We start from the raw sequence: 72,089 nt of genomic DNA, 5'->3' as shown, positions 1-72,089 counted from the left end.
GCGCGGCTGGCATCCGTCTGCGCAGCCCGACGGCAATGGGCGCAAAATGTGACATGCTCTTTTTCACGCCGATGCGTTGCCCAGACAACATTGCGTCTCCCTCTTTTCATGACGGAGGGACGCCAGACGCGATGAAACGCGCATGCAGCAACGCAGCGCGGCGCGCGCCTGCGAGCATATGGCAGGGGCGCCTGGCGTTGCAACACCGACGGGACGCGACGAAATGAACGCCGGCGAGCACGTGCACCACGTCACGTCAAAATGTATTGGCGCCTTGACTGGGGCATGTAGTCATGTGCTCACAAGACACGCATTTCATGATTATCATCTTTGCACCAGTCACATACCTTCGTCATCCATTGACGTCACGTATATAAAATTTGGTATACGTGAAGCTAGCGAAACGGCCACTGGCGGATCATGAGCGTGGCACGTAGTCATGTTATTACATGACACGCATCTCACGATTATCATGTTTGCACCAGTCACATACCTTTGTCATCCATTCAGTACCGTAATACCCAATATGTGACGCTAGCGAAACGGCCGCGAGCGCTTCAGAAGCGTGGCAAGTAATCATGTTACATGACATGCATGTCATGAATCTAATGTTATGGTCTGTCGCTTGTGTTCGCCATGCAATCTTGTCATGCCATACCAGTTTTCCAGCATGCCATGTGAACAAAACCACCACGAAAGCTGCAGGACCATGAAATGAAAATCATGACATTCATGTCATTTATGTCATGATTTTCATGTTATGACTAAACAAATATGTTCTTCATACAGTCTTGTTATGCCACGACAAGTTTGGCAACGATATCATTATCGAAACACCCTGGAGAGCAAAAAGTCATAGGCAGCTAGATAGATAGATAGATAGATAGATAGATAGATAGATAGATAGATAGATAGATAGATAGATAGATAGATAGATAGATAGATAGATAGATAGATAGATAGATATATAAATAGATAGATAGATAGATAGATAGATAGATAGATAGATAGATAGATAGATAGATAGATACGCTCTAAGTCGCTGAAGTTCGCTAAGAAATGCTTCGCATTTATTAGTGATTGTGGTTTCAGTGGAAACTAGGTCGCGTTTTTCACTGGAGAAAAGCAGGCGTGCCATTGTTTCTTAGGAGGAGCTTCCATTTGCTACTTTGCCAGGCTTCTCGTTGCAACAGTGGAGACAGTCGCACGTTTACGGAGAGGTACAAAGATGATTCCACGTGAAGCAGTTCTGAGGAAGGCCCGAACAATGTGGACTCCCCAGATACCAAAAATATGCCGATTGCTATACATCGAAATAAGAAAAAAAAGGCATAGTCAGTGAAATATCCGCAGGCTCACGCCAACACAATTTCAAATTTATTAATTGTCCTTCAATAATGTTTCTTCTCTTGCGTAGTAAGGTGTGCTGGCGCGCCTTGGAAAGCCCAGATTATGCTTCAACGTTTGTTCTAGATTGATTGCTTGAACAATGTGATTTGATGCTAATGGAGAAAGAAGCACGTCCCTACCACAACGTTGTATGAGTGAAGGATGAACTTCAAAGTTCAGACATTTTAACCTAATGCATTATTTTTGGCTAGAACGTTCGCACATATTATTGTAGGATTAAACTGGTGATTGAAGAGCCTTCTTCTGTGAATTCAGTATATAGGCATTGCCACCGCACGCATTGCTGTTTTCCCACAGTTGCAAAAAAACGGAGTACATTATCCCATTGACATGAACAAGGTCTACATTTATTCTGAGCGTGATCTTCAGCTTTTGAGCATTAAAGGTATACAATAAGAAAAAATTTAAAATTCATACGGTGCCTAGACCCGAGTTAAGTAACGCAGGATTGCAGACTGCAAAGTAGAGTCGGTGTAAAGCCGCCAATTTCTGCATTAGTATTGGTTTCATGGGTAGTCAGTGAAGCTTCACTAGTGGTCAAATCATGCTTTACTCCAGCGTAATCGTCACACTAGCAAGCGGATATTCAAATAACCAATCTTTTCATACTGTAGTGAGAAGTGGCATACTGTGGCGTATGCCAGCCGCACATTAACGAAGACAGAAAGAAACTTCTCTTTCAGATAAAAGGAATGTTTAGCCGTCATTTGAACTCTCGTCAAATTTTGTACATATGTATACCTATATGGTCGTCTTTTTGACGACCACTACGCCTTTTTCTGGCTGTCCTCGTTAAAAAAACCATCAGGCTGCCTCAAAAAAAGGGCGCTTCGCTTACAGGAGCATGACAACTCCGTTGTCTACAGATCAGACAAGAAGCACGCTGACGTTGATGCACTTTCCCGATTGCCGATACCTTTCGATGTGGTTTCCACATCAAAGTCCTTAGCATCTCTGTTGCCCACCGACGCAGCCAAAATGGCTGTCGAGCAGCGCAAGGCTCCCACCTTTTCAGCTCTACTCAACTCACTCGAGGATCCAACCCTTTCACTTTCTCGTACGCTTTGTCGCCAAGCCGCTACCATTTTCGTGCCCAACAGTGTCCTTTATTGACGAAACTATTCACCGTTGGTCTCCAGTTGCTACTCGTAATTCCCGGACACATGCGTTTAAAATGTGTGAACAATTTCCTGCTGCTCCTCATAACGTTCATGCCAGTGTTCTCAAAACGAATACTTGACTACGGCAAGGTTTCTACTGGCCTAGAATGTATTCCTCCACCGTCAGTGCATTCGTGCCTGCATGTAACGCCAGTGACGAAAAGTTCGCCAGCGGCCTTCTGCCAAATCGCAAAGTTTGCCCCGTCCAGCTGGTTCTTTGGATCGCGTTGGCATAGACGTATATGGCCCGCTTGCCTGCAGCTCTTCCGGTGACCAACCCATATGCCGTTGTAGGAGTCGGTCATCCGACGCGTTGCGCCGACACTGCTGCACTTCTGGCCGCTACAGCACACAAAGTCCATGCATTCTTCATTTTGCGGACCTTCGTTCTTCGGCGCTGAGCAGCACGGGAGCTGCTTAGCGACTGAAGACGCGTGTTCCTTTCCTAAGTAATACAATACCTCGTCTCTGCATGCAGAATCGTCTATCGCAAGTCAACAGCCCACCATCTGCAAACTAACGGCTTGTCGGAGAGGTTCAACCACACTCTCGGCGACATGTTGCCTATGTATTATGTCCGAACATAACAACTGGGACACTGTTTTGCCATCCGTAACATACGCTTACAACGCAGCCATACAAGCTACCACTGGCTTTTCACCGTTATTTTCGCAGTACGGGAGAGAACTGTCTTGCATTATGGATACATTGCTTCTGAACCGACGCGACACTTTCGAGTGCACGATGGTGTCTGAAGCGGCCGAATACGGGGAGGAGTGCAGGCAGCTTGCACGTACACTCATGAGCAACGCCCATGGTCGTGAAAAGCTCCGAGATGACAGTGACGTTGCTGCAAACATTTCGTGACAGGTTCACTCGCCTGGTTGTCCGTCCACCACAGTTCTGGACTTTCAACAAAGCTTGTTCCCCCTTATGACGGCCCCTACCAAATTAATGACCGCACGTCCTCTCTCAACTACTTCTTTGGACGCTATCCCGCAACCCGAGCCATTGCAGTCGTAAAACGGTGCATTTTTTTTCTTTATTGCCTTCTTGACTACAGGTCAAGCTAATATGATAATCAGTATCACACGTGTTTCATGCGTGATAACGCGTCAAACAAAGATATTACATCTTCAACACAGTTGGTAGTCTTATACACATCTCGCACTTTTATAACAGCTTACACGAAACACTCATTAACGGATAGAACTCTCACATCACAGTGTCTGTACGATAGCATACTACGCCAAACCGAATGAAGACCAAGTAAAAATATAACATCCAAATTTTGCACGGAACTATCGCAAGGCAAAACGAATTCCATATGAAGTAAGAGGTAAATCTTTCTTTAAAGTCCTCTGTAAAATGTCCCAAAAGAAACTAGCGTTCTTACAATCAATAAACACATGTTCAATGGTCTCAGGTTTGTTACACAGGAGACAGCTGCTTCCCCATGGTACATACATCCCTCTCTCTTCAAGTCACGTTTTTTCTGGCAAGGTTCCCGAATGAAGTTTAAAAAAGAAGGTTTTCACATTTGGTGGTATACACATGTTTTTCACTCGCTTTAGTACGTCATGAACATATGATTTTTCATACCTTGAATGGTACAGGGGCACAGAAAAAACATTCTGTATTAGGCCTTTCTTAAGGTCTTTCTTTTCACATTAGCTAGGTAATCTATCGAAAACCTCGCCCTTAAGAAACGATATGAGAACACAACTTCGCGCAAGAACGGTGACAAGGTGTGTCGTTCTCGCCTGTCTGAAGATACAAACAAGTCAGGCATGTGGTGTAACAGCGTTGTTTGAAATAAAGAACGTAAAAACGAGTCTCTCTGGTCCCTAATGAGCAGGAAACGTGATAACACTTGGTTAAGAAACAGATGACACAGAGACAGCCCTCCTTGCTTAACTCGCCGAAACAAGTTCGTTCTAGATGTTCTCTCCCACGTAGAGCTCCAGATGAACGTGGCGAATATCCTGTGAACTTTGTGAATGATTTTACGCTTACTACTAAGTACTTGCAAAAGGTACATAATTTTAGCAGCCAGAAACACATTGCATACAGCTGACCGAGAAAAAATTGATAAGCCACGACCGCCCCATCCTTCGGCGGTCGCACGCAGTTCTTCAGCCTTTCCAAGCCAAAATGCTTCACTGTCTTGATACCTGTCCAATGGTACCCCTAGGTAACGACTAGGCGTCGTGAGCCACTGAATATTTCCAAAGGAACTGGGCGCAAGGTCCCAGTTACCATGCCATAAACCAATGCTTTTCTCTTTCTTCATTAAACTTGCACTCGTGTCACAAAACCTTTGAGTGATTTTTAATAACGAAGTGACACTCTCTCTATCAACTGCAAAAAAGCGATATCGTCGGCGTATGCCAACACACGCACTTCACATGGCTGCAACATGAAACCATTAATCCCTGCATGGTGAATCACTTTCTGACACAATGGTTCCAAAAATATAGGGAAGAGCAAAGGACTTAGAGGACACCCCTGGCGCAGGAAGGAAAGTACTTGTATGCGCTGTGAGAGTTCTCTATTTACAATTAAATTGGTGGTTGAACTTTTGTATGCCAATCTAATACCTTTACATATGATCGCACCAAGACCAACGTACTCAGCTAGCATGAAGAGTATATTGTGTGAAACCATGTCGAAAGCCTTGGCTAGATCAATTTGCAACATAGCTACTTTTAGAAGCGCCGCGTCACAATACTCCGAAATGCTCCTGGCAACATGAATATTCGTGAATATGCTCCTACGCTTGATGCCGCAAGTCTGATGTGACCCGACCAACTTGTATATAACTCCTTGCAACCTCCTAGCCAGAACTTTCATAAACACCTTATAATCTACGTTTGTTAGCGTGATTGGCCTGTATCCTGTCACTTTGCGTAAAACATGTTGCACTTTCCCTTTAGGAATCAGCACGGAGTGTGCTCGATTAAACGATGGAGGCAGAGTTTCGCGATCTAAAGACTCTGAAAAAACCTCATGCAATGCGGCGGCCATATCCTCCTTGAACGCCTTGTAAAAGGCGGCATTAATGCCATCTGGACCAGGTGATTTGCCCATGCCAAGATCATCGATAGCCTTCTCAATTTCCCCTATACTAATAGGCATTTCTAAATAATTTGTGTCCTCAGCATTGAGTGTCGGCATTTCTATCAAGAACTCATCTACAAAACCCGGCTCCTTTGGTTCGCGATAAGCAAACAAATCCTGATAATAATTTTCAAAAGCTTTCATAATATCTTTATGTTCTTTCAATATTTTACCATTCCATTCTATCTCTAGTAGGTCGTGAGCTCGCGCATATGCCTTTTCATCTGACAAGGCTCGCTTTGTCGGGGCTTCACCCACGAGGAATCTCTCAGCTCTTGCTCGTATAAATGCGCCTTTATATTTATCTTATTCAAGATATTCAGTTTTGTTTTTGACAACCTGCAGTTGATGTGTGAATGAGCCCGGGTTTTCTGCTTCAATATTCACCAAATCATTTAGCTCTGCCCGTAGATCACGTTCCTGTTTCCGAGATTGATACTGCATGTAGCAACCACACTCTATTGCGTTCATTTTCATCCTTTGCTTAAATAATTCCCATCTTTCCGCGGCACTCTTTTCTGCGTTTTTGAAAAAATTCTCGATTTCCTCCTTTGTCTTATCTACAAACCTTTCGTGCGTAATTATCTTAGTATTCAGTTTCCATGTTTCCCATACAACCTTCTTTTTTCACTTTCTACCTATCTCAAACAAAACTAAGCAATAATCACTAAAGGAAACAGCATAAACGTCATAGTTCTGACATAAAGGTACTATCTCAGAACAAACATATGCTCGATCTAGTCGTTCGTGACTTGAACCTTGAAAATGTGTGAAGTGTTGGCGACTACCACCCATCGCAAACAGAGCTACGTCATGTAAAAAGTACTTATTAAGGCTGTCTCTAAGCAAACCAACGCTTTCATCACCTAATTTAGCAGTATACGTGCAATCTTCTTGGGTCAAAACACAATTGAAGTCACCCAACAGAATCATGCATTTCTGACATTCTAAGTACGCTTGCATTTCCCGAAAAAACAAACATCTGTCTCTCGAATTTGTAGGTGCGTATACACAGATAACTCTGAATTTAGTGTTCCCGTAACAAAAGTCACACAAAACAAAACGCCCATATAGGCAACTTTTGACCTCTTCCACTACAATACCAAGAGAGTTCTTGACAAAAATAATACATCCGGCTGATGGTCCCGCTGCATAGCTCACACACGCATTGTACCGCAATAAAAATCCTGCTACCAAGCTATCGGTCGCGTCCTCAGTACTAACTTTAGTCTCCTGGACCGCGAGCAAGTCAAGGTCTTTTTCTTGCATCAAGCGTTTCAACTCGTACTGTTTGCGACGCGTTCCTAGACCACGTACATACAGCGTACCAATGCGTAAAGGCGCAGTTACGCTAGCCATGTTGATGACAAAGATGAAAACTACAATGATGCGCTTACCGTGTCTCGTATACCGTGCAGTGGGAAAACCGGGGTCTTACGCGTCTCGATCCTGTCCCTGAACCAAGTCGTGAAACGGTGCATGTTAGCCGGCTCAAGGTTCATTATCAGCCTTTATTTCTACCCTGGCCTTAGTCGCCTCGATGGCTGCTGTTCCCTCCCGGGGGCTTTTTAGGGAAGAACAGGAAGGCCAGTAACGTATGCTGTTGGACTAGTTAGTGTATAGCTCTGTAAAACATCGTAGGCGTAAACTTAAAAGAAAACAAAAAAATACATGGAAAAGCGCACACTCACAACTTACTTTTATTAAACCGTAGCTCTGAAACCATCAGGCATGCATGCAAGCACACAAAAAGCTCCAACAACTATCATCGCAACCTATCATATAAAAAAACTAATTATCAAATTCATACAAAGGAGGGACACTGACAATGTTCACCAAGATACTTACTGTACATAGCCTTTGCCGATTCCCGTGTCACTTTGTCTTTGCTTCTTCGTAAAATTCTCGTGCTGTTAGCGACGTTTCACGCGAGCACTTGTTGCAATGACAGAGGACGAGAAAGTGGACGAATTCTTTGTGGTTGCGGCTATGCACGAAATCTGCGTTTCTGTCAGATTGGCGATACTGCAACTGGAAATTATTACTACGTTTCCAATGAAATGTCTCACAACAATACCTTTAGCGCTGAAACAAAGAGCACCGGGCACAGGGCAGAGAAAGAACAGAGGAGAGCACAAAACTAACAACCGAATGTATACGTCGGTCGTTCTTTCTCCATCCTCTCTTCCGCGATAATTACTTCCGCCTTAATCATGTACCGCTTGCGCTCTCTCCTGTTCTTCATAACATCAAAGAAGCTGGGTAATATAAAAATAGTGAGAGCTTATTTATTGAATGAAATTCGATATCAGAAACAAAATTAACATATCTAAGCGTGAGAGTAACTGAAACAATATCAGTAATATGAAACTCAGTAATCTTAAAGTACTGGTTTCACTTGTTTCTATAGGCATAGGCGAACCAATTTTACAAAATAACTGTCACGTGGTTGTGTTGGTTTATACTTTATTGATGACCAACACTAAGGAGAACTCATACTTAATATGAAAAATGGACCAGGTGCTACTGGTACCTCTTATACACAAAACAAGTATAATTCATCCTTAAAGGGACACTAAAGTCTAATAACAATTAGGTTCAGAGGGAAAGCTCACTGTATGACAACATCTAAATCGACAATATACGCCGGATGCCTTCACCTGCAGTATCACAGAAAGTAAGATTGCTTGTGTTAGTCAAATGTCCATTTGTTATCTGATTCTGAGGTTGCTTCTTCAAGAAAACGTGAAAATGGTGTTTCTTTCATGTTTGTTCTTCTCTCATTTTGAGAGTATGTACAGTTTAGATCTCTTCTTAGTTTGTTTTGCGATCATGTGGGTGATCTTGGAATTATAGGAGAGCATTGTTTTCCAAGTCAAACTTTGCGTGTCGACATACCACGTTCTTCTCAAGTGTTCTTTCCCTGTAGCACATTGCCATAATACGTATTGCAGGCTGGAGAATCCCGTGTTACTGAGAAGACTCAGCAGTTTTGACGAAATTATTCTGCTAGAAAGCGAAATTACGTGACCTCATTGATTGTAGGGCCAAACACAAGAGTAGGCTTCACAAGTGCCGGTGGGAATAGCGACAGGATTGTTCGGGCAAAGTTCATGGCGCTGATACGACACGCTTTGGGTCCTTCAGCTTTATTTTCGTGTATTTTTTACAATGTTACAATCAAAATTCTGGTCAGAGTCTTGCATTTTATTTATGGATGCCAGTGCACATACTATCAACCAGAGACTTCTCTACTGGAAAAGTGCAATGCTTATCCAAATAGAAACGGTGAACATTATAAGACTTCTGTTTTTCTTGAATGTTTGCACTGGATAAGTATAGCACTGAAGTGTATTGAAATACTTCGTAAGAAATCAGGATTAGCATGAATGTAGCTGTGTTGACTCACCAGGCATCATGGTATCTGATTCCTATGTCCTGAGAAAAGGTTCTGGCAGTAGCATTCAACTCTGTTCTCATTGCTGCTTTGCACAATATTCCAGATGTGTTCATCGTAGTCAAGTTTAGGTAAATGACACCAGTATTCATGAACTGAAGAAAACGACAAGACAACAAGAAATGTATTTCTTAGCGATATCATCAATGCATGGCGAAAAGGCGTCTACGCATACAATATCGACTAAATGGTTGGTTTTATCTTTAGGCAAGTTGTCACCTCAAAATTCGACAGCTTTGATGACCGTTAGAGCCTGCTAAAATGCACTCACTCAAATAAAATCCGACAAATCAACAATTTCTAAGAGATATACTCAATCCTAAAAACTCTGCATTCTCTTTTGGTGACGTGACTTTTCTTAATCCGTAATTAACTTTACACCCTTAAAAGGGGTTCGTCATGTCTAAAACAAACACCCTTATGCCATTTTGAACTGGCGTTTTCACGTATGAAAACTTACGCAACAGGGTATTTCCAGTGGCCAAAACGCTCTTGTAAATAAAAAAATGTGAGTGAATATATCTACTAGTTAGGAATGGTAAAGTAATCGTTTTCATTTCAATTATAACCTTGCCATGAAATGCTATATTTGTGCGCGAAGTAGTTTATAGGAAAGTGGTGCAAGCAGGAAAAAGAAGCGGTGCGCTAAGCAATACATCCTACTGTTGCAGAATGAAACGCAAAGAAAGCAATTGTTCATAAAAGCGTAGAAGCACTCTAGGCGTTTTGCTGTTGTCTTCTTTATTCTTGCTAGATTGTCTTTGACACACAGACTTCCATTTGAGCAGATTGGTTGAAACGAAGCCTATAACCTGGGCGCATCCTAAACATGGCACCTGCCAGCCTGGGTGGGCTCGAAAAGCCAGGTGGCTCGAGTGCGCAAGCGCACCTCATCATTTTAGTGGATCCTGTGTACTCGCAAAGCATGCCGTCTGGCTTTATTACCATACACAAGTTGACAAATATGGCCGCAATTCTCTATTTCGTGTAGTTATCCTCTAAATTTACAGACAACTCTCATATATTTTCACTGTTATGCTATGAATGGTAGCAGTTTTATAAGCAAAATATATGAACATTAAAGTGAGAGTGCTTGACTGCAACGCATGCAACACGGAGTTTACGCTTACACGAAGCAGTTCGGTGCTGATAATAATTTATGCAGATGGGAAAAGATCATGCCAAGCTTTTAAGTATAGCTTCATATGTCTTCTCACTGGTAATTCATGGGAAACCACCGCTTACTACTGGTTACTCACTTCTTCGCAAAGAAGGCTTAGTTGAACCAAATGTGTGCAGTAACAGCGTGGACACTTTCGCATTGCTTTTTGATTTTTCGAAGTTATGGTTTTTGCCACAACACGGCACTGCATATTTAATGACCTACACATTATCTAAGACGTATTCAGCCTTTAGAACACAAACATAGTGCCATTAGGGTTCATAGGATAAATAGTAGAAGGAGCACATAAACCCAAAAATGTAGGTCATACTTGTTTCACCTCGAAGCAGCTATATGCAATGAAATTTGACAACTTTGGATGTAGAATTCGATGTGCGCTTGTGGTGAATACGCCCACAGCTTTTGCATCTGTATTTCTTGACTTTCATAGAGAAATCGCATTGCACCTAACACCTTCCTGCCAAACTTGGTGTATTTCAGATACAGTTGAATGCTCAGGTGTCACTACAAATAGGTGCCTTAAAACACGCTCCAATTGGAAGCCTACCGTTGTGGCATTCAGTACGAACTTGGTGACCTGTTCCTCGGCAGTGTCCACCACTTTAGTAACATTGGCACAATTTTTTCACGTTATTAGGCATAATTGGGCCAGTTCGTTTTCATGTCTTACCTTCCATGGGCCTGTCCTCTTCTTTGGAGCACTTGTTTTCTGCAAAACAAAGAAATAATTCAGCTCTACGGCGACCCGCTAAACTTCTAAAAGTGATTTATCCGAAAAACAATTCACTGGTCAACCTAGGTCGTTTCGCTAGCTTCACATATGCCAAAGTTGGTATCACGTGATGCCATGAAGGACGAAGATATGGACTTGAGCGAACATGATCATGAGATGTGTGTCATGTGGGAACATGACTACATGCCACAGTGAAGGCGCCAATACATTTAGACTCGACGCGGTGCGCGCACTCGCCGGCGTACATTTCGTCCTTTCACGCCAGCGTTGCCACGCCAGGCGCCGGTCCTGCCTTATAATCAGATGTACCCGCCGCGCTGCGTTGCTTTGACGCATGCGTGTTTTGAGCGCGTCCGGCGTCCCTCCGTCACGAAAAGAGGGAGACGTAGTGTTGTCTGGATAACGCCTAAGCTCAAAATGCAGCATGTCGCATTTCGCGCCGGTTACCGTCGAGCTGCGCCGACGGACGCTGGTCGCGACTGGCGTCACCCTATACAGTGCATGCTCACGTTTTGCTAACATAGCGTCACTGTGCCCAACGTGCGCGCGTGTCAACGATACATTGCAGTGTATGGGCCCTTCATTATGTGCTCGCGGCCGTCTTGCTAGCTCCACATATACGAAATTTTGTGTTACGTGACATCAATAAATGACGAGATATATGACTGGTAAAAACATGATAATCCTGACGCGCGTGTGACGTAAGAACATGACAACATACCCCGCTCATAGCGTGCTCACGGCCATTTCACCAGCTTCACATATACTAAATTTGGTATCACGTGACATGAATAGATGACCAAGGTAAACGACATATCCAAACACAATAATCATGACACAGAAGTCATGTACGGCCTCATTTACTTCCAACTCGTAACATTGTGCTAATTCACCTCGTAACGCTGTGCTGACATTTGTCATTCGTGCTTCGCATATGATCAATTCCCACGGTACGTGAGACCTGGCAATTTTTTTTAGCGGAACATGACTGAATGGCGTTACGTTATTTTACTTCGAGCGCCAAGAGCATCCAAAGGCTAAACTGCGTGCTCAGGGGCATATGAGTTATCGGTAGTATTTGACGGGTTTAAACGAGCTCCTAGGCCGCGTCTGAGGCTGAGTGACAACGATCGAGCAGCAATTCTATGAAGCCTGGCTGGCTTGCAATGGCTTCACTTGCTTTTCTTAGCTTACATCGTGCAACGCCTTCGTGTGAATTCTTCTTCTTCCGTGTTGTGCCTCGTCGGGGGATTTGTCAGGAAGTTGTGAGGGCGAATCTGATTATTTTAACCTACGATCATCGCCAATAAGTAACACGCACGCAGTGTTCATATGCCTTACTAGCCTGCGTGGCCCAAGCGTTCGTCTGCAGCTGCCTTGCTGTTGTTCGATCCGGCATCGATTTTAGAATCACTGCTCACTAGAGGATCACACCGAAATTGATTCGTCGTGCCGCGAACCACCGCGATTGTGTATTCCTCAGTGTCTACATCGTTTTTTGTGGATGCTGACGACGGCGGCGGTAATGACGGGGATGGCGAAGCCTATCTCACCAAATATCAACAAAAATTCACGTCCCCAATTTGTGTGAGTACGTGAAGAAATGCGGCGTGACCGCGGGACGTTGCCACTCGGCAGCGCTAGAAATTTGCGGGCTTTGGATGCCTCTTGAATTGGGTTTGATGCTGGTAGTACAAATTTGTATTACAATTATCATCTCGTCTCTCTGTTGCATTGACACTACCGAATCTTTACTAGGTGATTAATAACTACACGTTGATGCAAAAAACGCGACACGCATAAAGTTTGTGTGACTGCTCCTTCAAATGCGCACGTTTGTTAGCTATCCCATTAAGCATACTCAATATAAATAACATCTCCAACATATATCAGGTTCATTAAGCTTACCGGTTGTTCAGCTGAGACGCGAAGAGGCACGACTGCGGCAATTGAAATGATTAACCATGGGTGAACAATGTAGGGAGCCATTATAGCCGCGGCACAATAATCGTTCCGGAAAATTTGTATCTTACAAAGTTCTAAACCCTGTTATCGAAACTCTTTATATCCGCTGCAATACAGTGTTGACGTCAGAAAGCTGAAGTTCACTTGGAAGTTAACGGAACAACTCACAAAGCACTCGTTAAAGATTTATCGAAGAGAAAGCTTTGTCAATATTAGAGCACGTGCTCAGGACGAGTTCATTGCTACTTTGCCCTTTGTCTACTACAATGCCGTAGCCATCCTGGTTGAGTTTTTTCAGCTGTGTCATTTACATTTTTAACTTTTTTTTCTTCGGCTCTCACCACCTTCACATTAGATGACAATGCCCCCGCTCACTGCCCAACCTTCAAATGTACGAATCAACCTTGAATATTTTACTTGACTCGTTGTTAATAATTTTTAAACACCATAATATTACGTACAGCGCGCAATACGATGGGGAGAGCAAGCACCCGTGGCTTTGCAATGAGAAGACTGGAACGGCTTCACTTCAATTTTTTTCACTACTATGTGTTTAAAGTTACTGCTTGAAATAATTTGAAGCCTATGAATATCAGTATAACTATGTTTTCTTTTCTACTCTGAGAACTGACGCCGTCGTTTGATGCAAGATGAAGAATATCTAATTGTATAAATGGAATTATAACAAAAAGTTCGCAGCTTTGCCCGAAAGGCAAAGGAACGAACGTGATAGAAACAACTTGGATGGTACCGCGCAGAAAGGCAAGCAGATCGAAGCGTGTTCCACGTTTCGCACGCAGAAATGACGCACGAAACGTACTAACAGGTACAGATGAACGTGAATAAGCGCCTCAGTTGTTACTTTGCTGTGTCTGAAAAGCGCGCGTTTTTCACAAATGGAGGCTGTGCAACGATTGCAGTGACCTTTGCGTACCTCGTAACTACAACATCAATCATTCCAGTGCAAGCCCAACGCCAGCCAATATCCTCCCAACCGGGAGATAACGGTTCGTGAGAGATCGTCCAATCCCCTCTTCTCCGCGGGCCAAAGTACGCGTGAGAGATTAGAGCCGCCACATGCCCATTGCGACTTATTGCTGATAATGCTGAAAACACAATTAGTACACCCCCACCCCCGAGATGCCCACCAACAGTGGTAGATATGATTAGGTTGCCATTTCAACGGTGACGGAGGTACCCTTCAGTGGCTCAAGGGTTAACACCTCGCAATCCCGACGCCGAGGTCCCAAGTTCGAGTGCACACGCCAGACTCTTTCTTCTGGATTTTTTCTTTGTTGCGTTTTAATATAAATAGGCACGTATACATATACTGTGCATGACATCGATGCCGACAGACACATCAACACCAACATGGGTGGCGAAATCCAGTCGAGAATGTCCATATAATTGCTATCACAATAAAACATCACCGAAAGCTAAGAGCACACCGGAATGCCACGAGCGACGCGAAAGTACATAGAAATCGGTCGATCTTGTGTTCCCATGCTTCATAACATCCAACTAATTTCTGAATAATGTCCTGTATTTGCTTTGCGAAGATTTTCATGTAAATTTGAATTGGTCAGCAAACCCTGCAAAAAGGCTTGGAACGCCGCGAAGATTCAATTCTTTAATTTCACTCATGGAACACTCATTTGAGCATTCGTGACATGCGCGTTAGATGATAGTATGCGTTCGAGTGTTAGAGATGCCACGTAGTTTATTTGCGTATAGACCTACTGGAAGGCCATAGAACGCCAGAAGGGCGAGGAACGTCAACAGGCCGAAAATACGAAACAAGCGCTAGCTCGGGTCGCGCGTGTGCACCAACGCTGTGGCTTGCCGTTTCTTGCTGCTTCGTCGTCGTTCGCATAGTTCCCTACATCGGCCCCCGGTGAATAGCGCAGCCAACCTGGCGACTTAAGGCGTAGTCACTATAGCGGGGTCGTAATACGGCTTCACGCGACTCACATGCACAATTTCTCGGCCACAACGGCGTAAGTCATGAGACTGGTCAAAGGCTCAATCTCATAATTGACTGGTGGCGTACGGGTGAGAATGTGGTAGGGCCCGTGGTTTCGTGCCAGCAAATTCGAGGAAAGGTCAGGAGTGCTCGGTGGAATCCAGAGCCAAACGGGAGCACCAGTCGCGAAAGTAGAGAGATGTCGGTCGGTGTCATACCATAGCTTCTGGTGTCCTTGGTCCTCGGTTGTCAGTGAATGGGCCAATCGTCTGCAATCTTCTGCGTAACTGGCAACACCAGAAATGGCAGAAATTGCGGGCGTGTATAGCAGGATAGTGTCCAGCGTGCACGATGGTTCGCGTCCCAACAACAGAAAGGGGAAAACCCTGTTGTCGCGTGCGTAGCGGTGGTATACGCATACGTGACGAGTGGAAGGACAGCGTCCCTATTGGTCTGGTCTGAAGCTTTGTGCATCGTCAACATATCACCGAGAGTGCGATTAAATTGTTCTGTGAGGCCATTCGTCTGCGGGTGATATGCTGTCGTCATACGATGAACCATGTTGCACTGAGCGAGCAAGGCTTGAATGGCGTCAGACAAGAAAACATGCCCCCAGTCGCTCAAAAGTTCGCGGGCAGCACCATGGCGAAGCAGGAATTTGCGCAAGATGAAAAACGCAACTTCCCTCGCGGTTGCTGCGGGTAGTGCTGCCGTGTCCGCGAAACGCGTGAGGTGGTCCACGCCGACAATTATCCACCTATTTCCAGAAGACGACGTCGGAAGTGGTCCGTATAAGTCGATACCGACGCGGTCAAATGGACGCGCTGGACAAGGCAGAGGCTGGAGTGTACTGGCAGGGCATTGAGGTGGTGCTTTACGTCGCTGGAATGCAGTACAAGCACGTACGTACTTGCGAACAAATCTATACATGCCGTGCCAGTGGTACCGCAGACGTAGACGGCTGTACGTTTTGAGAGCACCGGCCTAAGCGCTTTGCGGGTCGTTGTTGAAAACTGTACAGATCTCCGAGCGCATGTGGTTGGGTATCACTAACACCCACCTCCGACCTTCAGACGTGTAATTCCACCAATAGAGGAGGTCGTCTCGAAAAGTGCTTGTGGCCGGATTGGTATACAACACGAATGTCGTATTTCTGTAGGCGAAGCGCCCAACGACCAAGGCGGCCCGATGGGTCTTCGAGCGATGATAGCCAGCATAGAGCGTGGTGGTCCGTAACGACTTCGAAAGGGCGGCCATGAAGGTACGGGGGAACTTCGTCAAAGCCCAGACAATTGCGAGGCACTCTTTCTCCGTGATGAAATAATTACACTCGGCTTTCTTGAGGGTTCGACTCGCGTAGGCGACCACGTATTCTTGGTTTCCTGGTTTTCGTTGAGCCAATACAGCACCAAGACAGACACCACTGGCTTTGGTGTGGACCTCCGTAGGCGCATCGGGGTCCATATGACGTAGTATTGGAGGTGATAATAATAACCGCTGAAGCACAGTGAAGGATTCGTCGCACTCTTTTGTCCAAGCAGAAATGCCTTTGGAAGTTGTCAGCAGGTTGGTAAAAGGCGCAATGATGGAAGAGAAGTTCCGCACGAATCGACGAAAGTATGAGCGCAGGCCGATAAAACGACCAAGGGCTCTCCGATGGCTGGATGACACCACGCTTGAGCATATCGTCGACTTGTTCGTTGATAATACGGCGCCTTTGCGTTGAAAAAGGGAGCACGAGTACCGGTGTCAATGTGGTGCGTGATGTTTGCTGTGCGACCCAAAGATGGTTGAGCGCAATCGAACGCAGAACGGAACTCTCTACGAAGGGACAAGAGTTCACCTCTTTGTGTCGGCGATAGCTCAGAGGCAACAGAGGGCTGGAATGAGTCTGGCGCGGGCAGTGTGGCCACAGGTGGCGTCATAGCATTGAGCTGGAGGTGAGGTGGGTGTTCGGAAACTCCAGAGGACGCAAGAGGTCAACGTCTTGTATGTTACCCAAAGATTCTCCGCGAAGTAAGGTAGCGCGCCAGCTGTCACTGCTGCCACTGACACGAGCCCGCGCAAGCTTTCGCACCGGACCTCCAACACGCCATTCGAACCCAAGTCGCTGAGGCCCTGCCACCGATGCATAAGCAACCACCTGTCACTACGCCTCTCACGTACGCCGCCGTGCGTACGAAAAAGACAATGCTGTTCTCGCACACCCAAAAAATGGCTTTTTAAGGACTCCATCCTTATATTAAATACAGTGACTACGCAAGATTGTGAGGAATGAGGTAAAGGTGGGTTTCATAAATTTCGACCGCGTGGTGTTCTTTACAATTAGCTTTTTTGTATTCAAAACTGAACGTGTTTTTACGACTTGGTCCACCAACATTTCACTGACGTTAATTCTGTTGTTTAATTATCCCCACAGAGAACACTCCTAATAACCTATTTACTGAGGAAACGAGCGAGCCACTAGGTGGGCGTGCACAGTGCCTCGCAAGTGTTCGCACATCTCGTGGTACTGTGACGCATGAATCTCATGCACTTGCACGGACTAGGAGACTGGCCTCCGAGTTGTTTATAAACAAGACACGTGTGTGAAACACTTAGCCTAATCGTGCGTTGTTTCATACCTACGAATCATTGCTTGCGTGTTCCCTCTTGCAAAAATTGCAACAATCTGTCTGCTAGCATGCACGGACACATGAAAAATAAAAAGAAAAAGTGTCAGGTAGCTTTCGGTGTAGTCCTAAAGTCTTCACAATAACCACTTACGTTACTGTGACGAGTTTAAACTTTTCTCTTAGCCAAGGCATCAATGGCAGCAGTGTCCGAGTAAGCACGTTAAGTTTCCTGCATTGAATAGTTTTAGGGTGGCTTGCAAGAGAAGTGTGCGACATGCGTGCCAAATTTTGCAGTTTTTTAGTTCTCATTTGTTATGGCAGGTGTCACTGTTTGTTGTGTGCAGGCGCGTAGCCAGAAATGTTTTTCGAGCGGTGTGAGAGTGGGGGGGGGGGGGGGAGCACCACTTTGATTTTGGGAAGAGCGCCACCTTTTAATGGCCATTTTTCTCTTTCCATGCTTTGGCGAAAATATTTGGGGGGTGCGGTGGCACGTGCCCTGTGTGCCACCAACTGGCTGCTCCCCTGGTCGTGTGCCACGAGTGCTCCCTGGTTGTTTCCCTCTTCAGTAGAGGCAAGGAAGGCGTCGGCAGGTGGATCAATGAAAAATTTGGTAACCTGGTGGCACTCAAGCAGGTTTGAAAACGCTGGAGTGATATTAGGCTCATTATTTCTGCAGTGTTATTTTATTATTGTAACTCTGTTGAATAAGTTCAATCCGTGTTTGAGCATCGCTTGCCTTGAAATAGGCCTCCATTGTCCGCTTGGTTGTGGGGGCGATTGCGGCAAATGACGTCAACGAAGGAACGAGAAACTGTGAGTGCAGTGGTCGGTTACGCAGTTACTGGGGAACGCACACCAACTCACGTTTCTGCTCCTTGTATGTTAACCTTATGTAATGCTGCCTGGGCGTTTAGGTTATCCCAGTAAAAAAAAGACGCCTGCGTGAGTTGACATTGTTACGCGGTCGTGATATAGACAAAGCGAGCAGACCGGAGGTCTAAGATGCAACTGTTTACACTGCTGAACTTGTGGATGGTGAACGGCAAGGGAAATCACAGCAACACAGACTGGCACTGATAGCGCGCGGCTGACTGATCGTCGGCCTTCAATCAACTGACAAGCGGCGAAGCGCCACGGCATTTATGCAGGTACCGTCGAATATTCCAACCTCATCACAGGTTTTCGTGCAAGCTCCGAAATGGTCTAGAGAGTTTTATGTTATACCGAGTCACCGTGTTGTTATAGACAGTGTTTGTCTTATGAAAGCTTTCCTATTTCTGTCGAAGAAAAAAAAAGAAACTGGATTGATGGAAGCACTGTGGCGATGAGGGGGTTCTAAAATGAGCTTCGCAAAACGCACAGGACAATATTAAGGTTGAAGAGTTTCACAGTCGGTTTGAACTGAGGGAAAAAATGATGAGGAACGCGTCGCATGCTACCGACGGTCTAAAAGTCACAGAAACTATTCTGCAAAATATTTCAAGGCTAATTTTCTTTCATGCCAAACCATTTTAGGTAGGGGGGGGGCGAGGAGGAACAGCACCTGACGTCATCGGTATAGCTAGCATTGCATTGTCTGCGTTCAGTCGTTGATCACGTGTACGGCTTCACCGTCATTGTCTTTGTGGATTCATTGACGCTTTCACTTCAAGTATCTAAACGCCGAATCAAGCGCTAGGTCATCAACATTTCGGTATTATAAAAGCACAATGTTGCTAATTTGTTCCTCGATCACTAGCTGAGTTTGAGCAAGGTAAATGAGCTGATAAGCTCATTAGCTTTGGTTTTAAGGTTTGACAGAAGAGGTATATGGTTTCGTGTTGGCGCATCAATTGATAGTTCTGCGTTCCATCTGCAACATAACCTCATAACAGTACCTGCTATAACCGATGTACCGACCCTGACTGTTTTATCGAGTGGTGTCTCAATTTACCAAATCACTGAGAGTGATAATTGCATGGGTGTTGACCACGCAGGCAATACTTTTCTGAATCAGATATATTAATAATCACGTGTTGTACAGTGGTGAACTCTCATGTCTAGAACGACAGAGAATCGTCCGCAGAACAGCATGAGCGACATCTTCAGCCACAAATACCCCACATATATGCATGCCGTGGTGACAGTGATGTGCCTGCCTGGCAGTTTCGATCCTTCTGGACTGCTTTTGCCGTCGAAGGACTGTGAACTATATAGCACCGTAAAAAATGAAAAAAAAACAGCAATTGCCTGGATAGGCGCGTTTTATACTCTCAAGTTCTTTCCACTTCGTAATGCCACATTACAGCGAGAACGCTTTGCTTAGCTTTTTTTGCTCTCTTTTTTGCGCTAGATTGTTTAGAGCCCTTTCGACAGATAAAACAGTCAACAATGCCGCGGATATAACTGCAAGTCAGGTACATCACTTGCACCGTACAACCTCAGATGTGGTGCATTTGCGACAGCATATGTCACTCGTGCTGTTCTGCGTGCGACGCTCCGTCGTCCTAACTCGGCGACAACTTTTCTTGGCCCTAAAGGGAAAGCTACGGAGGCAACGCTCTTGTACATGTGGCACTACGCGACGTATTTTGTTTTGACGCGCGTCTCGTAGCGCTGTGGAAAGTGACGGGAGCGCACCATCAGCGTTTCGTGTAGACGCAGACGCCGCTTAGCGTTCGACGTGCACGTAAAACGACGAGACTTTCTGGCACGTTCAGAGAGGCGAATTCCCAACGAATGAGTGAATACCACTATCTTGATCATGAGAGCTGCGTCCAGTCTTAAACAGCTGCACTTATAAAATAAACGGGGACCTTCTATATTTCACGGTGAAAACACCGGCGCTACTTTGGAACTAGCTTCACGGGCGGCAGAAAACACGCAATTCAGCTCTGTAACCTTTGATCCAATGCCAAGAAAAGTTGTCGCCGAGGATAGACTTGAGAGTTGACAACTGTCTATCAGGAAGCAGCATACATGCAGCAGCCACAAACACTATTCGGTCATTCCAGTGACCTAGACGGCGCCATGTAGCCATGCTCCGAAGCTGTCACATGGTGATAAAATTGCGACGCAGTTCGGTCTCTCAGTGGTCATAAACCAATGAACGCGTCTTCACGCTCTGCGAAGCTGACGTAAACGCTCGCGACATCACCATCTCGTCTGCATGCCATTTAGACCTTTCGCTTAGCCACCTATAGCTGCTGCGATGATCGAATTTTGTACGTATATTCAAACGATAATATTTTATGTAATTGTTGTTTCTTCAATTTATGAGCTTCTCAGTGGTGTAGCTCCGTGTTAAGTGTGTGCCATAAGTGAGTGAAAAAATTTGCAGATTCCACAGACAGTGGAAATTCATGATATCGGAAGCACGAGTGAGAAAGGTTGATAAGTCATTTTAAAATCAGGACAACCTTACGAGATGGAGCTAAGTGATGCCGCACATGACCTGCTTGTCCTGATTATCATGTTTAGATGTGTCGTTTACCGTCGTCACTTATTCACATCTCGTGATACCAAATATAGTATATGTGCAGCTCATAACGTTATGCTGATTTTAAAGAGACATATTAACATTCCCCATTCGGGCTTTGCATATCATCAATTCTCACTGTACGTAGGATCTGCCAATTCTTTAATGTTACGACTAGTCAAATATGTTCTTCATACAGTCATGCTATTCCATACCAAGTTTAGTATCGATACCGTTATCATAACGGCCAGGAGAGCTGAAAGTCGTAGGCGGCTAGATAGATAGATAGATAGATAGATAGATAGATAGATAGATAGATAGATAGATAGATAGATAGATAGATAGATAGATAGATAGATAGATAGATAGATAGATAGATAGATAGATAGATAGATAGATAGATAGATAGATAGATAGATAAGCTCAAAGTCGCCGAAGTTGGCTAAGAAATGCTTCGCATTTAAACTGGCAACCCTGCGCGAGACGTGCCATAGAGTTCCGGCGGGAAGAATAACTCCACAGAGTTTCATTCAAGGATACGTAGAGGGAAATCTGGTGGTAGTGTCTACGGGGGCACTTTCAGTGCTGATTGTACCACCATGGAAATATATGGCATGTACAGGCTTTGGATCTGCTTTGAATAAATCATGCTCTTGAGATTCGCGACGCATGTTTGCTGACTGTAAAACAAAGTATATGGCATGTACAGGCTTTGGATCTGCTTTGAATAAATCATGCTCTTGAGATTCGCGACGCATGTTTGCTGAGTGTAAAACAAAGTGACATAACGGTATGTTTAAACCAAACCTGCTTCAACTTTTTCTATGTAAACCCTAATGCAAAGGGATTTCATGGCCATGGGGTAGAAGTGAAACGTAAACAAATTAAACCAGCAGTGTAATTGCTCTGCCATTGCGTTCCAAATTTGGCATGACAAGATAATCAATTACTTTTGGCAACATTTGAAAATAAACATACTTGTTTTTTCTCGAAAATGTGGTGTATCACTTTATGGACAGAACAGTACAGTACTAAATAAGAAACATTTAACGTTTCGTCTGCTGTTATGTCAGGTGAATCGGTCCAAGTTGTGTGCGCCCAACGCTCCTCTCATTTTGTTGTGAAGTCGAGTCAAGGGAGCGTGATGAGGCGTCTGCCCTTGCCACACCGGCAGAAAAAATGACATTTACCTCCTAATGCCTTCAGATTGAATGTCCTTCGCGCGGTCCCACACGAATCAACGAAATGGCATTCGCTCAAATGCCATTCGTCACCTAGTGTTATCGCCAGAGCTCATTCGACAGAGAAATGCGTACTCTCGATGGCACAGCTGATGAAGTAATTGTTTAAAACGACATTTGATTCGACTGGCAGAAAGTTTTTGTGTATTTTATTTTCACTAATTACCTAAACAAGTGGTTTAAAACCTATCTTCAGCTGGTAGACGCTGTTAAAACATGCGACAGGTGCCATTTTATGTTTAAGCTGTGGATCTGACTAGCTTCGGCTTCAGTTGCTACATGGTCGGTTGACACGTCATGAAACAAAGTAATGAATAAAATGTAACGGCAGCGTATTATGCCTATTTATACATTTATTTATTATTTGATGTGTATGAATTTTGTTAACGCTCAGTAATATTTTTATTGTTACTCATTCAATGCTTACGTAGAACGTGCTGCAATCGACATCATCAAGTTGAATGTCTTTCGCTTTGGACGTGTAGCAGCGCCGCTGAAGAAGTGTAATGATTCGGGAACCGAATGTCTTCGCTACCGACTGTCATTTTCTATACCCATGTAACACGGGTATACCAGTCGTTCTAAATAGGTTTTGGCAGGAAGTGATCATGAAAAAAAACGTGATTTCGATGCGATATCCTACACTAGCATGGGACGCTACATCTGTGCGTAGCAGTGAGTGGACGACGCTTCGCTTGAACTGTAAACTGCACCCTGTAGAGCTCCAGCATCGCAGCACATCAATCAGCCTCTTTGAACAACAAAGGCACTGCTTTAGCGCTTTTCACCACACCCCACTACCAGTCTACGCGAAGAATGAAACTGAAACTGCAGAAAAAGTTTGTAGACAGTCTGATAGATAACGCAATCCAATTCAAAGCTTGTACTTCCGATAATTCCTATGGGGTACACAATTGCAGCGCGAGACTCCTCTCTAGATAATAATGTATAAAACTCTATGACCACCCTGAGAGCCCGCTATTAGACAGTCTACTTGGAACAATGTTGCAAAGTTGCCGTACTAGAGAACTCATCACTATTTAAAAATCTGCCGTTGTACCCACTATGAGGCTTCATATCAATGTGCTCGAGTACATTGCTCGGCACTTTTCAATGCGAAAGCTATTATGAGATCGCAACAAGGGTCCCATGCGGCGCTGTAGTTGTCCACCACTGCCGCCGGTGTCCATATTCACTATCGCACGACATAGGAAAATTAAAACTTTACTTAATAAAAGCACGAAAGGTACAGTTGGTTCCTAACCCGGGTCCCCTGCGCGCCAGCCGCGTACTTCCAGAGCCATGCCTGTGCTTGAAAGGCAGTTGCACACTTGTCTTAAGCAGGCATAATGTCGGGAAAGGAATTGTGCTAGTAATAAAGCGCTTTATAACAGCAAAAAACAGTCAGGCATCACGAAATGCGAACGAGTGAGTCGCTCAATGCCCAACCTATTACAGAAGCCTGTTTTTGATCATCAATTAACCGTGGCGCATACCCACTTCAGGCATATTTTTTGTTGTCGTCAGCTAGTGCATAAAACATTTGCACAAAATTTCTTTCAAGTGTGTAGCTTCTCGGAAGAATGACTAAAGATAGCACGGAAAATTCTGGTGTACTACACAAAAAACATGATGATTTATGACGTATGGGGTACTCACCTGGTGTGCGTGTAGCAGTGACCCAAAAAGTGTTCAAAAAAGACTCTACAAAGCCACTTTTGCAGCTTTCGCTGTGACTGTGCTGGGCATTTTTTAGGGGCGAAGCTCCTTAGGGCGTGGGCTGTGCGTCCCCTGTAGCCTGTATGTAGCCACCTCTAGTTTAGTTCTTGCAGTGTTCACTAGATGGCGGTACCGTCCCTTGTATGTAGCGACCTCTAGTTTAGTTCTTGCAGTGTTCACTAGATGGCGGTACCGTCTCCTGTATGTAGCCGCCTCTCGTTTAGTTCTTGTAGTGTTTACTAGATGGTGGTACTTGTAGCTGATGATGAAAAGATGCAAGATGTTATAAACTAGAAAGCGGTACTTGTAGTTGATGAAAGACGCGAGATCTTATAAAATAGGAATGATGTCACATATGGCGCGTGTCATTGGTTGAAGGCAATCGTTCAATTTAGTGCGGCGACGTACGCTGGGGGGAGCGTTGTAATAAAATCCGTTCGCTGTTGGCGCGCGCTCGGAGTCGCCGGATGGATAAGGCTGCACAGCGGAGAGAGCGCAAGGCGGCAGCAGCGCGCGCTCGCAGACAGAATCCCGATGTGCGAGCGCGCGAGGCAAGGGACATTGCAAGCCATCCATCGTCTAAGAACAAATAAAAGTTGATTTGTGTATATACACACACAGCGTTTCTCACGTCTTTACATGATGATCGACTGGGCTAATTACACGGAAGATTCACAGTTTACCTATGAATCCCTCCGGAGCTTCGCCCATTCATCATCATTCACCCCGTGAATATGCCGTAATTTTTTTTAATGTTGCGGCTCATCACAACGCTGTATAGGGGATATATGACTGAGGCAATGCATTGAAAGGCGCTATATCACCACTCGTTCGGAAGTACACATTATATGATGCCTGGAAAATCGTCTGCTTATGTTTCGCCTCATTATTGTAATCAGCAAAACAATGCCTAGGATTCAAGGTGACATACCTAATGAAATATGAACCTGCGCCTGTTTTTTTTTACATTAATTCTGCGACAAACACCGGTGATGGTCACAGAGCACAGCATCACCACCCAAATCGACAATTGTTTTGAGTTGACACCAGCTTTCTCTGTATTATTGTGATCGGCAGCTACCAACACACAATTGGAGTAGTATGTGGCCATCCTACACAGAAGAACAAGTTGCGCAGTGTTTGCGTTTGTCGCGTACTTTTCTTTATTTCGCTATATCTATGTTGTTTGATATGCAGGTTAGGCAATGTCTATCCAAAATGCAAGTTGAAATGAGGCTCTTTGTAAGAAACAATATGTGTACATTTCAATAACACGAAGTCACGCACTCTTGACTATTGACTGACTAGTTCTCGTCTCGCGGAATAAAATATTCGTGACAGTCTTGAGTACCACCGTTCATAGTCAGTCATCGGCCGTGATCTGGCGCTGAACTCACACACGTGTGGTGCTACGGCAGGTGGGAGGGTCGCTGCCCATTGCGATAGCTTGCATGTGCGTATCAAGTCATCTTCCATTAATAGCATTCATGGAGACGGTGCATGAGACGTTATTCCTTTGACTAAATGAATTATTATAAGACACCGACAGCGAATGCAGATATAGTAAACCTACATTGAGTCTAACACAAAATTTGAAGCATAACGAACATGTCAGATAGTGCTGGTTTTTTTTCTGATAATCAGGGTGCTTGAAAATTTCACCGGTTGAGGTTGTCCCTCGAACTTGAGTGTTGCGAGTACATGAGAGTCCTTGATTCATGAAAGGGAAAGGGATAGATGTAGTGACCGCCATTCTGAGAACAGTACCGTCAGTAAGTTACCCAAACAAAGACAATACATTCTGTGGACATTATACTAAAAAACAGGTCCGAGAAAAAATACTCAGACATTTATTGAGACGCAGACAAAAAATAGACGCTAGAAGCCTAAAATACAAACATCCAGATACATTTATCTTTACGCAACGAGATATTTGCAAAAGACTTTCGCACACGGAATAAAAGTATTCTGGAATACGGATATACGAATACAGATAAGACAATGCAATTAGTACAATACATGTTCAATTTAGGGAGTATTGATTCACTGCAAAGACAATTACGAGACGCAGGGCAGTGTTGTGAACAATTTTTAAGCGCAACGACACTTCTTAGTCGAGCAGATCAAACAAACCACTGACGAACACCAATGAATCGGGGAAAAACAATAATTTATTACAAACAAAACATGTGCATTGATGATATGGTTCTTGCGGTAACTGCATTTGAGCAACAACAGGTTCTAATATAGGTTGTAATTTAACGCAAGTTCGGCCTCAACAAAAGTATTGTGAAATGACTTAATGCCCGAAAAGGATCATCGACTTTCATCGATAGGATTCAACTGCCTCCGCCTTTCTGCCATCACAGTGTCGGACGCTTTTGGGCCCAAGGTTTACGAGCACATCAACCTTGAAGTCAGTTGTTTCGCACTAAGGTGGCGCCAGAGCTGGATTGAGTTTGGTAGCGTGTTTGAGTCTCCCGATTGAGTTGAAGAGAAAAAAACGAAATCAAACAGGTTTCGTGCCCTCCTTTGTACACCAATTAAGTGTTTAAAAGCTCAGAGATCCAAGTAGAGTGGATTTAGTCAACCATCAACCCAGAGCCATGAGCCACGAGCATCCGGGATGAGTTATTATTCTAAAGTCCGGAGCCGCAAGCGAACTGCATGAGCCATTATTCTAACATTCAGAGCCTTTTATTCCAGTTAGTACAGTAGCTTTAACACCTCAGGCTGGCTGCTCCCTCGCGATTCAAAACAATCACACACACGACACCACTCACCACATCACCCCCCAATAACACACTGTCGTCGAGGAGTCGTTGCACTCGGCGATACAAAGTCCCTGCTGCCAATGACATTCACGTAACGTACATCGAGAAGACAAGTTATCCGGCGAATGGCTCTGCCTTTCTCCAGGAGGGTAGGGAATGGTTTTCGATGACCTAATTGCTTTTTTGAGATATACAAGACAGGCGGGCACCAAACAAGGCAAAAATTTTCTCTAGGTAGGCGGCGCCAGCTCCGACATCGCTCCACCGTCTCCACGAGCTTGCAAAATTTTCCTGCCTTTGTGGGGCGCATCCCGCCTTGGGGAGCATTTTTAGAAAAGTCGAGATGGCTTGAGTCATGCCCAATTCTCTCAAAGACAACGCCTCGCCAGCGACAGTCAGTCACTCAAGCACTTGACTTACTATGACGGCGACCAGTGGCATGTGCTTCGCGTAGCACAAAAGCCTCCCATTCCCCCTTACAAAGTAGGCAGCTGTCTTTCTACCAAAATTTAAGGATTATCTGTGTGCCGCACAGTATCACAATGTACTCCGTCGAGCTTAAAAGTAATTTAATACTAAGATACAAGTGCATTTTACAAATTTATATCAAAACAAAGAAATTTACAAGAAATATTTTCTTATATTTTATTTTAGCACATACTGCAGACCACATTCTCACTCTTGCAAGACGAGCATACATAATTGTACACACTGCTAAGTATATATAGATACAAAAATTGTATTCACCTACATTCATATATATACATATTCAAAGTATGCAACAAAAGTATAACAGAATGTTCATAAAGTATGCAGAAAGGTACATGTCAACCATATCGTCGGAGGTTCTTAGACACCGGCAGTGAATTTCATTCTGGAATAATCCATGGTAAAAAGGAAAACTTGAACGTGCCTGTTCTGGCATACATTGGTGTTAGTGCATTAAAGAGATGGTGCCATGTTTCCCTTGTGGAAAGGGGGCTTACATAAAGGGGAAGGGCTGAGGTTGAATTTGTGGGTAATTAGTTTAATAAAAAATTGCAGGTGGCACTTATGTTCTCTTAGTTGAAAAGAAGAATTATCATTAACCAACATAAGTTGGGGCGGTGAGTCTGAACTCTTTTATTTATCATAAATAAAACAAACTGCTTTTGTTGTACTTTCTCAGGCTTGTTTATATCGAGTTTAGTATACGGATCCCACACGACGCAGGCATATTCTAGCTTTACCGAATATAGGTTAGATAAGCGAGTAACTGAATGTTTAAAGAGGAATTTTTAAGATTGTATCGCAGATACGTTAGTTTGGGAATGCAGCGGAGCATGAGTTTTCGATGTAAAGGTTCCAAGAAAATTGTCGGGGAAGGTTACGCCACGGTATTCATAACTCCTAGCTTGTTTTAATGGAACAGACACCAATTTGTTCGCGTAATCCAGGGGATCATTTTTAGAAGTTTTGCAAAGGGAGACTGTTTTGTCGGTGTTCGCTATGGTGCCCCATTTTTTGCACCACAAGGATGTGTTCGTATCTGAGCATCTAAGCAAGCATCCATAAGATATGTTTCAGCATTTTTTGATAATCTCATATCGCATACTGCTCAACCTTACTCAAGAAAGAGCGTACTTGAGGCGCATGTTTTTCCTCTCAGCGATGATCATTCATCGCACCGACCATTCTTAGAGTTCATGTCACATGCGGCATTTCCGCTGTCGTCATAAAGTATGGTATGACCGGGCTTCTGGATCGTGTTTTGTCGCACACAATAGCAGAAAGCGCCGCAATCACCGCGTCTTTGCAAACGTTGCGATCATATTATGTTCAAATTGTAGTAGGGCTGATCGACTAACAGTCGGCATTATAGCGACTGTATCGAGACCTACCTGAAGAAATTTCACATGGCAGTGTGGTTCTCAATGAACACCTGATCTGCAAGAACGTCTTGTTGCAGTGCATCCCATCCCACGTTGGCATTGGAGGCGATTAAATAGGTAATGCTCTTGTACATGAAGCACGAGGTTATGATAAAAAAATAAGAGCTCCTAAAATTTACCATAGCATGGATGTAATAGGCAGTTACGTCAGAGGATTCACAAGTTTCCGCATCAGTCATTTGTGATCCGTGGACTTTTTAGAGAACAAGCGGCGCTTTCTTTTTTTGGCGGATGAAGACTCACTACGTTTACACGCCAGCGCGACTATTCAAGACTGAACGTGAAGCTTCCCCGTTTTGTTTCTTTTGTGGTAACATCGACGACATGGAGCCTTTGATCTGGCTGTGCCGGTGACTCATTTCAAGCTGTAATTTTTGTGAATCTTCCAGGGCAATGAGTAGGAACATGCAGTAAATTTTCCTGGCTTCCTGAAAACACTGGGTTGTGTGACATATCACGACGAGTACGTACTCTTCAGCAGGGGCTCACGCACAATCGTTAGCGGAAATTTAGGCCAGGCTCAACCCGCTCTTTGCTACACAACCATCATCATTCGAGAGCCGATAGGCGTGCGAAAAATGCGTATTGCCCTTCACATGACTCTGTGCTTCAAAGCTTTTCACACAAGCAAAACTAACTGTAACAGTTCATGCAGTGAAGCATTGATAACAGAATACAACAAGTTTGGTAAAAACCCATGGCGTTTTTCCAGGATTTAGTGCGATAGCTAGGAGCTAAGATTGTGTCATAAACAAACCCTCAATACTTCGTTCTTTCATTTTACCTAAATTAATGCCACCAGTCAAGTACAAGCTGACACCAAACAAAACGACAGGAACGTCTAAAGTGTGTGAAGATGCAGATGGCGAAACGGGGAACAGCGTCTCGTCCAGCTCAACTACAGTCCCGGACGGGCGCGAATAAAATGTCAGGCGCAAGGTTCTCTCTCACATGTAGCAGTTCGAGTGCTGAGGTTTAATGTTCCAATACCACGATATGTCTATTCGAAATGAAACATTAGAGTGTTTCCAAAATTTCGACCTAATGGTGTTTTTTAATAGGCACCTACATGTAAGCACCTCAACCACTAGCACTGCGCCGCTATCTGAATGCCGCTGCGGCGGCCAGTAGTAAAAGCCGCGAACATCAGGTCACCATAGAAGGACCATGACCGTTCCTCTAACGTTACCTTATTCACCGTTACCGTTCACCTATGCTCTCCATGTTAGAGTTAGTGCCAGATAATTTTTTTTTTCACTTCCACTGGTGGGATTACCGGGCGTTGGCTTCTGTAGTGAGAGTCCGAATGAAAGTATGGATGGACCGACGGAAAAAACTTTATTTAGAACAGCTGCTTGGTGTCAGACCAGGCTCAAGCCACCAGTACATTATGTGCAGTAAGACGTAGTCTTTCCACCGCTGCCCGGGCGTGTTGGATTCCCTACAGTTGCTCGTGCACATCTGTGCAAGTCCGAAAACTTAGCCATTGCTCCTCAAGGAGTTGCAGACCTATATTGTGCTCTCGGTATAGGACCATTAGCTGTGCGCGTTGCCTTAGATATGCGTCCTATCTGTGTGTTCGTATATGCACAGGTTATCGCGTTATTACGATAAATAAAGCGTTTGATAACGGCGAATTAACAACCAGTCATGGTAAAATGCAAATAGCGCATCGAGTGGGCCGTCCAATGCTCCAACCCATTACAAAAGCTTGTTTTTGCTGCCCTAATTACTCTGTCGCACACCCACTCCAGCCATAGCGCATTATCGTCAGCAACTGCATGAACAATTGGCACAAAGTTTCTTGCAAGTGTTTAGCGGATACCAGGCTTCACAGAAGAATGACATAAAACAGCATCGAATGCCGGTCTAGTACCCAAAAATTATTATAATGCCCTCGTGGGTATCAAGCAAGTGTGCTTGCAGTGGTTACCCAATAAGTGTTTTGAAAAGGCTCTGAAAGGCCGCTTTTTTATCTTTCGCTTTGACTGTGCTGTGCCTTATGCGCAGTCCTGCCGTTTTTTCACCGCATGGTTACCATTGTGCCTAGTGTGCTGCGCCTGAATAACGGAAAGGATACCGTATACAAGCTGCCTACCTGGTTGTCAATCCAGTTACATAATAAATGATGAAAAACTCTCCAAGTCCATGCTGCCTACAGAGAGTGATCAGCGGGAAGAGTGGAAGTGTGTCGCAATACCACGCTCGCGGTTTCACATTTGATCCCCGAATGTGTGCGTGTCAGAAAAAAGTTTTTATGCGAGTGACATCTTTTGCTGAACTAGTGGCTAATGAAACGTGGTGTTGTAAAGTCACCGCGCGACATTACAAAAATCAAGCCGACGCTGTCGCGAGGATTTCGCACAGTGTCACGGCGTATTTGTACTGTGAAAAAAGATGTAGAGCTTATGCACCTGCCAAGTGTCGACGGCAGCCGTCAGCGAGCTGTGCACTGTTCAGGCTGCATTGACCCAATGCACGAGCATTTTTGACGTAACTGCAATGGATAAAGGCGCATTTATTGAACTTGAGCATATGCCTACGTCTTCCTCGTTTTATGCCAGTGGGTAATACAGAATGCCGATGAATGAAATGCTCGCCGTTTTTGTTGATACAGGCACTAAACTTATCAAGAGATTAGAGCTGATAACCCGAACAGGCGGAGCAACATGCAGCCCCTCACAGCTTGAAAAAATGAAAGTACACATCTGTTGCATGCAACAGAGACTTCAGCGCTACCACTAGACGTTTGCTAGGGGGATTTTCCAAGAGTGGTTGTACCACAATGCTGTACAAAACTTGCTCAAGCTGTAAAAGCGTGCAAAGAAAAATTTCGATTTCAGTGCGTGATGAGCACGACAAGATAACTTTTTCTGTCACATTGTTGACCCCTCCAGAGTGGATCGTAGTTGGTCAATTTTCATGTTTGAGGAGGCATTTGAGGCTTCAGCCTTTACAGTAAAAATAATCAAAAAAGGCATAGCAAAACAGCATGAGTAATCTACACATAAGAGCAAAGAACCGAAAAACTACATTGCATGGCCAACCGAAGCAGCGTAGTGATAAATAACGCAAAAGAAAACACAACAGCGAGGTAAACGTAATTGGAAGTACTGTTCGATCTTCAAGAATTGCTGAATTACTAGCACAGATTCATTCAAAGTGGCCGTTGGTTAAGTAGGCGAGAGGCGATTTCATGATATGTATCTTCGTATATTGAAGCACCGAATGTGTATATATAGCCTGAGTGGTTCGATATGCGCCATCAAAAGTTGCAACTTCTTCCGTGATGCGTAAAAAAACCACCAAAGTCGTTGGATAAGTCGGGATTGTACACAAATATTCACTAGATGCTTCATAGAAAAAAGTAAGCATGCTTTTATAGCGGTAGAATATCTTACAATGCAATCAGCGTGCCTTCAAATTTCTTGCTTAAGGTCCTAATTCGATCCTGAACTTCACTGTGTTGCAGTTTTCCCGAATTCCCTTGAAACTTGCATCACTATGAAGACGTATTCTACCTTCACGAATAATTTGATAACTTTGCACAGCTTCGGTGCGTGCCGTACAATTTCAGCGCCCCAGCCGCTCCGATGCCCGGATGGATTAGAGGATGTATCCGGCTGTGCCTTTTGGATCGGGTGGCGGCTGACTGTTATAACGGCCTGTAGTACGGCCATGATAAGTTGCTACTTTAGCGCTCACAAAATATTATTTTTTCTACAAAGAAGGCATTGCAGCCTCAGCTACACACTTAACAAGATATACCAATAAGCGTGTAAACTATATAGAAAAACAACACGAGTTATACAGCCCCCGTAGCACAATCCAATCAGCAAACAGCATTTGTAAGCAACTGCTCAAAGGTGGTCCTAAACATAAATTTCGTCCTTCGTAAATATTATCCGATACTGACAAGCAAAGAGTGCCTTAGAAAAGTCTCTCCTGGAGTAGCACAGGCGCGGGACGCCCGCCATAGGAATCCTAAATATTAGTGCAGGCAAATGTAAACGCACATTCTATTCACAAGGCTACACCTTCTTTTGTCCAAGATGCAAGACTCGCAAAAACCTCCAAGATTACGTGATAATTGAAAACACTGCAAGTGACTACGTCCAACACATGGAATCTGGTTTTACCTGAACCATTTAAATGTTTTCTACATAATGTAATGCTCATATTGTCACAAATGGTACACTAGCGAAACGGGACAGACCATTATTGTTCGATAAAGTGCTCGCTACGCGGATATGAAAAAGAAATTAGTGAAAGTAGCGGCTTAGCATTTTAACGTAGCGGGTCACAACTTCAACAATCTCACACATTACATAGCTCAGTGGAAATATCGGCCCACAAGCGACCAAAAATATACTCTCATTTTTTTATTCATAAGTTCAGGTCACCTTCAGTCAGCAGGCATGAATGTCAAAGAAAAGGACTCTTAAATTACTTGATAAAGTACATCGACAAAAAAATTGAGACTTGAGTCCTTCCATAACCTCTAATGTATCGTAGTTAAATGGTGTGTCAACGTCTCACAACCATGGTTTTGTGAAGCCCCCCGCCCCACACCTTCCTCCGATTTATTCCTCTCTATTTATTCAAGGAATACTTCTTCCCTTTTCACTCACACAACTCCTCCCGGCACTCCTCCCCACAATCCTACCCACATATTCATAGTTGCCCTCTTATCGTCTTTTGTTAAGATGGAGGAAAGGATACCAAGCACGTACACGCTAGCGCTAAGAGAATTCCATCTAGCCTTAAAGAAGATATGTCCACTTCTCGAAACATCTTCTTTACGTATTTTTTGTATAACAAGCTTCTAACTTCTTTTTGATAGCTTTGTTTTTACCATAGTAGTCAGACGTTGGACGTTCTCTACTGCAGTTGTTTTTAAAATCAGCTTTGCTGCCTGATTTCAAACAATTTTGAAACCTAGCCTAATATAAGCTTGCAAATTACACGTACGTATTTACTATGGCCGTTTACCTTTTTACCTTTTATATTGATTTCTGGTTCCTTTCGCTCAACGGTCCCAGGCAGTGCCATGTCAAGTGTACGCATGTACATCGTGTGTCACGCATAAATCGAGACACCTGTCCAAGATACAGTTCTCGATGAAGGCAAAACTAGTGCGTCATGATTTAACTAGACCTGAGCTACTTTATGGAATTTGGTACTTTATGGAATTTGGAGCTACTTTATGGAATTTGGGTTTATGGAATTAACCCAGTTTTTGCTGTTACGCAACAGCGATAAACCCATGATTGTATAAAATTACTATTGTCTTCATCGGTAGCCAATTAATTTAATAAATTGCTAAGGGTTTTAGCGTTATTACAGAGCATAAAAGCGCACGTATGAACCTCAATAAAGTGTATAATTATCGTTCAATCTCATGATAGTCTATACGGAATCAGAATCTGTTTGCAGATGCGAAAACATTGTGAAAAGAGAGCAACGAGCATCCTTAATGAGAAGTGGTCAGGAGGCTGCACCTCGAAGCATCTCTTACAACAGCAGCAGTATCGACCATGGTGGTATTTTCTCATGAGCAACTCAACAGATGGTATTTCTGTTTGTGATTTTTGCCTTTTTCTTGTATTTTTATGTCACTGCGGAAGCGGTATATTGAACCACTGCAGGGAATTAGGTTTAATGATGCCTAGCAAGCTGTGACTCAAACAATTGCTGTGACCGTCAGTTATCTCGTATTGTAAAAAATTGCTTCGTGATAGTGTGCAACTGTTCATTCAAACACGAACACTTCAAAAAAGACCTTGTTCAGAAATAGGCATCTTGTTTAAAGACGATGCGTAGTTTTTAAACGAAATTTCAAGCCTATTTTGCCTGCGATCTTATTAAATGATATAGCTGACTTCTGTGACCATGAAAATGTCCAAAGTATCAGATCATCCTGATTAACGCGGTTCGGGTTGATAATGCCTAAATAAATTGTCGATCAAGCTATTCAGTGAATCATTAAGACAGGCTCATATGTTTTTAGTGTCAAGTACCGGTGTCATTTCCGAAGAGAGACAACTCATGGTTCTTATACGGTTTGCGATACGCAACATGCAAAAATCTGTCGGTAGACACTGCAAATATAACACCATAGACACTGTAAATATAATAGTTCATAAGGCAGGAAGCACAATAAGTTTATTGTGATAATCTTTATGAAAATATTTACTTATTGCGGTTATTGTGAATTCACGACGCTGGAAGCTGTTCACGAAATAAGAGTGAGTTTACCATCACTGGCTTGACAGTCCTCATAATTGAATTCTGTTGCGTTGTTACGGTTGCAATATGTCTCAAAATTTGTTTTGCAGAGTTCTTGTTCTTGAGGTTCACTTTTCAAGTACTTGTCGTTCACCCATAGTTCACAGGCGTCGTAGTAATCTGTGGGAATGCACTTGACGATTAGTCTCGCTCTCAAAAAGAAAAGACAAAAAGTATTTTTCTGTGCCTCTTGATGTTTTTAATTCCTTGGGAGGTGGTGCGAACGCTGTATATTGTGTTCCACTATTTTGCCGTGTCCCTATAGCTCTCGGGTAATAAAGATTGAAATTATTGAACAAGCGTGCACGTACTATTGTTCAATAGTACGTGCATGCTGTTATTTTCTAGCTCAAGTATATGCCTCCAAAAACAATAATTGTATTAATAAATGCTAGGGCTTTCCTTTATCGCTTCGTAGTTGTAACGTGTCACTCTACAGGAAGCAACCAGGATCCATCACACTAGCCTGATTTTGATACCACTGGCGCTGTTCTTCGCAGTTTTTTGCAAATCGGCATTGATATATACGTGAGGTCCACGTTCGGCGGCTTAATCTTACGCGTACAGCCGCTCTGTACAATAAACGCATCAGATACAATAAACTGATAGCAAGATGGCGAGATAGATTATTGTATCTTTCGAAATGATGACAAGATACAATGAGTGTGCCATCAGCGCAACGAAACACATGCAAAGCTAGCTTCTTACAACGGTCTTTTCATAGGGCCACTAGCCAACATACGTCAACGATTTGCGAAAATTTTTGAGACGGCTTTCCATCAGGTTTTTTTTTTTTTTTGAAGCCCTTTCGTTCACGAATTCTTTTTTCGCTCGCTATGGTTTAGCAACTTCCGGTTTCAGTAAATGTGCGTAAAATACAGACCAACCATGAGGTGCCACGTTGCTATAAGAATCACTGTAAAAAAATGGCAGCATATCCACGGAGTGAATGATTGATAGTGGGACGAAGCATCCGTCCGTCCACTCGTTCTTGCTTCCATCCATCCAAGCGTGCGTCTGTGTGGCCACCCGTGCGTCGATCCGCCCGTCCGTGCGTGCGTCTGTTTGTGCGTCCGCACGTTCATCTGTGTGTCCGTCTCTGCTTTTGTCCATGCATCCGCTCCTGCGTCCGTTCATGCGTCTATCCGTCCGTGCAGCCATCCGTGCGTCCGTCCTTGCATCTGTCTGTTTGTTCGTTCGCCCACCTATTCAACACTCCAAGTACCACCATCTCGCATCTTTTCATCATATATTCCTCATATGGAAGCACCGCCATCCAGCGGAAATTCCAAGGCCTGAACGAGAGGAGGCACACGCACACTTTCTTACGGCTTGCGTTTCGTGTCTACTTCCCACCTTTAACCACCTCGAGTTCATGGTATATACTAGTTCACTGTATTCATGGCACTGCGGCCCAACGCTCGCTAAACCTTTCTAAAACTGAGAAGGTTATGCCCAGCGAGTATTACGTAGCAACCCTTTCTTGTCAGATAGTGCTCAATGTACATGCCAATGGCTGCTTAAAGGGATGAGACAGGATAATTCGTCTCGTCTTTTAGTTAACGCGCGCGCTGCGAAATTTTTATTGTTCAACAACGCACAGAATGAATCTCTCACCGGCACCACATTGGAGGTAATTGTAAGACTGGTTACACACTATGAATACTATTACAACTACGAGGGACAAACGGGTGCCGCTATAAGGAGCTTCGCGCCTAAAAAAGGAACCATCATTTTTCGGTGTATTGCAACGCTCACGTCTCAGGCTCCAAATGTTTGGAACGTTGCGTTCGTGGGCTAAAATTCTTAACACTCACTCTTTGAGGGTCATTCTTAGGATTTACTTACGATCTGCACTTGACCAAAGTTGTTAAAAAATGTTTAAATGTCCGGTTTGTCCTCGTACAAGGGTTTCGGTGCACCACGCGATAAACTTCATTTTATCGCATGAAGCATGCCAGTGTTACGCTATTGAGCCATCAAATGTTATAATATTTCTGTCCAACATTACGACGTTGGTGTTTATTAAGTGTCTCACATTTATCAATAGTTTGGAGTTTCCGTGGTCGTGAAAACAGACCTGTTGGTGTGTATATTAAAATCTTTAAGTAGAAAAGGTGCCTCAGCTGACAGTAAATTGCACATGTAGCAGCCTGTCAAAAATTTCACATGTGACATTCACTATCCGAAGACTATTGTTTTATAAACGAGTATGTTCTACAGAACTTGTATTCACTATTGAGCCACTAAAATACAGAACACTTTCATGACCAAACATGTATCTGCCCCTGAATGCCCTATAAAGAGCGGTCATCAAAAAAATTCGCCCCGTATCTGCATATTATACTGCAAATGTCATCGAAAGACGAAATTTTTGCGTCTGGAGAGATTAAAAAAAACGTTTATGTGATGTTCTATGCAAGAAAATTGGTGAATAGTATTCGGAAGGCACTGCCTTAGAGTGCCTCAAGCGTGCAGTGGAGGCGAACGAGCGTATCAAGTCACGTCACACGTGTGACATGAGCGCCGTCTGGCAGTTTTCTTGAAAAACGAAGCGCGTGGCCCTGAGACGGGCGTGTGCAGCCGTCTCAGAGGTGATATAGTGTAGTACGCAAGGCGATTAGTAGGTGCCACCACCGTGTCGTCGTAGAAAAGCGTTTGAAACACTTTCCTTTGAGTGCAAGAGTTGCATTGCCAGCGGCGAGTGATAAACGTTACGGTCCGTAAAATAACACAGGTTTACCTTTTCTAGTAAAACACGCACATACAGAATATAAACGTGTGGTTATGGTGCCTCAGATATGCGCGACGATTGCTCTTTAATTGACAATCGCGCAAGTATGAACGCTGAATCTTGAGCAACATCGATGGGTACTGCGGATGGGATCGGCCGTTTCAATCAACTGGTGCTGTTTAAAATGCTAAGTACCGTTGAATGCGTGTACTTAGCTAAATGCTAAGTACACGCATGTCATGATTATCATGTTTGGATGTGTCATATACCAATGTCGTCTGTTCGCGTCACGTATTACCCAGTTAGGTACATGTGAAGCTAGCTAAAAAGCCACGAACGCATCGTGAGCGTTGCATGTAGTCATGTTGTTACATGACATGCATCTCATGTTTATCATGTTTTCACCAGTATCATAACTTTGTCATTCATTCACGTACTGTAATAGCAAAGCTGGTATATTTGACACTAGTAAAACGGCCGTGAGCACATCATGAGCGTGGCATGTAGTTATGTTGTTACATAACACGTGTAGAGATGAAGAAGATTGTGTGCCGCAACGGGTCACGGCTTTAGCGAGAGGAGCCGAGCACGAGGTGTTCTCCCGAGCGTTGTGATTTCTGCGTCGGTTGCTGCCGTCCGCTTTCCGCATCAAATGACCAGCTGTTCAAGTACTACTTACGCCAATAAACCACGTTTCAGAGTGGTGGAGGTGCTGGGTAGTTTCTTCAGCCATGTCTTGGATGGCAGGTAGTTTCTTTTTGCGGAGTTCTAGGTTGAGTTAGGACGTTAGGGATGTTAGGGTCTGTGGTTTGTGTTTGTCATGCAATCATGCCATACCATGCCAGTTTTGCTAATTGCCATGTGAACGAACCCACCGCAACAGCTGCAGAACCATGAAATGTAAATCATGACAGTCATGACATACATGTCACAATTTTTATGTTATAACTAGTCAAACATGTTCTTCTTACAGTCGTGTTATGCCATGCCAATATTGGTATCGAAACCGTTATTTAAACGGCCAGGAGAGCTGAAATTCGTAGGGCGGATAGATAGATAGATAGATAGATAGATGATAGATAGATTGATAGATAGATAGATAGATAGATAGATAGATAGATAGATAGATAGATAGATAGATAGATAGATAGATAGATAGATAGATAGATAGATAGATAGATAGATAGATAGATAGATAGATAGAAGTGCTGGCAGTTTGCTAAGGAATTCTCCTTATTAAACATCGAATGAAAGTGATTACTTACCTGTACCTGTCCCATTTTGCTTTTTTATAATTGCGCAGTACTCTGACGTATAATTAAATGCAACTCTATAACTTGTGGATCCACCTATTACAGAAATGCAAATAGAAAGTAAAATTTCAATTGTTGGCCTGTTCCACAATGTTTCAATGCCAAGTTGCGATGCCTGGCCAATAGTTAGAAAAATAAATAGCGGTGCGTATATGTCATTGGCCCCATTCTTTTTCTTCATTGTGTCGACTGAGTACAATACCACACGTCTCTCCACACAAAGCTGCTTATCTATCGAAAGTGAACTTTTGTAGTACGTTGTGGCTGTAGTGGTAAAAATTCACATCAATCAGCTCAGTATGACAGTGTCAACTACAATAAATATAATATAGAAGAAATGAGCACCGACTACAATACGATTGTTCAAGACTTCTTTACCAGATTTGGTGTCTTGCACGTAGTAGTTCGTTACCTTGCACGAAGAAAAGCTTAATAAAGACCTTAAATTGCAATATATGCGTGGTATATGAAATGTGTTGTTCCTATTTGATGCGCACCAGTAAGTTGTGTCGATGGCATGCATCCGCAAGCAGCAATTGTGCTTGAAATTCAGTGCTACCTGGTGTCACTATCTTTACTTTTCTCATATACCTTGCCAGTGCCGGTCTATATCCAGTGATGAAAGAATATGTTCTAAGTTCTTGATGGCGGTAGAGAGATTTTCGCAACATTACTCAAAGCCTAATGATTGTACTTCGCATATGATGTCAGTGATTTTTGTCAAAAGCAATTGCTAATGCTTTTAGTGGCTAAATCTACTACTTTACTTTTAGCGGTTATATCTACTACTTTAATCACGCCTTTCAACAGCTGTCCCGCGACCCTGCGTCGTTCAATTTTATTGCGTTTGGCTTGAGAAATTATTTTAGGTATGACTTTGGCAACCCTTTTTCAGAAATCTCGTTTTCACGTTTTGTGTGTTCAGCGAGTCGACCTTACTGCTTCATTTCACATCGTACTTGCTTTTAGGGGTATGATCTACATCTATCAATACCTTTCATGAAGCTACGCTGCCGTGGATGCTAGGTATTACCAATGCTTAAAAGTTGTCAGTCATTTTCGTCATTTTTTATTTGGAATTTTGCAGCCCAACGACTCGTTGAGTTGAAAAAAAAAGCCAAAGTTTTGCTGCACGTACCGCAACGCAATAGTAAATGTTGAGTTGCCGTTATTAATATTGTTTTTAGGTTTCTTGTGGTACTTCATATTAAATTTTTTCACTTGTGTTTTAGGCATCCAGCATTTAATAAAATATTCAAATTTTCATATCGTTGTTTAGGGACTACTCTGATAACTGAATGACAGATACAGCAATGCAGACCGCTCGAGCGCGCAAGGCACAAGCCGGTGAATAAATACTCGTGCTGATTGTTTTATAATTGTTTATTAAACAAAAATGATAAAACTACCGGTGACTCCTGTCTCATGCACGAAACATGGTGTAGCAGTATACTATGTTATTATTAACGCAACACCTAAGTCCTTTTTAAATATTTTCCGCCAGCGCTGATGTCCTACGTCCCGCTTCTGCTGTTCACGGTTCGATGTGACCGCTAGGAATCATGAATGCTAATAAAAACATGACTACAATCTTTTAAGTTGTCGCTTAAACTCGTTCGATTATAAGGTTTTTGTTTAGTTACAGATAACGGGCAAACGATATTCATTAAAGTGTTTGCCATTACGTCAGAGGCTATACTGACAAAAAGATTTATAGTCATCACTTTTTTTTCACAGCATTATGATAAGGTTTTACTTCGGAACAATGAATTATTGACCGTTAAAATATATTAGCATAATTTGCGCAGCTCCAACCTTGCTCAACGCGGTCTCCATACACCTGCCAATTTTATAGCGAAGAATAAACCCACCTTGGAAAAAATGATATTAATATACTTTGCAGACAGAAGCGAGAATTCCTCCATCGATCCGGAATTCTAATTATTTATTGAGACACAAAACTGACAAGCAAACTCAACTAAATGTGTCGCATCAGAAATATATAAAATTACTATAGCTTACTTTTGTTCACAACTGTGAAAGCTTGCGCAGGTCCACGTTTTCCCTCTGCATTGTAAACCATTTTATTCGACATCCTGTGTAATAAAAAACACAATAAATTAATATTTTATTGTGCAAGCAACTTAGTCTACACAGTTCTAATTAAGCAAACAAGAAACATGAGGTTCATAGTGGTTGACGGTTGAAGGTTTATTGAAATAGCATCATCAAATACAAATGACTTTGTTCGCAAGTGCTACAGAAGGAAGGCCCAAGGTAAATACCAGCAGAGGGACCTCCTATTGAGAATAGATGGAGGAAATACAGGACACACAAGTGACGATGCGAAACATATTATTAAGCGTGAATTTTTCAACAAAAACAGAAAAGCAAGAGCGCAAATAATATAAAGTTGAAAGGCAAAGAACATACAATAACAAAAAAAACGTGTAACATACATACATACATACATACTGCAAAAAGTTACATCAATAATAAATGAAAAAAACACTAGAAATATGAAACGCTGAAACATTGTTAGCATGAAAGGTGAAAAAAATGTTTACTTATTTTATTTTAAATTTTGCAAAATATGAAGAACTTTATTGACCAAGGGAAGCGAGTTCCACAGGCAAATACCAGAAAACAACGCTGTCTGTTTACCATAGGTCGAGTGTACTACCGGCAACAGTTAGCTAAGATCAGAGGAGAATCTAGCTAAACTTGTGTAAAAAAGCGAGGTGAGATGCTTTATAGTTCAATGTCCAGATGACGTGTACAAAAAATGAGAATACCTAGTTTGAATGAGATGAAATGATTGATGGGGAGAATGCCGAGATTACTGTACATGGGCGTGGCAGACTACCTTCAGTGACTGAAGGTGATAATTTTTATTGCTTTATTCTGCAAGAGAGCAAACTTGAAGAGATGAATCCTGTAAGTGTTTTGCCAAGAAGAACAGCAATATGTTAAATGACTATAAATGAAGGTGAAGTACGTTGCACGAAGAATGTGCAGAGGAAAAAAAGGGGTGAGTTTTAATTGAAACACGATTGCTAAAAAATCAGACGAAATGGTGGCGATGTATTCATTACAATTTAAGTGAGATTCAATTGTAACACCAAGAAGCGTCGTTGTATCGGAGGGATGAATAACATGCCAGTCAATTGATAAAAATGGCATGAATGGTATTGTCTTACGTGAGCAATAAAATAGCATGAATGTCGTTTTCCGTGGCTTAATTACGAGCTGATTGATAAGGCACCCTTTTACGACATTGTCAGCGTCCTTATTAATTTCCTTAAGTAAGTTTTTTAAATTGCTATTCGATGAAAAGATAATGGTATCATCAGGATATAAAGTACAATAAATGAATTAGGACATTTACGTAAGTCAATAATGTACAACAAAAACAGCAAAGGGTCAAGAATTGAGCCTTCAGGGGCACCTTGATTAATCATAATGAAGTCAGAACAGAATTAACTCACTATAACACGCTGGCACCTATTCAACAGGTAGTGCCGAATAAGCGTTTGTGAGTGACCAAATATATAATAAGAGTCTGATTTTGCAAAAAAAAATTATGGTTGGTGGTGTCAAACGCTATAAAAATATCCACAAATACGGCCGCGACAGTGAGGCCGTTATCAATAAAATTTTTATGGTATTCAGTGAATTCTAATAAAGCGAGTTCTAAAGGTGAGCGTAAAAACAAACTGATAGGTTGTCAAAAGACTGAACTTGTTTAGATAGTTTTTAGGTGGTTAGTAAGCAATTTCTCCATAACTTTGCAAATGAAATAAAGAGAAGTGATCGGTTAATAGTTATTGATAAGGTTCCGATCACCTTTTTTAAACAGTGGACCCACCTCACCTGTCTTTAGTTCATCAGGAAAATCACCAGACTTAAACATTAAATTAGTTACGTGAGCCAGAGTACTGAAGGTTTTGGAGATGATAATTTTTATTCTTGATGAGTTAAGGTTATCTGGATGGGCACCTGTACATTTTAATTGTTTTATTACTTGGCCAACTTCATGCGGGGAAACAGGCCATAGATAGAAGGAATGCGGGAATCGAGGAAGAGAGGAAGCAGGGTACGAAGTAGACAAATTTGCCGTGGAAAAGGGCAAATTAAAAGCATTCGCAACTTCAGAGACATTTGTGAGTACTCGTGTACCATCCGAAACCTCAGAAATCTCCGGCTCCGAAGCATGCTAGTTCAGAAATTCCTCATTTGCGCTTCATTTGTTTGGGATGTCATTTCCTATTTCAAGATGCGTCTCTCATAATCATAGCGTAGTTTTGGGACGTTAAACCCCGCAAATCAATCAATAAATCCGATTTCAACATTGAGGTTCTAGTATTAGGTGCGCTTTTTGTCTTTTAGCAACACAAAAAGTCTGTTCGAGTACGTTCTGGGCCACTGTAGAAGAGGTTAGTCAAAACGCCACATTTTAACCCTTTTAGATCAGTTGTTTTTTTTTCCCTAATGTTGCTCAGAAGAGCATTAGTTATCCATGATTGTCTGAGAACCAAGTATCCTTTTCTGTCTAAGAACCGAGTATTCTTTTAGGTAAGATGAGGTGCTAGTACAATTTTTATTGCATCGCTAATTTTATTGTGGAGTTAACAGTGAGCAGTTATAGCAGAACTGTCGTTTAAGACATCAGTACAATCGGTCTGAGAAATGATACTACAAAATTTCCAATCGAAAATACATCTTTGCTGACTGTATTCAGTTTTTTCACGCTAGTATTGAACACAAGAAACACGTGAGGATGGTCAGTAAACAAGAAATCTATGACACCGGCAGGCTTATTTGTAGTGACATTCATTAAAATGTGGTCAATGAGCGTGCTAGGCCCACATGGTACACTGCGTGTTGAAGAGCTGATCAGGCACTCAAGCCCTTTACATTGAAAGCCTTTTACGTAATCCAAGCACGAGGTGTCAGCAATATCAGTGATATTTACGCTAATGTCACCCATTATGATTACCTTCTTGTGCTCATCAATATTTTGACCGAGTGTTTCATTAAGGGCAAAGATCATGTTGCCTTTATTGCACCACAACGATCATGTTGTAATTAGCGGGCCCACAAAGGTCACTGCATTCCTTACTTAGTCTCCGTTTGCGAAAAGACCGTGCTTTTCGGACACAGCGAAGTAACATTTGAGACACCTAATCGCGTTTATCTTTACCTGTACGTGCGTTTTGTGCGTCATTTGTGTGACCAACACAGGGCACGCTTCGATCTGCTTGCCACTCTGCTCCTGGCATTCTGATTTGTTGCTATCGCATTCATTGCTTCGCCTTCGGGGCAAAGCTGTGACTTTTTTGCGTTCCTTTATTGCGTTTCTGTGTGCCAGCTGACCTTGTATTTTTCAGTTGCCCTACACTACTGCTTTCGGGCAAGAATATTCGGGCTTTTTAATGCGCAAACTTTAAAGATCTTGTTGTGAATCTATCGCATTCGTTGGAGCGATTGCTGCAGTCACTATTTATTAAATAAATGTGTCGTGTCGATTGAGCTAGTTCAAGGCGGGTAGAAATACAGTTGTACTGTATGTCTCATCACAAGTGTAGACGCAGATTCTTCACTATATACTAGATCAATTTTAAGCCTTCGGTGTACTGGTGATTATGAGCGGCGCATTAAACGCGATATGTAATGCAAGATTGTTATTTAAAATATTTCTTGTAGGAACTATGCAGCTGTCATTCACAAGCAAGAGAGCTGCAGAATCAAGCCCAACAGGTGAAATTCTTTAAAAACCTGTGGTAGATTTATCGTTTGTGCTCTGTATAAATTAAGCATAAACTTATGTTTGCTCTCAACAAGTTTTAGAAATTATTCCTGCATCTTGCTTAAATGCAAAAGTGTGGGGACCGTGCATGATTTACCCGCGCAAAAACTTGATTCGTCTCAATCTGCACATAAAGAAGAAAACCTGGGAAAGATGTGTGCATAGCCAATGAAAAAGTTGGCAATAACCAGAGCTAAATGTTTAAAACATAATGGATGGCGCAGCCAACAGAAAGGTCTTGTGACGCATATTAGATGTGGCATTATTAATACAACGTTGGCGATGTGCATGCCAGATATTTCTAGCTAAACTGTTTTTTGACATTATTGGCGATGTTTCGGACCAACAATAATGGCTGCAGCGACCTTCGAAAATATTGGTCATTCCATTCAATATTGTACGAATGCACATTTGGTTTAGCGCTACCAAAAAAGTGACCGTAGAACCACTATTTCTGTCAATGTTTGCAAACCTTCGGAGGAGATTGGACCAATGCAAATGTGTGGCCTGGGCCTACTGTGCACTCTAGTGGATTGCTTGCTTAATCCTACCTGTAAACAAAGCTTTGTGGGGAGGAGGGGCTGTGATATGACAGTATATGGGAAAGTGAAGCTCGTGTAACTGACAAAGATGACTCCTTGTGCGTAAGTGATTCTTTTTTTCTGTTTGTAAAAAAATGTATGTATATTCATTTGTTGGGTGTTATTTTCTGAGGAGCGTGACGCAGTGTCGTTGTGTTTGGGGAGCGAATATGTCCTCTGTCCTGTGTGTTCTCTGTTATATTAATAAAAACAAAACGGCTAGCCTTTTTTCGTTCGTTATGGTTATGATAGTGTCTAACAAAGAAAACGAACCCCTCAATTTACGCTTCTGTACCACACTCTTAAATTCTTGTCATATTGGCGCTGTTTTACTTTCAGCAGCAAGGCTAATTCATTATCCGTTAACCCACAGGCGGCTCGCTCAAACATGGTGGTGCCCTATTTTTAAATCCATTGTAATGTAGCTGTGTAATATTAGTTTCCCTTACGTTCAAGTTTTGTGAATACCCAGTGCAGTAATTCCATTACCTATCAGCATTACGGCGTCATTTCAGCTATGGCAACTCACCACTTTTCAGAAGAGAACACTGTCACCATCACCTTAGTCAGAAGTCGAGCGCTACGATTCCATGTCTCCCGATATTCTTTAATGCATTTTATGCCAGGATACTCCATCGATGATAAGTTTAAATAGATGACGTTGGAGTGCATAAACTGAAGAAAGTAACTTCTTTAGTGCAGCAACTCATAAAGTTCTGATGTGTGAACACTGAACGAGAAATAAAAGTACTGTATTTTGTCATATAGCGCAGTATGCAACTTACTCTGGCGTTTGCGTTTAGCATTGTGCTTACCCGCCTTCCGAAACAGGTAGCATGACTACTTGTTTAGTTAGTATTGTATTTCAAAAAATTACACTTTCTTAGGGCGCAGGGGACGTTTCAGAAAAAAGGCAGATGGGACAGTGCGCACACTTGCAACCATTTCAGGGAACATAGCATGAATGAATACATGCAATAGGGTGAGGAGATGACACACAGAAAAGGAGAAAATGATGACGCATGCGCCACAACATCGTCTTTATATACTAAAATGACTATTTACTAGAAAAGATTCAGTTTCCAACAGTCTAAAAGACGCGCCACATACACACACAGTTCAGTTCCTGCTTTTTGAATAAAAAACGCTTCATGACTTTTCCATGCCTTCTTGTCCCTGTATATGGCTATTACTTCGCATTAATCAAACAATAAAATACACCCACAATTGGCATAGTTTCTTACCTGGTGGCTGTTCATTCACCCGCGCTTGAGATTCGCGTGTTTCCTAAGGCGATCGTTCAGACAGCTCCCTGTCTGAACAATGTAGTACCGACAGCATGATAAAGAATTGAGATACCTACTATTCCTTCTATGAACATTTTTTTGTGTTTTGTTTCACCGCCAACACTTGTGATCATTCACATATCACTGTTTTACATAGGAAGCTTTGCTTATTTTGGGCCGTGAATGCAACCTTCACCACAGTTTTTTAACGATTCCTTTAAGGCAGTGCGATACTTCGTGCACATAAGGAATGGCAGACACTTTGGTCTTCGGCTGGTCCTGAGGTTTGAGCTGTGTATTCTTCCCTTGCTTCAATTTATCAAGAAGTGACTGTGCTATGCGTGGGAGCTACTGCTCATGAAAGCCTGCTTTTTAAAGTCTGTTAACATTGTTGCCAAACCTGCCGCTAACCAGGCGATGACCTGATCTTGACGATGATGTCATCCTGCAGTCTTTAGCAATTTTTCTCTTAACAAGCTAGGAGCACACTGAACTAAAGCTCAAGGTTTCAATTTTCAAGTTTGTTATTTTCAGAGAACACCATCGTCAGCTGCAGATTAGTCATGTGCTCAGAAAAAAACTGCTAAAAATCTCTCTCGTGTGCTGCCGTGTGTCCTGCTGTTCACGCGACCCCTCGTCAAAAGGCAAAAGCATAAAGTTCCAAAAAAGGATAATTTGGTGTATGCTTGCCCTTCGCCTTCAGTTGTAGAACGTGAGAGCATAATAGGTCTCTGTTCGCGTGCGTTCCTAATTGCTAGCCTATATTCACTGCTGAATCTATACCTAAACAAAGCTGTGAAGAACAGAGATAGAGAGAGAGAGAGCGAATGAAATTAAGGCTGGGAGGTTAACAAGACATTAGCATCCTGTTCACTACACATCGACAAAACCCTTTTCTGGGCCGGCCATGCTAATCTATTTCTTCTTCCTCTGCTTCGTTCTCGCTGATCTCTCGCCCAAACCTCGCTGTCATTCTTCGCAATCACAGTCGGACATGACCTTGCGTACGGGGGTCTCTGACAGTGTTTCTGTGGAACAGCACTGGCTGTTTCGAAGTTGCTGGGCGCGGCCACACTGCGACTTGGTCTGTAAATATCACCGTGGTCGGTCGCATTGTCTCTGTAAAACCTGGGTCTTGGCTTACACCTCGGCCGAAGATGACTCTGGGGGACGACAATGATTGTGCTGTGGTCACCTACGACCTCGGCCATGCTGCAGCTTTGCAGGCAAAATGGTTTCATTTTCGTATTATGGACGGAATAGGCAGTCTCGCGGTAGTCTAAGTTGCCTGACGATGCGTATGTGTGGACACTTTTCTCGATGCTAAGTTTTTACGACGCTGCAACATGACTAGTAGTTTGAGCATAATTTACTCTGGTAAACGACACTGGGTCTGCCACAGTGGTCATCGCAAACCTAGTAGAAACGTATGTTGAGCCAGAAAATACTTGCACAGTACAATATGCGTGTGAGCGTGGACCAACTGTGGGGCATGATTGTGATTCGACGTGGCTTCGCTTGCTTTGCTGTCATAGCTCTTTCTTGTTCTGTGGTCATACTGCGCCTATGTGTGTGAACGCAACGATTCTTCAATTCTACGTGGATGTCGTTGCAGTTGTTCGATGGAACCTCATTGCTTTGGCCGACTTGGTCACTGTCCCAATATTCGGTGGTAATATCTATGCTGGAAAAAACGCCTTTGTGATTGTCCGTGTAGCTGTCAGGAGATTATGTTATGTGCGTTGTCACGCGGAAAAGCACCTGTGTTGTAGACAGTATTACCGATGCTGGTTATCTCTGCCTGCGGCACGTCGATGGAGCTCACAACATCGGACAATTACTGCTGCGGCGTCCGCAGTTGTGGTAGCGACTGGTGTGAGAGAGTCTCCCTGCAACCAGAGGGCAGGTCTGGTTGTGATAGGTAAAGGTCCACACGATCATGAAATCTCTCGGTCTTCGGTAATGGAAGGTGATGGTACCGCACTTGAGTCGAGTACCGACGAGTCCGAAACCTCATATGGCGAGCTGCAGCGCACAACTGCAGCCTTGAAGTGAAACCCCTCTTCTGGAGAATCGTAGGTAGTGGTCAGGTTATTGGGAGTAGTCGATCCAAAAATATCGGGGGATGCCCTTCCAAAAACGGCAATAAGCTTGAAGCTCTGATCCATCCATCACTTCTGCTTCACGCCTTCATTCCGGTGCCTCTCCACTGCACCTGCTCGAAGGTGGTCTAGTACCATAAGCCGTTTCTCATGCTCCGTTCAGGCCTCATGCACGGATAATGCATCAACAGTTGTCATCGAGCTCTCGGTATTGTTCTGGAAACCATGGAATTCCAGTAATTCACAGACGACCAGTAATGTTGAGACGGCAGGCGCAAATGCAGAGGTCACCAACGCGAAGCATTCCAGCTGTTCTGAGAGCTGCATGAGGACACAGTTGAGATTTCTGCGCTGCTCGGGAGAGCAGGCCTCAAGGTTTTGTGAGACGGCTACATCTAACATGGCGTTGCTGGCGCTCAGGGCCGGCAGGATTGCAGGAAATAGCGCAGAGCTCAGTGCTGTTACGACGCTGACCATGATACAGAGTGGTGCGACAGTACGCCGCCGCTGCACTGTGCTGTCCGACAATCTGTCTGTGGGGCCAGCGGCAAGGTTAGAGAAGAGGAATGTAGAGGTTGTGCTCGTGATGTCAGGTCACCTGTCAGTGGAAGCTTGGACAGCACCCATTCGCGTACCTTGGCACCGCCAAGACAGCGAGTGGCCTTGTTGTCCGGCAACGCTGCTCGCACTTCCGACGGAAAAAAAAGTGAACCTGTATACCAGCCTGCTGGAGCTGCTGTGAAACGCCAAGTGCAAGTTCAGTGGTGAAGTAACATTCTCTTTGTGCGTGTTGATGAGAATATCACACTGTGTGTAGAGGACAACACTTGCACCTGCGCCGTGAAACATGTGGTTGAATCAAAATCATAATAGTTTCATATTCTAACTAAGTATTAAACAAATCGGGGGTAGACTATACACAAGCAAGTCTCACAGAACGAAAAAACATAGTGTTAAAAAAAACATGTTCATAAGTAAAAAATTGAAAACAAAATGGCGTTTAAGAATTATTTTTAATTAGAGATACAACACAAAGATAAAATTTTATGAAAGAAAAAATGCCAATAAAACAATGTTGAAGGAACACTAAAATAAAGCAATAACTAGGTATATACTTTTATAAGGTCATTATTTGAGAAAACACTAGGATAATGTTTTGTTTTTTATTTATAAACCAAACTTTCCCTACGTGGCGCTACTGGTTTCAAATTTTCGTATTTTGGCGACATTGGTTGAATAAAATTTTTTGAAACAGGGTATGTTTAGACTGGAACGCACGAAGGATAATGTATGTAGTTTCGCTACGCAGGATCCAGTAGACGTGCTCAAAATCTTTCACGTCAAGGTGATTGTTTTGGGAATCACAAGGTGGCGTCTCCACCCTCAGTTTTTTGATCGTTGCTTTTATTTCTTGTATCCTCAAATTGTGAGAATTTATTGTGGCTTCGTGTGAGAATATCTTGCTAGTTCGAAGGACATTCTGGGACTTCGTGATATGATTGTTTGTAAACTTTGTATGTCATCTTCAAGAAGCAGAAAGCAGGTGTGTGAGCCGGCATGAGCTGTTTTTATGTGTTCCAGCTCTTTTTGGGATTATACAAGCAAATATAGTATTTGGCAGTTTGTACAGTAACATATCGTTTGAGGGGATTTCATGGAACTGTTAGTATGTTCATAATAACTAAAGCTCCAAAGGAAACAATGCACTAATAAAGTTATGTTGTATTGTTGCATTGTCTTGAACATGCAAGTAACCCCCCATTTTATTTTTAAAGGCAAATTCAAACGGCAATGTCGATCACCTTGCCAGATCACTCGCAATAAGCCCGCGGCGAAAGACCCCTGTGACTTAAGTAACCTGGAAGCTGCTATGCACTCTTTCTTAGTTTCGTACCCCCTCATTCAGCGCTGATATCAGGCGTGCAAAAACGCTTTTTTTCACCAGAAAAATGGCGTGCATCGCCTGTCGTGCGTCGATATTTCGCGAGTAAGTTTATGTCAAAATTTAGACCACGGTGGAAATGCTCTGTGTCTTTGACAGTTTACATCACTTTAGTCTTTTCTGACATTGCGCTAACATCAGCTGCGAACAAAATGACTGAGCATTGCAACTGCTATAATGAAACAATGATGCATAACTATTTGCTATTGCAGTCATGTGGCTAAGGCACTTGGCTTCTGACCCGCAGGTCGCGGGATTATATACCAGTTGAGGCGGCCGCAGTTTCAATGGAGGCGAAAATGCTCAAGCCCCGTGTGGTTAGATTTAGGTATACGTCAAAGAATCCAAAAGGTGAAAATTTTTGGGGCCCTCCTCTGTGGCGTCTCTCATAATCATATTGTAGTTTGGAGACGTTAAATTATAACAATCATCAGCATTGGTGATGACGAACGACGCTATGCGAGGCAGCCGTCCACGCATTTCTTGAGGTACGCGTGCAACGTGCGCACATCGAGTTCAATGAATATCCGGGGCGCAGCTGCGAGGGAAATTCCATTAGAAGATTAGATATCTCAAAAAAAGCTTGCGGAAATGAATCATCTACTTGTTCCAACCACCCCTGATGAAACCGCAGTCGTGATTTGGTGCTGTCATCGATAGCCATCATGCAGTCTACGGACACTGTAAAAAAAGGGCGAACTAAATAACTGTCCCGCAGCCGCTCAAGCCTTGATTGCTGGCAACGCGATGGTAAATAACAACCGCACCATTCTGAAGGCCCGTCACCGGAGAGGTATCACATGGCAGCGATGACCACCAATAGTATTTTGCTGAACCCGCCAAGCGTTCTGCATTATCTGTCGTTAGCATACGTTTCGATGAGATGACTATCATGATGTGAAGTGCACCAACTGGTTTCGTTTGTATGAGGAGGATATTTTCGGGCTTCAACCCACACAATTTGCAACACTTAGCCCTGAATGGCCTTCAGAGATGTTCTTAGTAACCAAAGTGCTGAAGACCGAATTTATCAAAGTTTCTCGTGAATATAAAACACATGCAGTTGCTGGCGCCACTGAAAAGGATCACTTCAGGCTATTTCGGCGCAACTAGAGCCTGATGAATGAACATTTGGTGTATTTAAATGCAATATTACCAACTGTGAGCAAGAAAAGAAAGGTTTTGCACGATTTATTCAACGAATGTTTTATAACGTTTATAAGAATGCTTTCAATTTGATTTCAGCCGTATAGTACGCTATATAAAAGTTATTATCATGCCACAACACTTTGGTTTAAAAATATAGCTAGAAACTCCATAGAAAAGCGACGGAAATATAGTGTGTGATGACAAACTACAAAATAACTTGCGTTTTCTAGCGTTGGTCACCTAAACATAGCGAAAGTTTGTGGCCGCAGAAGCAACTCTTTTCAGTAATACGAATTTGTCAGCTAAGCGGTCTGCTTAAAATTCGGGTAAACCTCGAGTGACCTAAAGACGAGGGCCCAAGCCCCGAACAAAAAGTGAAAGGATAAGGCGAGGCTAGATTATCTTGTGTAAGAGGTGCGCAGTAACTGATTCAATGACGCGGACAGGAAATGGTCAACTTACTGCGCGCTCACTTCTCGTAAAATCTAAATATTTCAATCTCTTTATAAAAAAGAAGGGGTTTTAGTGCCGCTATACATTGACCACTGCTGTTCCATTGACAGAAGCAAGTGCCGTAAACAAAGCAGCACATGCTTGCTTCGTGAAACATATATGCATGCATAATTATTTTATAACACAGGATTAAGACACCTGCCCCTGATTAGCATGTGCTTATTCACGTTTGCACGTGATATGCCTATTCCTCACCACAATAAGGTCACATTTGTTTATTCGTGATATAAACAATGACCGCTAACTGCGAATAAATATATGGCAGCACCCGTGGTGACTCGACCATATGCTTATGAACCATTGCTTGGAGTCAACATAAGGAACACATTGTCGATGCTTATGAGCCATTGCTTGGAGTCAACATAAGGAACACATTGTCGTTTGTGTTGTGGTCGAGCACTTGTATCAAATCGTATGTACCTTCGGAAGAGGACGAAAAGCCCCGCGCTCTGTGTAAGAACCACTGCCGCCTTTTCCAGCCTTGCCGTATGGCCCTTTTGAGTTGTGACCCTGTTGCGACTTCTCTGGTTCAATAAACCTCATCACATTCAGTGGAGGACGCTGAGATCACCACGCAGGCCTAGAGTTCCACTCTCCCAAGTTGGCTTAGAGACGACCACACAATATGACGGGCGTAGTCACTAACTAGCCCGCCCCTGCACAGCCAGCACCACCGGCTGCCCCGTCTCCTTGCCCTAGTGCTACCCGCCAACGGGACCCACCCATATTCAGGGGCAGTGGTGACCAAGACGCCGAAGACTGGCTCTCCTTGTACGAACGCGTAAGTGCCAGCAACAAGCTGAAACGCGACTACAATCTCGTCTACGTTATCTTCTATTAGGCTGACGTCACTAAGCTTTGGTGCACCAGCCGCGAAACCGCCATCGCCAAAGGGTCCACATTCAAGATCCTCGTGACCGAAGCGCTCAGCCGACCAGTTGTCCGCAAGCTTCACGGTGAGCGGCGTCTACGCCACCGAGCCCAGCCGCCTGGCGAGATCCTTCCCAGTAATAGTGAGGGTGTGCTCGACCTCTCCAGGCGTGTTAACTCATCTATGCGCGAAGAAGAAAGGTCCGACACATTCTCAAGTGTATCGAAGACAACACATTCAAGATTTTACTGGTTGAAAGCGCGACCACTGTGGCAGTCCTCGTCAGCCTGTGCCAGAGCTTTGATGCATTGTGGCTTCAACTTTCTCTCACATGGCAGTGTGTCCCACCTCCTGGTCGGATCTTGGCCGTCGCAGTCGCAAACGGCAACGTTCACCAAGAAACTCTATCCAACCAGATTACAGACTTTATCAGGGAAGAAGTCTCGCGACAGCTCTCCTTGCTGCCTCATAGCAACGCACCCACCACAAGCCTGCTTTCGACACTGCAATGGGCTGTGCGTGCCGAAATTTGCGATTCCCTCCCAGCAGTTCCGGGCCCTTACCCGTTCACTTCCGTTCCATCTCATCTCTCGACTACGAGCTACACAGCACCTGTGCCAAATTCTGCTCTCAGCTGTAGTCACGCGGCCCCAGCGACATCTAGGCTCCTTATCCGCAACACATCATCTCGCCTCGCTTCCAATTTACAGGCCCTCATTTCGCTTTTCCCGTCCATCTGATGCGTGGTGCACCCATGACATCCTCCCTCTCTGCCTCGCGTATGGCATCGCTGGACACATTGCACGCGTCTGCCGCCGCTGTCACACACCTGCGTATGCCTCCTTGGGAACTCCTACCTAAGCGCCGCAACATGCCATTACATGTGCATCTGAACAGGGACACTCCAACTCTGATCGCCGCTGATCAAGTGATCGTTACTCATCCACTCATTTGCGATCGCCATTTTCTATGCGTCGTCAACCACCTCCTGAGAAAGGAAACTAGTCAGTGCATTTCAGAGGCAAGAACTGCTACATCTGCGCAATTCTAAGGCCTCCATTTTCACCTCATTTTCCCCGTGCAACGTTATTCATGTCGATGTTGAGAGATTCACCACACTATATCGGCTGTCTTTTTAGCAAATCTGCTGAATTCACCACCCTGAGTATTCGATAACGGTTTTTAAGAGAAGGAGGGATAAACAACAAGAGGGAAGGCAGGGAGGTTAACCAGGCACATGCCCGTTTTCCTACCCTACCCTGGAGAAATGGAATGGGGGCCATAAAGATGAGAGAGAGAGGAAAGAGAATAGAAAGAGAAAGAGAAAAAAAGAGGATTGTCAGTCAATTGGCTGGCGCGTACGCAGCGGTGGCACTACACAAAAGTTACCGGTGGTCACGTAGGCCTGTAGTCCTCAAAAAGCACAAGACAGCTTTGACTGCTTTTTGAGCCGACGAAAGGCGTTGACAGTATTCCAGTGGTTTCTAAAAAAATTCAATGCAGTTCCGATTAAACTTTGCTGTTCAAGTGTCTTCGCAAACACTGCTGTTCAAGCGCCAGTTTCATAATTTTCCGAAAGCAAATTTACACTTCAAATTAGACTTGAAAGGTATACAGCGCACGAAGACGACGTCATGAACTTAAGAAGGGGTGAATTGGCATTGATGGTTACAGTCGCACTTTTTTTGTTTGCCGAGCACTCTGCTCACCTATGCATTCGCGCAGACGCAAGGCGGATGCTGAGCTGACGACATGACATGTTGGATACATCATGAGCATCGTTTGTCCTCACAATTGGCCGAAGGGCTCTGTAGGTTACGCAGTGCTGAAAGGAACTTTTTTGGTTGAGCGTACTTTTGTGTATTGTTTAGTGCAACTGCATGATCAGCAATGTCAAGTTGTGCTCTGGCGGGAAAAGAGCTGCATGTGATATCATTGCAAAAACGCAGAGATCAATTCCAGCACAAGTTGTATACGCGTACACATATATTGGTGTTTACTCCGTAGCAAATTCGAGGCAGTATGATTGATGCTTATATCGTTCTCTCGTCTTCTGCACTCCGTTACAGCATAATAAAAAAATGCAGCTCTTCCTGAGCAGGCCGGTCTTTCACTTGTGAAATAGATTTGTTCGAAGTGCTTTGCGCTCAAGCAGTGAAAATATTTTCACACAATGTGAACATTAAGCATACTAAGACGTAACGTTTGCTACAGCAGCGACGCCAGAGTTTTTAACGTTTTTTCTACTATCTCAATGTTTTGAAATAAAAAACTAGCAATACAAATGCGTGGATGTATGGAAAACTCGATTATCATAACCACTCTAGAGCTAATTGATGTCAGAAAAGTGAGTAATAACGATCGGATGGAGCTTTGGCGCACATTTTGTGTGACAGGATGGACCGTTGTTTGCTCTTACATTCATTCTTAGGCTGTAACCGAAAATAGCAGACTTTGTTTCAATACAGGTCATTTGGAAGGGCGAGAAAGTTTTAAGTGCTAGCCATCACAGAAATTCAACTTATCCTGTCGGTAAATCAGAGAAAGGCCTATAAATAATTTTATTTTTAATATCTTGTTCAGTGTAAGGACAGTTGTAACCCAGTTGAGACATGGCTCGAGCGGCTTTCAAATGCTCTACAGGCGTTCTCGACTAACTTCTTTAATACTCGGCTCAATTATATTCACTATTAAAGTTCTCATCGCTGTGAAAATCACTGCGAGTACGGCGACCTAGTCCTACGCAGCACCTGTCACATTAGAAACACCAGCGGAGGTTTTGCAGTGTCCTTCACGCTAATGTGGGATAGCCCATTCGATTGTCTTACCACTATTGGCCATGACCATAATGCGTTGCGTGGAGTAGTTTGTGCTGAACCGGCATCCTAAAAAAACAGAAAAAATCAGTCAGTTGCGCTTTGATTAGCGAAATTGTGAAATCACAGTAATTCACCACAGCCCAACTGAACTTTTTTTGCGGATGTTTGCCTGTATATAGCAGTAAATTTGTAGCCATGTGACCAAAAGTCATAAAAAGGATATATTCTGCTTCCAGTATTATAAAATACGAGATGGGGAAGAACGTTCATGAGATTTTTGCGTGTTCAGCGCCAGTTGTGAAAATGGCTTACATTTATACGGGCTCTTTTTGAGGATTTACGGACAGTGCTTTCCTTCACATTTATTGGCTGCCTATGCTAGCTTTTATGAAGATGACAATATTTATAGCGTGAAAACAGAGCAATGATACAATGACTCTAGCTGTGTCGTCGTTCTGTTCTTGCGCTATACCTATCGTCATGTCATACCAACTAGCCCGAGCTGCCACACGTCGTGAAGATGTTGAACAGTACAAGTATTTCGTGATTATTTACTGCACATAGACTCCTCTCTGCGCAGTTGTTTTTATGCTCATAGTGTGGGGCGGTTTGAGGAGATACCATGCGTTTCGCACCATCAAAATCTTTGTCATCATGTGTTACATTTTCCCCCTAACTTCATAGGTGACCACCAACTGCACCGTAACCCAAAGGCGAACTAAAATATCGCGCCAAGCTTTTAACACTTTTAGAGTATGACCACCTGGAGTAAGTCCACTATTGTTTGACTCTGCGCAACCATTGCATGAGACAACCATTTACTCCTCTTCCCCAGCACAGGGTAGCCAGCCGGTCTGGAAACTGGCTGGCCACCCTGTTCTTCTGCTATTTCCTTCCTCTGCTTCGTTAGTTAACGGGAATATGTAGCACTTAGTGGACTCTGTAGTGGTCCATTATTCAATGCTCAAGTGCTTACTCTACTGTCGCCCCGCTGCGGTGGTCTAGTGTCTAAGGTACTCGGCTGCTGACCCGCAGGGCGCGGGTTCGAATCCCGGCTGCGACGGCTGCATTTCCGATGGAGGCGGAAATGTTGTAAGCCCGTGTGCTCAGATTTGGTGCACGTTAAAGAACCCCAGGTGGTCTCAATTTCCGGAGTTAACACTACGGCTTCTCTCATAATCATATAGTGGTTTTGGGACGTTAAACCCCACATATCAATCAATTACTCTACTGTCACGACTTTCTCTCTACTACGCATTGTCATATCATATTTGACAAGCTCTTCTTGACCGACTAGTTTTCCTTAGAGGTCACTCTGTGGCATCGTTTATGACAAATACTATTGAAGATTGCAGTGTTTCTGAATAGTTTATTGTACAATAGAAAATCGGCACAAAGTTAGTAATATTTGTGTGGCTTTATGGTACTTGCGGTATTGCAGGAGCAACAGATCTAAGGAAAATTTGTGACATGTCACTTGACAGAGTTGTTTCACAGCCTTCTCGAAAACACCAAAAAATAATTGATTGATATGTCGGGTTCAACATCCAAAACCCACCACTCGATTATCAGGGACGCCGTAATGGAGGGCTTTGTGAGTTTCGATTACCTATGATTCTTTACCGTGTTCATAAATCTGAGAACATGGTCCTACAGCATTCTCAGCTCCAAAACATCGAATCTCGCCATCCTGGAAATTCTAAAGAAATTGGTGCTCTCGCTATATTACGTCCTTCACATATCTACCCTTTCGAAGTGGCCTACTGCTGAAACATTTCATGTTTGTCTCAGCTAGACGTGATACCTTATAGTTTTTGAAGACGTGCCTTGATGGGGTGCGAAAGAGCAGCGGTGCACATGGCGTTGACGAGGTTGAAATGGGCGTCGACATGGGTGCTGGAAGAATGGTTTGAAGCAATACTTAGCGTAGAGTTGGCTCCAGTAAACGTTTGTTTGAAACGCAAAAACACGGAGGGCGGGTTGGGTTTCGTGTTACATAACAGACAAACTAGCTGAAAGAGTAGGCAGATTTAGTCATGCAGCCATACGGAGGCAGTCTGCAAGACATTTGAAGGGCGGGCCACGTCCATACGGCTGCTGTGGGTGCGCAGCTGAATCTGTGTCTAGTGTTTTCAGTCGACGTGTGGTCGAGCTTAGCGTGTGTCGGAGAGGTGAAGCGAGCAAGACGTGTGCTGGGAGTGGGCACAGGAGCCGGCAGCGGCTGCGGGCGAGGGAGAGTGGCGCCAACGCGCAGCTGCGATTTGACCTAATTGAAACCGCTCTCACACCTATAGCGAGGAGAATTTTTGGACACACGGGACAGCGTTACACAGGCTAGTCAAAGAGCTGCTTCGCATCTTGAGCACGACTCAACTTCGAACTCCGCATACACGAAAAAGACTCCTGAGGACGCTCAGCGAACTGACCATGGGAGACTGAGATGAGATAAATCATGCCTCTTACAAGTAAACTTCAATGTGAACGAACAAACTAATATATATTAAGGTGCCTTAGAATAAAAAGAGCGTAGAAAGAGTGAGAACACTAAAACTGTGATTGTTCCCTGGAAAAAGTTTTATCGAAAACAGCCAGGCCAGCGCGGAACACAAAGCACAGCTACAGTTAAAGCAGGAAGGGTGGCTTTTCAAGACCACGCTGTACATGCTAATAAAAATATTTAGGGCATTTTATCCCTAAGCCAGGTTATGATTATGAGAAATGTCGTAGTAGAAGGCATCGGAAACTACAACCACCTAGGGTCTTTATCGTGCAATGACATCACACAGAGCAAGAACATCTTCCACTTTGCCTCCTTTGTGAAGTGACCACCACATTCAGTTGATGATTGATATGTGAGGTTTGACTTCCTAAAACCACCATATGATTATGGGAGACGCCGTAGTGCAGGGCTCCGGAAATTTTGACAACCAGGTTTTTTAGCGTACACCCAAATCTAAGCACACGGGTCTACCTTTCCGCCTCCATCAAAAACGCAGCCGCCGCAGCCGATATTTGATCCCGCGATCTGCGGGTCAGCAGCCGAGTACCTTAGCCTCTAGACCATCGCGGCGGGGCTACCACATCCAAGTTCAAACTTGCTACCTTCACGTCAACAGTCGGAGACCACAGGTAATTCTGCCACGCGACGGATTGTTATAGAGGCTTTTAATGCCAACTAAAACAAGTACAAATAAAATGTATCCACTACACCATAATGCAGTGTGATTTCAATGATGTCGGGAAGCACCTTTTATGCCTTATTTTATCATTCTTCGGAAAAGTGATGATGATGCTATGTGGTTTATAACGTCCAAAAACTGCTATATTAATATGAGAGGTGCCGTGTGGAGGGCTCCGGAAATTTCGACCACCTAGGGATCTTTAACATGCTCCCAAACCTGAGCCCACGGGCCTACACCATTTTCGGCTGAACGAAAAATGCAGCAGCCACAGCCGGGATTCGATTATGCGATACTCAGGTCAGCAGTAGTTTAGCCACTACACCACCACCGCGCCGCTTTTTGAAGAAGTGTGCTGCCCGCTACACCTTTGTGAAGAGTTTTTCAAACCCCTCACGGTGACCTAATGGACAAGGCACTCGTCTGCTTACCTGCTGGTCGCGGGATCGACTACCGGCCACGGCGGTCGCGTTTTCAATTGATGAAAAAATGCTTCAGGTCAGTATACTTAGATTAGGGCGCATGTTGAAAAACCCCAGATGGTTGAAATTTTCGGAGCCGTCCATATATAAGATGGGTTTTAGGGGCGAAGCTCCTTAGGGCGTGGGCTGTGCGTCCCCTGTAGCCTGTATGTAGCCACTTCTAGTTTAGTTCTTGCAGTGTTCACTAGATGGCGGTACCGTCCCCGGTATGTAGCCAACTCTAGTTTAGTTCTTGCAGTGTTCACTAGATGGCGGTACCGTCTCCTCTATGTAGCCACCTCCCGTTTAGTTCTTGTAGTGTTTACTAGATGGTGGTACTTGTAGCTGATGATGAAAAGATGCAAGATGTTATAAACTAGAAAGCGGTACTTGTAGTTGATGAAAGACGCGAGATCTTATAAAATAGGAATGATGTCACATATGGCGCGTGTCATTGGTTGAAGGCAATCGTTCGATTTAGTGCGGCGACGCACGCTAGGGGGAGCGTTGTAATAAAATCCGTTCGCTGTTGGCGCGCGCTCGGAGTCGCCGGATGGATAAGGCTGCACAGCGGAGAGAGCGCAAGGCGGCAGCAGCGCGCGCTCGCAGACAGAATCCCGATGTGCGAGCGCACGAGGCAAGGGACATCGCAAGCCATCCATCGTCTAAGAACAAATAAAAGTTGATTTGTGTATATACACACACAGCGTTTCTCACGTCTTTACATGATGATCGACTGGGCGAATTACACGGAAGATTCACAGTTTACCGATGAATCCCTCCGGAGCTTCGCCCATTCATCATCATTCACCCCTTGAATATGCCGTAATTTTTTTATGTTAAACTCTAACGAATATTAGGGTTTGGGCTGTGTTTCATTTTAATGAATAGTTACGGCTGAGCCACTTATAAGGAGTTAGAATCAATAACTAGTCAACTGGTAGCGCGAGGCCGATTTGAATTTGAATATAAATCTATCACGACATAGTACATGTGTTTACACAATTATTTCCTTGACATCACGTTATTACACAATAGTTTTGCGAAGCATTTTCAAGCATGATAAAGGGCCTTTGGTAGAATAGCGAACTTCAACGTAAAGGGCTAGTTCGAATGCCATGTGATTTCGGCTACCTCTTCTGATTTCATTAGTTTTTTTTTATTGCAATAGTGGTAACGGACACTGGTTGTGACGGGCGACTACGGCGCCAAAATTGGCTGTTGTTGTGAAGTCATGACAGTTGTCGCGCCCGAATCCCAAGTTGCGTAGAGTGTGCTGCACAGTGCAAGTGGCATGTGAAGAGTGGCCCTCAGAGCAGATATTGATTTTTTGCAGTATTCCTTGACCTGCCTTAATGTCAAGTAGGCAAGCACCCACCGTGATTTGCATAGTCTTTTATGTGTACAGTCGAGGTACTCGCGGTACATCTGCGAGACATCATCTACACTTTGTTGATGCTGTATTCGACAGATCACGGCGAGATATAACAGTTTAGCAGTGCATAGTGGGTGACAAGCATAAAACCATGCAGTGGTCACGAAATTAGCATTGTGTGATGGTTGGTCACTTTTTTTTACACTTCTGCCACGCTGGCTCACTCGTTTCCGTGCCGATTCCTCACCCGGCTTGGCACCTCTGTAGGTGCTTTTTGCAGAGCAGCTTCAAGTGTTCGTGTCTCTCTTAGGTAGAATACTCGACTGCCACCAGATATCCCGGGTTAAAGCTCCATCCGATCGATGATATATTCTTTTATTTCTACTTATTTCGCACGGTCGCCGTTAAGGACACAATTGACGGCGGACAAATGCACTACTGCTATTGTAATTTTTGAGCAGTTTTTGTCTCTAAGAGCAGCAGAATGGGTAGGCGTAATACCCCGAAAGTATCATGAACATGTTTTTACTTGAAGGCACACAAGCGTGAAAGCATATATACACTGTGCCCTACACTATGTCAGACAAAATTTTGAACAGAGCGCCCCACACGCGGAAATAATGTCGTCTTTGACGTCTCTTGCAGTGTGTTATATTCTCATAAGATGACCCCCAGATGATAGCACTCCGGGGGGGGGGGGGGAAGGTGCTGGAACAGTGCTTGTAGACAGCGAAACGAGTTCTTTCTCTCACGTTTCAACTGTCCGGGGCTCAGTAACCCAGTAGTAATACACCCTCAAAAACAGCCTTTCAGAGCCAAATATGCTGCGCCGGTGTCCACAGCAGCTCAACGGAAAGCAGGGAAAATAAAACGCTGCCCTGGTGCTCCTCGTACTGCTGCTGCTCATAATCTTGTGATGCTGTAAGACGTTGACGGACAAATATTGGGGCTGTGTGGTCTATATAGTGATAGCTTCACGGCGTTATTCAGTCGATGAATCAAGGGCTCCTGTGAAAATTTTCTGCAAAAGTGGATTTTTCTTGCGGAGAAACAAACAAAATAACACAATATTAAAGTGCTGGTGTTGTGTCGTGTGGAGTTACAGGCTAGTCTAAAAAACGAATAATGCTCAACTCTGTGTTGATGGCCAGAGGAGACAGACAGAGAGCAAATACCAGCTAGTCTGATTGCATTGTTAAGTAACTTCATTATTTGATGGATGGCACACCGTCTTAAACATATTATTTGTCACGCATCAACAAAGCGGGTCTTCAAAGTATGTAAACAAAAGCGTCCACGATCTGTGCGGCATTAGTGGGGCACCACAGCTGACGAAAACTTCTTACGGGAGGAAGAAAACACCTAATAGTCGCAGCACCACAGGTTGCTAACTCCTGCGCAATCGCATGGCAGGTGGTGTAAATTGTCGAAACCTTTACCCTCTTGATACCAAAAATAGATATGAGAACGATGTCAGGAACTGAAGGCAACCGGAAGAAAAAGGTGGAAAAGTTTGTCAAGTAACTGCATAAGTTTTCGTGGATCACCTAAAGTTCGGTGACGTTCGCGCTGGTCGTACATCACTCAGCTGCACACAGAGTGATAAGAACTGGGCCAGTAATCTAGACATTTCCAATGGTCGCACATTCGAAGGACATCGTGGTTACCGGAAGTGTGGCTCTCAAGGAGCTGGCCGATGAGACTAACGCCTAGGTGGCAAGGTGCTTTCATAAGTCATCCGCGTTAAATTCTGTGGCCGCTGTCATGGTGCGTTGGGCTGTCTAAGCATAATTAACTATCGAGTTGACAGATCGAGCTTTGCAGATTGTATCTTCTCAGTATTGTGTATAAAAAAGATCTCTGCATAGTTATTTGCTAGCTTTGCACAATACAGAAATTGACAGCGGACATGGTGGCTCTTCATGAAAAACCTCGGGAGAGTTCACTGATGACGGGACAAGCTATCAGCACAAAGCTCTAAGCGGGCAGATAGGAGATTGCCACGCACTTGTATTCTTAAAGCCGTAGTGCACAGCGACAAAAGACGCCTACTGGCATCCTTCCAAGACCTGAGCTGGAAGAATGTGCCATCTGACTGTTTATAACCAAGAAATTTTCACGTGTAAGTATGGCGAAATTGTGCCTCTAAGACAAACGATAGCAAGGCACTCCCTTTCGGTGATTGAGTAGTTCCTTTTGGCGCCCAATAGGAGACTGTTGACATTGGCTATAATGCAGGCTCCCCCTGCCTGATGCTGGAGCAAGATAGAACCCTTTTCGTGATGGTCGTCATCCGCGTGAAACCGTCCAAGTGGGTCTTTTGTTCGGGGTGAACCCCTCAAGTGCACCAACAGAAGGTGTTGTCAAAGTAATGAGCGCAGAAATATTGTAGCCTACACAGCGCCCAAGAAGAAGGGCATATTTGTCTTCACTAGGTGCATGAGAGCCTGTGCAGTGTTTACAAATGTGTTCGCAGGGCACCTAAAGTGTGGGCACATCCCGAGGAAGGTACGGCTTCCTATGTGCAAAAATACACTATCAGATTCTGCTCAGGTGCTGATTAACCAGGGCCAGTGCGTACACCAAAAAAAGTTGACAAGTTGGTCAGCCATCATGAGTTACTGCTATGTAAAACGGGCTCTGATGCATTGCGAATAACAAAGAAAGCGGAAGATTATTGAGGCAAATTGGAATGGTTGGTGAAAAATTCTATAATATTATCAAGGAAACTCGGGTAGATTTACTTGTTAGAGCGACAGGGGACAGTGTTCACCATCCGCTCGCAGGTGGCCTGAGGGTTGCATAGCCAGAAGGGTATAAACTTCAGTTGGTCGAAAACGTAAGGAAGCACAAAAGAGTTCTTTTCAATGGCCAGCTTGAACTGAGAAATTTAATTATTTCCGTGAAGTTGACTCAATGTCTCATCTATACGTGGTAGCTCGTATAACACGGTTTAACACGGTATAAAACGTGGTACCTTGTATAGCACGTGGTAGCTAGTATAACTCAGATTTGGGCGCACGTTAAAAAACCCCAGGTGGTCTAAATTTCCGGAGCCCTCCACTACGGCGTCTCTCATAATCATATGGTGGTTTTGGGAAGTTAAACCCCACATATCAATCAATCAACATGGTTCTGGAGACCTTGTACAAATACCAGTGGTTTATACAGAATCTCCAACTGTTCTTGAAAACCACTACAGGGGTACGTGTATGGGCTACACGGTTGTTCAGTTTTGCTCTAATGAGCATAACTGAACAACCATGTAGCCCATACACGTACACAGTCGCATTCTTGGTGTTATTGTGGCGCTGCACAGTGCATTTTTGACCCAGCAGAAGATCAGAAAAAGTCCAATACAGGCCAAAATTATTCAAGAAGGTGAATTAGCGTGTCAGCTTTGCGAAAATATGGCATTGCGTAATTATTTTTACAATTTGAAAGATTGACTCAGTAGCGAGCGCGAAAGACGTTTTTAGTTGAAGCGACGAAGACAATGAAGATCATGGGTGGACAAAGCTGAAATGGCACCCCGCCGCGGTTGTCTAGTGTCTAAGGTACTCCGTTGATGATCCGCAGGTCGCGGGATCAAATGCCGGTTGCGGCTGCTGCATTTCCGATGGAGGCGTAATTGTTGTAGGCCCGTCCGCTCAGATATTGGTACACGTTAAAGAACCACAGGTGGTCTAAATTTCCTGAGCACTCCACTACGGCGGCTCTCATAATCATATGGTGGTTTTAGGACGTTAAAGCTCACATATCAATCAAAGCTGGAATGGCGCTGTCATCTCAGCGCTGCAGCAAGGCGAGATCTACGCAACGTTATAGCTCTCCTGCATATCAGCTAAAACTACCCCAGTGTGCAAAAAATGCAACCGTGACTTTTACTTGACTTTTCAGTAGAGCGATAGTGTAAATGTGCGTTTATAGAATTGATCTTATTGGGGAGAATATATTCGCTATTACTTGCAAGTTGTGGGGACGTTACAGTGCTGCAGGTCACTGTTAGTGTTCATGAACAAAGACGCTCGGCATAACTGCATGGTTTTTTTTTGTTCCTAGGTGCGCTCAAAGTTCGAAAACGCTGGCAGACATATCTTGATGTGTTGTGTTTCCGTAACCAAAGAGGCCCTGACGCTACTGCTTTTGTTCATATTAGGAAATGACCGTTGCATCTGAGTAAGGTGTCCGTAGCGTTGAAGCATCCGTACGTTAATTCGTTGAATGGCTTCGCCTGTTGCTATTGTATGATTCTGTCACACACCAATGTGTCATTTTGACTTTTCTTCTGAAATAACGCTGACATAAAGTCATTTATAAAGCAGTTTCGAGCATTTGTCTGGGCTCTGTAATTGGAATGCCTCATGTCTTGTCGTAATCATGCTTTATACTTCGTGTGACTGCGTGCTTTTCACTCCTTGATTTCATCAGGGCTTGTAGCAAACAGACGGCGTCGACGACTCCTGATTTTCCACAATATGGGCATGTGAACTAAATTTTGTTAAAGTATAGTATCGACTCAATCGCCTATGTTATGTGTTTAAGCATGTGGATACCTACCATAAAAAAACAACTGCTGCATGCACAAAATTTAGTCTAGCAGTTTGCTATAGTTACTGCAATTAGACGAGGACTTACATCCGCTGATTCATGCCTCTTCGTTTTCTCAATTTCTTCCACTGAACGCATCTGTGTGTCCTAGTCCCGATAAATAAAACTGTGTCACAAAAAGGCTACTAACATAGACTGTTGCAGCGTGCCGCCCTATGACCATCAGTAAAAATGTACACTTCACTTTGATGTGGTATACATGCCCATTACATCTCCCCTGCTCTTTGTTCCTATTTATTTTCACAATGTCGTGATACTCAACCTACCAACTTTAAAATAACCGTGTTTGTAGTTAGAAACCCATTTTTAGAGAGCAACGGCGATAATTAATAGGAGATTGTACGCTCCACATTGAAAGTCGCAATGTTGATGGATGTTTCAAGTTTTACATTTCGCAACCATACGCCAACAAATACACATCGTATTGCCGTCGCTAATGTTATTACTTCACATTCAAGTTGGTTGAGTACAGTTGGTAGAAGGTTTACGCCTCGTATTTTTTATAAGGAAGCAGTTCGGGTGGGTGGTACACGCCAAGATAGTCGTGGCACTGCGTACTTGTTACGCTTAAAATGGGTTCGTGTCTGTAGCGGCCACCGTTTTGTAGCACACCACTCCTACTTTGCATTCCAATCCTTTTATTCTTTTCTTCTTTTTGTCACAATTTTTTCGCTTACACTTCCCCCACCTTCGCGAAGAGAACACTTTGTAACATTGCAGCGTAACTTGAAATGAAGCGAGGGCTGCACCCTTCCGCTTTGTAGATTCTGTATTTGAGGCGGCAATTAAAAAGAGGGCCACACGCCACCACTATAACGGGACGTCAGTACTGATTCCCTTAAAGCTAACACGCCAAGGACGACAAGGCGCCTTCGACGAAGATGGGTCCTTCTATCGAAAGGTAGGTCAGCCTGTTTTGGGCGCTTCCACTGTTCGCCCTGATTACCCCACTACATTCGTACCACTGTCGGCTCCCATCTTGATTTTGGATTAAACATCGTAGTCATAACGTTGTCTTTTTACTTACACAAATTATTGATATTGCTATGCTAAATGTAAAAATATATTTTCAATTATATTATTCATTTATTGAGAAATAGCATCGAAAATGTACTTCAAAAACATAAAAACCATAACTTACCTCTTGTTCAACAGCCAGAAGTGAAGGTATAGCTACAGCAACTAGAAAAAATACCCAGAACCAAAGGGTGTTGAAAGCCATCGTTGGCATGCAACCAATAATGCACGTACAACTATTTCAACGTGAACCTTTGAGTGCGAAAAGGTGTAAGCGAGCCTGCATATATTCTAGTCAACATGACCTTTTCGGCAGGAAGTTGGAGTTCAAAGGCACTATGAAAGGAAGGACGTAAAAGAAAATAAATACAGATTTTTCAGGAGTTATCGAAAAAATTTTTGCGAATCTGGAAACACGTGTCGAGGCCCAGTTCATTACTACTTTGGCCTTTATGTGCACAAAAGTCACAATTTGATAATCTTCACAGTTGATTTCAGCAGCTATTTTAGCGGAATTTTGAGGGGACAAATATTACTTTGCACATGCTCTCGCTCTTTGTAAAACTGCAATATCAAGAGCACCGACCATAGCATTCACATGGGCTTTCACATGAGCGCTCAAAAAACAATAATTGGCTCATTTTAGGGGCGAAGCTAATTAAGGCGTGAGTCTGTCCATCCCTTGCGAAGATGAAGTAGTCCAAGCAAACGGTGACACATACCGCTCTATAGCGGGTATGAGCCACAGTGGATGCGAAATCGGAGATGGCCGTACTTCTGTTTTCTAGATGGACGCACAGACGGACGTACGTACAGACAGAATAGCAGACGGACAAACGGGTGGGTAGACGTGGACGTACGAATGGATGAACGCCCGAACAGACAGAAAGACAGACAGAAGAATGGACGGAACCACGGGCGGACGCATGGACAGACGGATGGACGCGTGGATGGACGCACGAACCCATGAATGGATGCACGAATAATCACGTGAACGGACGGAAGCGCGCACGGGTTGACTGACGCTTTGCCCCACATATCATCATTCACTCCGTGGATATGATGTGATTTTTTATTTCTTTAAGAGAATGGTTCTAGTTAAATCGTATAATTTCTTGAGGAGAGTATACAGCCATGTCTTAGCGACGATATTACTTGGAGCGGCTTCAAGATGCTTTGTATTTGCTATCATCAGTACAGGAAAACTGCTGCAAGTCTTTTAAGGCTATGCAATCTGATTTAATCTATGCTGTTTTAATGAAGAACTCAGTATGTATCATTTGACACACAAAGTGGCGCTTAACGAAAGCCTGGTTCCACCAGTGTGACTTGTTGATCGAAAACGTCACAGCGTTTCAGAAGGCCGTGCGGGGCGTGAACGCATGCACAAATCGATCAACCTCACACTCCGCTGATTTATACCATCCAAAGAGCTTCTGAGCGTCTGAGCAATACGCTTCTGTTTGATTTCATCAAAAGAGCAACATAGTCACACAGTTAAGACCTTCATGTAAGTTTCATAGGCACTTAGTAAAGGTTATATGGGAAGACATGGCGACGGAAAGCAATTTTTCTCTGTTATTGGTCTGTGTTGGTCTGTTGTTGGTCTGTGGTTGGTCTGTTGTTGGTACTCTATTGACGGGGCAAAAGAAACTTTGGCAGACACATTGCTTCAGATGTTTCTGTGAACCCAAAGGCATACAACATATAAAATTGTGAAGTGCATGAGCATGTACATGCTCTACAAAATAAGTGCATCACGATGCCAATTTATGTGACCAATTTGATCTATCAAGCTTGATGAAGTGCAAAGAGAGCCCTCTGCACGAAATGATGTAAACCCAACAGGGTGGACTGCCTGTAGAAAGAATATCTAAAGTGTGCAAATTTCTTTTGTGAGACGTGCCTTCCAAAAAGCTTTCGGTTACATGTATACATGTTACGTGCCGGGGTGCTGGGGACCAGCTGCAGTACATGTCATGCTGTTGCGGCCCCAAAACGGCACTCCAAAGACTGTGATTACCTCCTTTAAGTTCAGTGCTGCTGGAAGAAGATTTGTGTGACATTCCAAATTTGAACCTGAAAGTGTTTTATGCCACGGTTTACATATATCTGACTTAGTTTCGTCACAGAACCTACGCCGGTGAAATGCGCACGAACAGATGCAGATGACAAAGCAAGAATTCTGATGTGGCTGTTCGTGTATTTCCAAATTCTGCGCCGTTGCCGCGGCGGTTTAGTAGCTAAGGTACTCGACTACTCACCCAAGATTCCCGGGATGAAATCCCGGTTGCGGCGGCTGCATTTTTAATAGAAGCGAAACTGCTGAAGGCCCGTATGCTCAGATTGAGGAGCAAAGCAAGGAACCTTATGTGGCCGAAATTACCGGAGCCCTCCGATATGGCGTCTTCTATAATCATATGGTGGGTATGAAACGTTTAACAACGTATATCAATGAATCTAAATTCTGCGTAAGTACAACTCTAATTCTGTCCAACCTGAAGAACCACTTATCATGAAAACCCATATATTTCAGTTTGTAGTGGTCCTACTGCTAAGTTTGTCATCAATGACGTCTATTTCTGAATGACAGATAAAGAGGTAAGCTCGTAACGCTCGCTCCGCACGACTACAACCTTCTTGAGGAAATTCGCAAACTTGATCTGCCACTTTAGGCCACGCTTTTTCGACTTCCTTCATTTCACGCCAGGCGATATTCGTGCCATTTGACGGCAGTTGCGTCAGGTATTTTTACCCTTGGCATGTAGCAATGAATGCACCGGTTGGAGTACAATCACGGCTTTGGTGAGGTGGTGGTGCCCTCTCTGAGTGTCGCAAGTCTCAGCTGTGTGTTTTAAAGTGTGTTTAGGTATTTCAAGTCATTTAAATAAGATATGGTTATTTCTCTCATTTATACTATGTTTGACCTGGTCCGGCTATGTTAACACATTTCAGAGCAATTATACTTTTGAAGGTCTTTATTGTTCAATTGTGAGCGTGTTCATGCCACGCTACATCTACGAATGGATGACAAGCCATAACGAGCTACACACTTAAACCCGGAGGAAACAATATTGTTCCCACGCATGACTTGGAAGCCCATAGCATAACTCAATGGCCTGCGATGGGGGTTTGCACGTGCCTTACGCATTCAGCTACCGTCCGCAAAAACATGCATGGAAATTTACAAACGCGCCTAGTGATACTCTCACTTTGTCCTCATCAGTAGACACATAGTTAGCAAGGATGATACTTACATACCACCACCACCAGCAGCGCCACCGCCACCGCCACCGTTGCCGCCGTCATCGTCGTCGTCGTCGTCGTCTGCTCTACAGATGAATTGCTGTGTGCCACATCTCGGAGGCAAGGCTTTAGCTCATATGATTCAAAGTAGGGACAAAGATTACGCCTCCCGTAGTTTTATTGACAAAAACGTCGTGAAATTCATTTTAACGTACTATACTTCAGTTTTGCATTCGCATTGCATTCGCACTTTTATTAACCAGTGGTTAACCTGTCTAAGTGCTACATGCCCAGCCCATGTCCATTTCTTCTCTTTCATTTCAAATATGACAGCCTGAACTCCAGTGTGTTCCTTGATTATCTCTGCTCTCTTGTCTCTTGAAGAGGTCATGACAACCAATTTTCAATCTTAATCTGTGTTATGTGGGTCGATTCCTGTACGTTCACAAACATTCAGGCAAACTTTGAGCGAATTTGGTTAAGCCGTTGTTTCTTATCTAAGGTTTTTATAAACAAGCACGTAGCCTAAGAGTTGGGCAACACTGGCGCGATGGCAAGCCTTGACGTCAATAACCGCTTGCTGTGCGAGCTGCAGCACAGTCGGCATTCCGGAGGACAGTCGTGCGCCATGGTCAGCTCCGCTTGCAATAGAACGTTTTCTCCGTTGTTCAACTTGCCACCAGAACTAAATTACAGAGATCATTTAGGGGTAATCAACAATGCCACCGTTGCACTCATGTAGCGCTGGTACTTGCAGCAAGCAATTTCTGAGGTCAAAAATTGTCCTGTGCATGTGCAATGCATATGCCATTTGCCACTACACATAAATATTGAAACTCCTGGCAGGCAAACCAAGGTTGGGCGTCACACTTGCTCTTTTTGACCAGAACCGAATGCAATTGACAGAGTTCAAGCAAATATGAGCCAAAGTGTATACTGTGAGTAACCCTGTGACCGCACTGACATGCCATTCGATTCAGCGTTAACGTATGCGGCACGCAACTATCGACGGAAAAACAATGGTTCTCACGTGCAGCATTTCTACAACCACAAATTTATTATGTTCAGCACCTTAAGTCTTGCATGCGCGTATGCTAGTCAATGAAAATCTCCATCTTTGCGAATTACAGGGCGCTAAATAATACTTGAAGTTGAAGTAAAATTTTATTTTTGGCAAAAAGAAAAGCGGTACAATAAAAAAAAGAGATGTATGAATGGCCTTTCTGCATAGGGGACGGGCGAAAAAACATAAAAGCCTGACGAAGCGCTTCCTCCCTGTAAACCCCAAACCCTCAAAAATAACACAACGTTCAGTGGAAAATTGAACATAAATGTGTTGCTACATAAAAGTCACATCTGTGCTAGGAGAATACAAAACATATGAGAGAATGCGCGCGATTGCAGCATCGACGATCCTATATCCCAAGCTTGCTTTTCAACCTGACGTGCTTGAATGAAATCTACTTATCATTGCGGAAAGCCGCCTGTAACATCTTACACAATGATGACGTCGTTGGAATCTTGGCCCACGCCGTCTTCGGCGCTTTCTTTCTCGCTTGAGCTCGTGGGGGCGGAGTCGATGATGGAATGCGCAACGTATACGAAGTCGCCGCCGCATCTGGTGATGGTACCGATAGCACACGGCACCGCTTGCAACCTACTGACACGTGCGAACCACGCAGCAGGCAACACTCGCAACACTGACCACGAGCGGAAGGTGCTGTTTGGAAGCAGACGACACTGCATTTGATTCGGCTTGTGAGGTCACGCACGTCATAACAAATGGCGATAACCAGCGGTGGGCACAGTTTACAGCCGATCACTTATACTTCTTATTTTGGTCTGAAATAATATCTTACAGTCCAGTTTTTACACGTGTACAAGAAAATGAAACCCTCTCCCTTAGTTTTTCGCTGAAAACGGTCAGTTGTTGGGGGCCAAGTCATGACCCCTTTAACGTTACACCTATAATTTTGCTTTCCATCACTTTCTGCGTCATCCTCAATTGAAGCTGAACCCTCTTTGGAAGCCTCCGGGGTTCTGCTTCGTAGGTAAGTACCGGCAA

General features: G+C 43.8%; 1 protein-coding gene across 2 annotated transcripts; it reads right to left on the bottom strand.

Annotated features, from left to right (window-relative positions):
• Positions 1-34,875: 34,875 nt before the first annotated feature.
• LOC142769284 (uncharacterized) lies at positions 34,876-67,062 on the bottom strand. Of its 2 annotated transcripts, XM_075872395.1 has the most exons (7): positions 66,903-67,062; positions 65,789-65,848; positions 56,145-56,201; positions 45,983-46,128; positions 41,086-41,159; positions 39,016-39,099; positions 34,876-35,136 (listed from the first exon to the last, which is right to left on the bottom strand). In XM_075872395.1, exons 1-7 carry the CDS (start codon positions 66,990-66,992, stop codon positions 34,964-34,966), a joined length of 684 nt encoding a protein of 227 aa, XP_075728510.1. In that variant the 5' UTR covers positions 66,993-67,062; the 3' UTR covers positions 34,876-34,963. The 2 variants fall into 2 exon arrangements, with proteins under 2 accessions (XP_075728510.1, XP_075728511.1); XM_075872396.1 differs by lacking the exon at positions 65,789-65,848 and having other exon boundaries at positions 66,903-67,061.
• Between the last annotated feature and the right edge of the window lie 5,027 nt (positions 67,063-72,089).

Source organism: Rhipicephalus microplus, chromosome 8 (genome assembly GCF_043290135.1).
Source record: "Rhipicephalus microplus isolate Deutch F79 chromosome 8, USDA_Rmic, whole genome shotgun sequence".
In the NCBI taxonomy this organism is placed as follows: Eukaryota; Metazoa; Arthropoda; class Arachnida; order Ixodida; family Ixodidae; genus Rhipicephalus; species Rhipicephalus microplus.
This window is presented reverse-complemented; position numbering and strand designations above follow the sequence as displayed.

Coding starts and splice junctions, on each gene's coding strand:
- LOC142769284 (XM_075872395.1), bottom strand. CDS start 66,992: ATGCCAACGATGGCTTTCAACACCCTTTGGTTCTGGGTATTTTTTCTA. Junction 56,202..65,788: donor AGAGGCATGAATCAGCGGAT/GTAAGTCCTCGT, acceptor CTGTTTTTTTAG/GATGCCGGTTCAGCACAAAC. Junction 46,129..56,144: donor TATGGTCATGGCCAATAGTG/GTAAGACAATCG, acceptor TACTTTCTTCAG/TTTATGCACTCCAACGTCAT.